At 33.5% G+C, this 62,575-nt stretch overlaps 4 protein-coding genes, 1 long non-coding RNA gene and 1 pseudogene across 5 annotated transcripts; 3 read left to right on the top strand and 3 right to left on the bottom strand.

Annotated features, from left to right (window-relative positions):
• Nucleotides 1-3,030: 3,030 nt before the first annotated feature.
• Nucleotides 3,031-8,205, bottom strand: LOC117687006 (heavy metal-binding protein HIP-like). Its single transcript, XM_034463025.2, has 4 exons — nucleotides 8,135-8,205; nucleotides 6,396-6,474; nucleotides 6,185-6,290; nucleotides 3,031-3,457 (listed from the first exon to the last, which is right to left on the bottom strand). The coding sequence occupies exons 1-4, from the start codon at nucleotides 8,149-8,151 to the stop codon at nucleotides 3,048-3,050; spliced, it is 612 nt and encodes a 203-aa protein (XP_034318916.2). The 5' UTR covers nucleotides 8,152-8,205; the 3' UTR covers nucleotides 3,031-3,047.
• Nucleotides 8,206-17,848: 9,643 nt separating this feature from the next.
• On the top strand, nucleotides 17,849-19,735 carry LOC117687005 (ATP-dependent DNA helicase RecQ-like). Its single transcript, XM_034463024.2, has 2 exons — nucleotides 17,849-18,337; nucleotides 18,533-19,735. The coding sequence occupies exons 1-2, from the start codon at nucleotides 17,892-17,894 to the stop codon at nucleotides 19,674-19,676; spliced, it is 1,590 nt and encodes a 529-aa protein (XP_034318915.2). The 5' UTR covers nucleotides 17,849-17,891; the 3' UTR covers nucleotides 19,677-19,735.
• Nucleotides 19,736-20,163: 428 nt separating this feature from the next.
• LOC117687004 (uncharacterized) lies at nucleotides 20,164-21,188 on the bottom strand. The gene has a single exon (XM_034463023.2). It carries the CDS (start codon nucleotides 21,152-21,154, stop codon nucleotides 20,387-20,389), a length of 768 nt encoding a protein of 255 aa, XP_034318914.2. The 5' UTR covers nucleotides 21,155-21,188; the 3' UTR covers nucleotides 20,164-20,386.
• Nucleotides 21,189-29,701: 8,513 nt separating this feature from the next.
• Nucleotides 29,702-30,903, bottom strand: LOC117688530 (uncharacterized). Its single transcript, XR_010707748.1, has 3 exons — nucleotides 30,822-30,903; nucleotides 30,439-30,612; nucleotides 29,702-30,114 (listed from the first exon to the last, which is right to left on the bottom strand). It is a non-coding gene; the product is annotated as an uncharacterized lncRNA (long non-coding RNA).
• A 1,562-nt stretch (nucleotides 30,904-32,465) lies between these two features.
• LOC136275871 (uncharacterized) lies at nucleotides 32,466-33,519 on the top strand (annotated as a pseudogene).
• A 3,816-nt stretch (nucleotides 33,520-37,335) lies between these two features.
• On the top strand, nucleotides 37,336-39,746 carry LOC105336441 (uncharacterized). The gene is made up of 4 exons (XM_034463020.2): nucleotides 37,336-37,543; nucleotides 37,783-37,922; nucleotides 38,086-38,261; nucleotides 39,532-39,746. The coding sequence occupies exons 1-4, from the start codon at nucleotides 37,355-37,357 to the stop codon at nucleotides 39,744-39,746; spliced, it is 720 nt and encodes a 239-aa protein (XP_034318911.2). The 5' UTR covers nucleotides 37,336-37,354.
• The last annotated feature ends 22,829 nt before the right edge of the window (nucleotides 39,747-62,575 follow it).

The following is a 62,575-nucleotide window of genomic DNA, read 5'->3' as shown; positions in this document are numbered from 1 at the left end:
CAGTCAACTTTCAATAGATTAGAACTTTCGCCGAATGTGTCGACTGTTAATATAGGGTTAAAAGCATGCGCGAATCTAGAGGGATAGTTAACAGGTCCGGACCTCCTCCCTTCCCCCTTCCTGAAAATTCAAATTTCTTAAAATTACATTAAAAAATACCAAAAATATAGCTCGGACGGTCGGACCCTCCCCCCCCCCTCTTAAATCCGCGCATGAAAAGTACACGAATTCAGATTTAATAACATCTGCTACAAAGAAAATAATCTTTTCCTGTGCAAACGTGTACAGTTAAGTCAGTTTACTATTTTGAAAATAATATCGGGAACCCCTTTTAACAATGAAGGCACGTAGCATCAAGGGGGGCAGGTGGGGGGGGGGGGGGCTGACAGCCCCCCCCCCCCCCCCCACACACACTTTTTATCGCAGCAACTAAATTTTTGAAATTTACATAAAAAAAATTAATTATCATGGAGTTGTCCCCGCCACTTTTTGGGGAGCATGTTAAAAATTAATATGAAATTAAGGACATTAGGATTGAAATTGTAATTATACACTACGTCAGGCCCCCACCCCACGGATTAGGATTTTGAAAATTTTGGGAAAGTCTTAATTTCCTCTTTTCCCCCCACTGCACACACTTTCAAAAACGATGCTACGTGCCTGAACATGCTTCATTAAACTGGCTATTATAGAAGTTTCTTACGGCTTTCTATTAGGAGCCTACATATTATATCCGTTTCGATTGTGTAATTGTGTAATGGTCTAAACCACAAATTTTAAATCAACAAGACTATATTATATGATGATAACAGGGACGTTTATACAAATATATCTAAATAAGTATATTTAAAAATATTATATACATTTATATACATGTATGTCCCGGGTGATAATAAACAGACCTGATAGGGATGTTTAGGTTTAGGGCGCTCGACGATCTCTTCTCTATCAGTCCAGAAGGAAAAACCGGTGGAATTTTGGATCTTCACTGTTGTCTCGTCAGTAACAATGACGTCCTGAAATTGTTCATGATTGTTGATACAGTGATGCGCTAAGTCCAATCTCTTTGGTCTACTAGCGACTCTGACTTGTTGGCAGTACTTCACTGTGCACCTTTCCCATCCCATTTTCTGCCGCGCTCTTTTAACTGTACACTCACTGACGGTGATACCAAACCGTCCACGAACCAAACGAGACACCCCTGATACAGACCTCTCACGATCATTTGTCATCACATTGTCTATAAAACGTCAATGTTCCTCTGTCAATTTGTACCGGGGATCCTGAGCATTTCGACGATTCTGGTCTTCAATATGCTGCCCGCCGTTTGTCCTGTACCTCTTCGAAAATAAGGTTATGCCTGGCCGGGAAACTAGCACATTGTCCTCCCTCATAATTGTTTCACGGATTTTAGAATTCTTATATCCATTTTCACTTAAACTAACAATCCTTGCCGTATGTTCTGTAACGTTTCTGGGTTCAGGTATTCGGCTGCTCTGCCTGAGCAATTTAAGAAATACGTAAATAAACTACAATTTTCTCAATCAAATATTTTAATCAATAATATCTACAACATCCCACTCTATTATGGAGCGCGCGCGCTTTCCATTAACCCTAACAGCTATCACAAGCTAATACAATAACCAAAATCAAGCCTCGAAAGCCTTATTCGGGCACATAAGACTCATCCTAATATCAAGGGTTTGTCCTCACCTATTACGAAGTGAACACCTTCAGCTTCAGATTGCAACTGCCTAACAACCTCCGTTGTAGCCGCTATCACAACCCACGTGATCAATTAGGATCGAAAGGGAGTGATAAACCGGAAGCGCTTCTTAGTCAGCTCCAGTAAACAGAATGTGATAAATGATCTCGATTCCGACACATTTTGTTTCAGTACGGTGAAATTCGAGTCATAGGATTTACGTCATCCAATTTGTCGGCAATTAAAATATGTGTGTTCACTCTACGATTGCAACAACAAATGACAGAATTACAAAGTACATGTGTATTTCGAACATATAAGGGCAGAGCTTACAGGCGGTGAGATAAAAGACGGGTCTGTTTCACGCTTCAGCGCGCAGAATGGACCCAAAAACTAAACCCCGAGTAAACTCAAAGTAAACCCCTTGTGGACGCAAATTCTCAGAAAGTAAACCCAGATTAAAGCCCAAATAAACCCAGAAATTAAACCCAGGGTTTACTTGGGGTCTACTCTGGTCTGATCGGTACTGTATCTTATGACAACTCTAATACTTTCTTAAGATATGTAAACCGAAGGTATCTTGGACATGTCATATGTTAAAATGAATCATATATTGACTTAATTTCCTTTCTAAAAATAAGAATATTAACAAATATAATGTGCAAATAGTATTGTGAATGTCTGTTACATGTATATATATACTAAGGTCGTCTTTGATTCATCAAAGATTTTTATTGATTTTCGTATTACCCATTACATTTTTATACGTTTAGTAATATGCATGCCTTATATATATATATATATATATATATATATATATATATATATATATATATATATATATATATATATATATATATATATATATATATATATATAAATTTAATCACCATTTGAAATTTGTTTTAGTGAGCCATGTTCATCTTACTAAGAATCGTAATTCGCCGAGACAGAGTTTCAAACACTCATACAGAGCCGCTCAAAAGATTCAGTCGCTCTCTGCCGTTTTGCCGACTTCCAATGCACACCTCATCAACCCCAACAATTGATGTATTACATTTTTTTGTATATCATTCAATAGAAATTATTTTGGAATGCTGTCAACTTACATACACCAAGAGAGAGAGAGAGAGAGAGCGAGAGAGAGAGAGAGAGAGAGCGTCTTATTACTTCACACTATGCACAGTTACACATCAAAATAGCCCCGTCTTTAGTACTTCATCGTTACATTTAGTCGTGTTTTCCTTTTCTATGTTGAGTCTAAATATCAATAAAAAAATAAGTCAACCAATTATTGTTATATGTAAAAACTTTTTATTATGCATATTCTCAAACAACGAAATTATCTCTGATAAAGAAGAAATCCAGAGAAGCTGTTCCCCCCGTACTGTAAACGTTGTCGTGGGTCAGCTTTCGCGCTTGGATGAGACATGACCCACACGTGGTCTCCTTTGCTGAGGGATACAATGGCCATGTTACTGCTCATGTTTAACTGATTGGGGATTATTCCAGAAACTGCTTCTACCGTCACCCGGTTGTTAACAGTGATAAAAAACGAGGCTGTAGTGCTTCGAGTTGGTTCCAAAGAAAGAAAGAACACGTATGTTCCATCGACGGGAGCAACAAAGTGGCCGCTGTACTTTTGGTACCCACCGCCAATGTTAAACAGGACCTGGTTGTATTTTACGACTTGTGACGGATGTGTTATTCGTTGACCAGTTTCATCGTGAAAGGCAGTGAAAGCTATATGTTCTGTGAATACAGAAAAAAGCGGTTTGCAAATTTAGATTAGAATAGCCTGTCTCTTGAAATACATGATTAACAAGCACATTGTATATACATATATATATTCATTCTCAATAATTGAATGAATTATAATATCGTATTTTTTCGAAGCATATGATTGGTCGATTGCTGTCACATGACCGTGCTATAAATTCTGTCACATCTGACTAAAATAGAAAACTTATAAACCTCACAATATTAGAAATAGATTTTCATGACAAAATAATTGTTTTGACATGAGCAACATTGTGACATTACATAGCGAAATCAACGCCTTTACATTATGATGCAAATATTTTACTGTTACTGTTATACATTTGAAGAGAATTAGTTTTTGATTTATTATAAAAGAACAATTTTAGCCTTCTGACATCGGTCAATACAGAGTTTGATAGACCTGATAATGATGAGAGTATATCAACTTTGGCCTTCTCCTTGGATATACTTTCATCAGGTCGATAAAACCATGTTTTGACCTCATCAAAAGGTTATAATTGTATAATGTTTCATTCAATTCAACAATGAAGAAAAAAGGGGAGGGGGGGGGGGTAAGGTAGCGCAAATGCCCATTTGATTTTTTCGTATAAAACAATTTTAATTTTTTTTTCAATTTAATCTATTTCATAATGTTATAATATTAGTTTGCAAAAGTACAATTTCTTTTTATATTCAGTTTTTAATATTTTAACAAACGGTAAAGAAAAATTATTAAAACGTTCAATTGTTGATAAACAACATATTTTTAATGTATAGTGGGTCATCTCTCCACTTTTTTGTTGATAGAAATCGGGTTGTTTTAACAAACGGTAAAGAAAAACTATTGACTATAGTTTTGGTGATGTCGAACCCACAACATAAAAATCCTAGTTATATAAGGTTATCTTTTGTCTGGTGCTCTAACCATTGAGTCATTTCAGTCACAAGAAAGTTCGCTATTTAAATGCTATCTGTGACTTTGGCAACAAATTTACGGACTTTTATTGTTTTTTTTAAAACGTTCAATTGTTGATATACAACATATTTTTAATGTATAGTGGGTCATCTCTCCACTTTTTTGTTGATTGAAATCGGGTTGTTTTCTATTAGACTTTATGAGAATATGGGGAAAAATATGAAGCACAGACCCGCTCTATGAAAAAAGGCATTGAAGTAAAGTAAAAAATTTACTTTTTTGAGGTTTTTAACCGGGTTTTCCAACGGAAAAATCCGGTTATTAAAATGGTGAAAATGGCGGGCGGGCGGCTGCCAAAAGGGTACCCTCATTGTACGGATAACTCCTCCTACAGTTTTCAAGATAGGAAGTTGTTCTTTTGCAGATCAATTGTACATATATCAGAGGTGTGCATATTGCTAGGATTTTGATTTCCGATAATTTATCGAAAAAATACCAGCTTTTGAACTTAGTCATTTTTTGGCAAAATATTGCATATAGGGTACCCTCATTGTACGGATAACTCCTCCTACAGTTCTCAAGATAGGAAATTGTTCTTTTGCAGATCAATTGTACATATATCAGAGATGTGATTATTGGTAGGATTTTGATTTCCCATAATTTATCGAAAAAATACCAGCTTTTGAACTTAGTCATTTTTTGGCAAAATATTGCATATAGGGTACCCTCATTGTACGGATAACTCCTCCTACAGTTCTCAAGATAGGAAATTGTTCTTTTGCAGATCAATTGTACATATTTTAGAGGTGTGCATATTGGTAGGATTTTGATTTCCCATAATTTATCGAAAAAATACCAGCTTTTGAACTTAGTCATTTTTTGGCAAAATATTGCATATAGGGTACCCTCATTGTACGGATAACTCCTCCTACAGTTCTCAAGATAGGAAGTTGTTCTTTTGCAGATCAATTGTACATATTTTAGAGGTGTGCATATTGGTAGGATTTTGATTTCCCATAATTTATCGAAAAAATACCAGCTTTTGAACTTAGTCATTTTTTGGCAAAATATTGCATATAGGGTACCCTCATTGTACGGATAACTCCTCCTACAGTTCTCAAGATAGGAAGTTGTTCTTTTGCAGATCAATTGTACATATATTAGAGGTGTGCATATTGGTAGAATTTTGATTTCCGATTATTTATCGAAAAAATACCAGCTTTTGAACTTAGTCATTTTTGGGCAAAATGTTGCATATACATGTAGGGTACTCCATTTCACTGGATAAGGGTTGACATGGATTATGGATACAGTTTACATAAAAGAAAACCCGGTTTGCTGTCACATTGACAGCTTTTCACTTGTGATACGTATAAGCCAGTTAAAATCAACACAATCCAAGTATTATACATATTTATTGGTTCCAAATCGATGATATGTTAAATATATTGTTTTGAATGATTTTTTAAAAAAATATTATATTTGTTGACATTTATATTTTTCAGTATCATATCCGTCCTTGTATAGGCATTTCATACGCCTTACCCACTATCATCTTTCGCAAAAAATCACAAAAATAAGTACTTGTAATCATTTGTATATCAAATGAATCAAAATCATCTTACTTGTTATAATTAAGTGTCTTCTTTAAAACAACACTTTGGAATAAGATTACAGCTTTGATACAATTTATTATCTATATTCAATTAAAAAAGAAAAAAAGGAAATAAAATAAAAAAAAAGAAAAGAAAAAGAAACAAGAAAGAAAGAACCCAATAAACAAAGTAGTGAAGATATCTTACTTTGTCGCTCTTTCATCGTTCTTTGGACATCTTTCATTTCTCTTTGAAGATTTGCAATCATATGTAAAATATGATGTGAATCATCCTGGGATTTTCTTTGTACAATCTAGAAATATAATTGAACTATTTTATTTCGGATTTGATAGTTTTTATATCTTAAAATATATATTTTATAACTGCAAGTTTAATCGATCAATTTTAAAACCAATACCTTACTTTTAATCTGTTCGCCGTGGGTACTTGATACTATACACACCACACAAACAAAGCAGAATATAATAACGATTCTTCTGGAAAAAAAACAACCCATTTAAACCGCGTAAATGTATATTGTAAAGATGATTTATTTACAAGAATAAAAAAATCTTTAATTTTTTTTTTTTGAGAAACCCCACTAAATTACCGAAAACCCCCATTTATTATATCACAGAATCCCATTAAAAAATCGGATTATTATAACTAAGGAATGAATTCAATAGTTATAAGTTTTATACGATATAAAATGGTTTGCGGCAGTTTACGCTTTATAAACCGCGAAGCGGGTTATATAAATGCATAAACTGTTATAAACCATTTTTATCGTATAAAACTAATGAATACTGAATTTATCGCTTCTAATTTATTTTTTTTTAAATTTTTATTTCACTTTTAAAATGAAATCAACAAAATTCAAACGCTATGTCCGACGGATTCATACGTTTTTGACGTTAGTCTTACTATGACGTAGGCAACATTCATCACACGATATAAAATAATTTTTCAGCCAATCAGAAAGCGCGTTACAACCAGATTTAATTATTAATGTACGCATATATATATATATATATATATATTTATATATGCGCACTTTTTGAATCCTGTTTTGACTTCTACCCTTTCCTAAATAATGAAACATAATCCAAAAACAAAAACCGATATGTACAGTATCAATGCTTCTGGGGTTTTTTAAAAACATTTTTGGATTCCCATTCCTTGTCATTATAGTTTCAGAGCCTTTGACTGGAAATCAAACGCCCTAAAATATTTTCTAAGGGGAATAACTCGTTAACGGAAGAAGAATTTTATAGTTTATGAAACGTTTTATATTATACAAATATTGACTGGGGTTGAGGGCAACATTGATTATATTAGCTCCCGAGGGACGAAATATAGCCCGACGCGAAGACACAGTCAACATTTGTTTTGTTATATGAAGAAACAAACCAAAATTTAAGAAAGTAATTGAAAATAGATCGCCGTAATTTTCTCAGCTCAACAAAAAATTCATGAATTCAATTTTGTGAAAAGTTCACTTCCAAAATATCCCCAGCATCAAACGGTCACTGGTGATATTCGACCGACCTTAAGAATTAAAATGCAGATGTTCTATCTGATTTTACTTTACAGTAATTCGTAAGTCTTTATATCCGTTATGATAACACACCGTCGCATTGCGCGCACGTTGTTTACTTGCATTGACTGTCTATTATGACGTCACCTTGTCTTGGAGTTGCGAAGAGTTATTTACGTCATCGTTTACGAATCAACAAATCAGAGGCGATTATTTGAAATAGAGGGAATATTCTCTAGATATTATTCCTAGCCGGTCAATATCAAAAAAAATATTGACCGGTCAATATTTTTCGGACGAGCTAATATAAAAGTTAGTGACTATTTGTCTATTTAGAGTTATATAGTGAGAATATACTACTAAATATAACAATGTGTTTTGTAAACTTTATAACACCTGGAACTTTGAGCAAAATCCGTTTAGATATATGAGCAAGATATGAAGCCTCAAAGTTCGCGTCTAGGAAAAAAAATAAGAATAAAAATAATCTTAACCTGCAGAATAAGTAGTAGGTTTTCCGTGAAACGAAAGACTTTAATAAGAATGAATTCTCAACATTTATATTTACTCAATATCTTTTTATCATTATAAAGCAGTGATGACTAAACAGTCATACTTACCCAGATGCTTCCTTCATTGTTATGCAGTGAGGTCTAACAACTTCAGTTAACCAGTTCAGCAAAGGACGGACACTTATATACCATTGCACACGGATACTTCTCCCATCCCTGCTTATGTTGATGCCAAATGTTGCAAAAATTATATAAAAGCTATAATTGACAAAATAAAACATCTGGCACGTTTGAATACTACAGAATATTGATATGAAGCCCAATCGTTCAAATGACTTTGAACCATTTCCTGTAGTGTTTCAAATTATTATAGATTTTGACAGCTCATTTAATTTTACTCGAAACTATATATTATATTACAAGAACATATATTGTAATGTTATTTCTATGGCACGCCATTTTACATGCGACATTTGTTAATTATCAATATATGTAGGAAAGAGGCGATAGTTTTGCGTGTGCCAAGTCGATTTCCAATAAAATATGTTTACACCATACAAAATGTTTCTCTACGTCCTTATTTAATTATTAATACATTATTACTTTAAGCATCGTCAGAAACATACGAACAGTGCTGCATTCTTTTACAGACATAGGGTCAAAATGTGTTCATTAACTGTAATTTAATACCCCACTTACCAATAAGAACAGAAATTTTTGTGTGAAGATTATAAAACATACTTTGTTGATATTCGTTGTGCTTTTTAATTGAAACAATAACTTGGTTGGTCATATTTTTCATCACAAAAGTGAAAAGAAACCAATTATGAATCAGATACTTGTCTCGTTATTATGATAAATTTACTAAAATTTACAACTGATTTTCAAGAAAGAAGAGTTTATAGTGTTGTACCGGGGGGATGACGGTGTGTAAGACAAGCTGTCTATAACTCAACAAGCATTCTGAGAGTATTGCATAAGCAATACACGTCCCCTACCGGTTTGTAGAAATTTGTGAAAACAATGCATGCCGACTCAATAGACCAACCTAATAACGAACCCGATTGTAATAATACAAAAAACCCTGTCGATTAAATTGACAACATTATGCTTGAAACTATTTTACAGAACTTGTTTGTTTGTTAGAAACAATAAAAGGAATGGTCTAAGTAATGCACGATATTATTACTGACTACATACTTTCCTCGTTTATTCAATACACACCGAACACGATAAGGAACCCGAACATTCAAAAAATGGAATATAAAAAATTAGTTTTCTCAAAAATACGTCAACCAGATGCTACACAAGTGTAAACTTTATCTGTAGTTTGACATTTTGAATCTGTTCAACAAATTTCACATTATTCCTCAAACACATAAAGAAAAAAAGTGTGGAAAACTGAGGTGGGACAGACAGACGGACGGACAGACAGACGGACGGACGGACAGAGAGACAGACGGACGGACGGACAGAGAGACAGACGGACGGATGGACGAACGCAGAGGAAAGCTATAGTTCCCTCCAGTGAAAACCAGTAGGGGACTAATAAACTTTCAACACATCACACAGACCCTTAAACGTGCTACTACACATGCGACTTCCTTATTCAGCTTAATTGACTACTGTCACTCGATGGAGATGGCCGGAGATTGTCGCTTACCAGATAAGTCCAATATCGTTCTAGATTCTTGATAGTAAATTAAATAATGTATAATTTAATTTTGTGGTGCTATTATATTAAAACCTTTACAAAATATTATCGTTTAGTGTATTTTCATTTCGTAGATCTTTATCAATTCTTTGGTTATCGACAAGAGTTTCATGGCCGATTTCTAAAAACTAAAAAACGAGCATTCTGAGAGTATTGCATAAGCAATACACGTTTCTTACCGGTTTGTGAAAATTGTGAAAACAATGCACTGTTATGCAGATTATCGAACCCGAACATTAAAAAATTGGAATATAAAAAAAATAATTTTCTCGAAAATGTCAACCAGACGCTACAAAAGTGTAAACTTGATCTGTAGTTTGACATTTTGAAGCTGTTCAGCAATTTTCATATTATTCCTCAAACGCATAAAGAAAAAAAAAGTGTGGACAGACAGACAGACGGACGGACAGACAGACGGACGCAGATGAAAGCTATAGTCCACTCCGGTGAAAACCGGTAGGGGACTAATCACACGAAAAGTAGGTGAATGGGGCATTGTAAACTATACACCTGTAAGTTTCTGACATGTGATGGTGCGGCATGCACATGGTACGGAAGATCAACCATTTGCAGGAAATTGGCTGGGGAATGTTATGGGCAGCGGAAAGGGCAAAAAATACATTTTAACAAAATCAACGATAAACTAAATTCAGCAATCTAAAATAATATTATCAATGACCATAAGTGCAAAACCAACAGTACTTTTTGCAAGATAAAAGTACATAAAATTAACCAAAGATATCTAAATACAAATCAAGCACAAAAAGTAAAACCAACAGACATAAATGTAAAACGAATATACATCAACATGAAACAAGCGGACGCACAAATAAACGCCAGGTGGCGTTTTTGCGAAGCAATATGCGTCATCGATTATTGGAATCTGCGATGGTTCGCACCTATTCTGTTTCGCCTTGAGATGTTTTGAACCTGCCTCGGAGCGAAACATCTCACTGTATTACAATGTAATGTAATGGAGTGTTAATGTAATTACAAATGTATATATAGTTAGCATAGATCTATTTTGGGATATGCTTGAACTCTACATTACCCAACTGCATCCACTATTTAAATACGATTTTTACCAGTCTTATTCTTATAGCAAAAGTAGGGTTTAATATTATTTCCATTCCCATATTTATTATGATTTATTGAAAATTTATAAATATATTTTAATGACCTATGTATACTCGTACATTTGATCCAAATATTCATATTCTGATAAAAATCGTATGCATATTCAACTATCGTACAGTCAGTCTATCAGAAAAAACGTCATTTAATTGTTATCCATAAACAGGATGATATACAAAAATCTGAAATAAACATTTTCAAAATGCTTCAAGACACATGTACATTGTAAATTAAAACTAGAGATACTGTGAGGAAGCTCACAATTGATACCCCCCGCTTAGAAACATTTAATATTTAAACATTTAGAATTATTGGTATACTAAGCCGGATTTTCCTCAATCGACCTTGGGTCAATGTCATGACACACCCTTAGGTCATAAGCAAAGGTTGTGTGAAGTAAAAACTTCAAATTTTTCCCCATACGAAAGATATGGACCGGACACGAATTTTGTATTTTTTCTGCCAGTGACCTTGACCTTTCCCAAATGACCTTGGGTCAAGGTCATGACACATCCTTAGGTCATAAGCAATCTTTTCGTGAAGAAAGAAAATTAAATAATTTTCCATAAGGAATCAATGGACCAGACACGAATTTTGCAACTCTTTCTGCCAGTGACCTTGACTTTTCCCGAATGACCTTGGGTCAAGGTCATGACACATCCTTAGGTCATAAGCAATCATTGTCTGAAGTAAAAACTTCCAATGTTTCCCCTTAAGAAAGATATAGACCAGACACAAATTTTTCTTTTTTTTTCTGCCAGTGACCTTGACCTTTCCCAAATGACCTTGGGTCAAGGTTATGACACATTCATAGGTCATAAACAATCTTTGTGTGAAGTAAGAACTTCCAATGTTTCTCCATAAGAAAGATATGGACCGGACACGAATTTTGCATTTTTTCTGCCAGTGGCCTTGACCTTGCCCGAATGACCTTGGGTCAAGGTCATGACACACCCTTAGGTCATAAGCAATCTTTGTGTGAAATAAGAACTTCCAATGTTTCTCCATAAGAAAGATATAAACCGGACACGATTGCACAGACAGACGGACGGACAGACGGACAAGGTGATTCCTATATACCCCCCCCCCCAAAAAAAAACTTTGTTTGCGGGGGGTATAATTAAGTTTATGTATCAGAATACTTCAAGATTATCGACATGAATACCGTCATGTCTTATATTTTCTTCAAACTACTTGTACAGGCAATGCACAAGACTGTAGGGAAATAAATCAAACTTCGTTATAGAAAACACTGTATGCATTAGTTAATGCATATTTTGATGATAACAATTTATACAAAATTTTTACTTTATGACTTTTTGTTTCCGTCAGGCTAAGGCACATCTATATAGATAATTATAGCAAACCAAAATTCACGTATCTATTCACGTAATGTCATCATTTGTTGCATTTCGTATCACTTTAATTTTACTGGGTGGAAGTAATGCAAACTATACAACTTGACATCTTTGTAAATTTTGTGTTTACTGCCATCCGGTAAATAAAAAAATTACTGGAAAAAAAACAGTCGGATAAAAATAAAATTGATAACGATTAAGTTTGACTTTTGCTATAAGAATTTAAATTTTTTATTACATTTATATCAATTTTATAAGACTGGTAAAAATCGTAGTTAAATAGTGGATGCAGGAGGGGGGGGGGGGTGGGAGGGGAGTAATGTAAAGATCAACCAGATAATTTATGTAATTAAATGATCCCCAAAATAGAGCTATACTATCTATATAATATTATACAAATATTGACTGGGGTTGAGGGCACCATTGATTTTATTAGCCCCCGAGGGACGAAATATTGCCCGACGCAAAGCGGGCTAATATAATCAATGTTGCCCAAAAACACAGTCAACATCTGTTTTGTTATATGAAGAAACAAACCAAAATTTAAGAAAGTAATTGAAAACAGATCGCCGTAATTTTTTCAGCTCAACAAAGAATTCACGAATTAAATTTTGTGCAAAGTTCATTTTCAAAATATCCTCCGCATTAAACGGTGACTGGTGATATTCCGCCGACAGTAAGAATTAACATACAGATGTTCTACCTGATTTTCCTTTACAGTTATTCGCAAATCCTTATATTCGTTATGATAGCAAACCGTCGCATTGCGCGTCCGTTGTTTACTTGCCTTGACCGACTGTCTATTATGACGTCACCTTGTTTTTGAATCGCAAAAGGTTATTTACGTCATCGTTTACAAATCAACAAATCAGAGGCGATTATTTGAAATAGAGGGAGTGTTCTCTAGATATTATTCCTAGCCGGTCAATATCAAACAAGAGGCCCATGGGCCACATCGCTCACCTGAGGAACAATAGGTATGATAAAATCAGCTTAATGGAGTCATAATACAAACTATCTGGACAATGTACAATAATACATGTAGATCCTGTATAAATAAAATCCATTTTCCCCTGGACATTCTTGTGTTTATAATCATTAGTCCCTTTTCTAACAGGATGATTTTATAGTCATATCATATGTTGAGTATTGCAGTTCTCAAAAAGATCCTTAACAATAGTTTATATATGGGATATAAACGTACATCAAACTCTGAACCTTCTCGTGAGGCCTAAGAATTGTCCTGGGGCCAAAGTCTTAACAATTGTAAAGAATCATCTAGCTGATTAGTTTCTGAGAAGATTTTTAAAGATCTACCCTATATATTCCTTTGTTAAACTTTGACACCCCCCCCCCCATTGTGGCCCCACCCTACCCCTGGGGATCATGATTTTCACAACCTTGAATCTACACTACCTGAGGATGCTTTCACACAAGTTTCAGCTTTCCTAGCTGATTAGTTTCTGAGAAGTAGATTTTTAATGGTTTACTATGTTTATTCCTATGTAAAACATCGACCTCCCATTGTGGCCCAAACCTACCCCCAGGGGTCATGATTTTCACAACCTTGAATCTACACTACCTGAGGATGCTTCCACTTTCAGCTTTCAGTTTCTGAGAAAAGAAGATTTTTAAAGATTTACTTTATATAATCATATGTTAAACTTCGACCCCCCCATTGTAGCCCCAACCTACCCCCAGGGGTTATTATTTTCACAACCTTGAATTTACACTACCTGAGGATGCATCCACACAAGTGTCAGCTTTCCTGGCTGAATAGTTTCTGAGAAAAAGATTTTTAAAGATTTACTGTATATATTCCTATGTAAAACTTCGATCCCCCATTGTGGCCCCACCCTACCCCCGGGGGTCATGACTTTCACAACTATAAATTTACACTACCTGAGGATGCTTTCACACAAGTTTCAGCTTTCCTGGCTGATTAGTTTCTGAGAAGAAGATTTTTAAAGATTTACTCTATATATTCCTATGTAAAACTTCGACCCACCATTGTGGCCCCACTCTACCCCGGGGGTCATGATTCTCACAACTTTCAATCTACACTACCTGATGATGCTTCCACACAAGTGTCAGCTTTCCTGGCCGATTAGTTTCTGAGAAGAAGATTTTTAAAGATTTACTTTATATATTCATATGTTAAACTTCGACCCCGCCATTGTGGCCCTACCCCCGGGGGTCATGATTTTTTCAACTTTGAATTTACACTACCTGAGCATACTTCCACACAAGTGTCAGCTTTTTCTGACCGATTAGTTTCTGAGAAGAAGATTTTTAAAGATTTACTGTATATATTCCTATGTAAAACTTCGATCTCCCATTGTGGCCCCACCCTACCCCCGGGGGTCATGATTTTCACAACTATGAATGTACATTACCTGATGATGCTTTCACACAAGTTTCAGCTTTCATGTCTGATTAGTTTCTGAGAAGAAGATTTTTAAAGATTTACTCTATATATTTATTTGTTAAACTTCGACCCCCCCCCCCCCCCATTGTGGCCCGACCCTCAGGTGAGTTTACAATACAATAATTGTTAAAGTTGGTTTCTGGAAGAACAGACTTTGAAAATTTTCTTAATAAATATTGACAATTTCTTTACTTTTTTAATCTTTAGTTTTTAAGATCTGTGTACAAACATAGAATTGTGAGCAAATCTCTGTATCTTGATTATAAATCGAAGCGTAACACTCAAATATGGTTAGTAAATAGAAATTGTAAACAATTAAACACAAGAAACATGCACTATAACAAATAAAGAACACAATTTATTTTTTCGAAATGAATCATATATATATATATATATATATATATATATATATATATATATATATATATATATATACCTACATATTTCCGTCAGCGATATCAAACCCTATTTTAACTGAATAAACTCGAGAAAATGCCGAGCATCTCAACAAAACCTATTGCATTATTCTACATGTACCATTACGCAAAAGATAATGCCGAATTACCGATAGAATGAATTGTATTTCAGTACTTTTTTGATACATCAGATTTTGCTGAATTTGCGCAGGTAAACAGTTAACTGTTTGATTTACCGAAGTATCTGTTTGATTTGATACGTAAAAATCACGAAATACAGACGATAGTCTCCAAGTTACAAAGCATAAATAATGAAAACGAAACGAAAATCAGAACAAGCTAACACCAACGTCATGTGTGAAAACTGTCAACGCATTGAAATATTTAGCCTCAATTTACTTCACAAAATCGGCACCAATATATTTTGCATGTTTCCAAAATTTCCCTTCATACGCGAACTGTTGCATAACAAGCAAATTCATCATAGTCAGGTCGACCCTTTTTCGTATAATGTCATAGCTGCTTTAAACAAAGAGCCTCGTTTTAGAAGTATGGAATACGAGTCTTGGTAAAATGGGTATGCAAACCCGGGCCGTGGCAAAATAAAAGCCGGGGCAGATCGGCAATCGTCAGTTCCAAATACGCATTATTTTGCGGCATATTTACAGCGAATACAAATATTACTGGTCCATCAAATATCCTGAAATTTTAATGAGATTGGCAGATTAATAACTGCCAATCTTTTGTTTTGCCCAGGCCAAGTCTTGCCTACCCATTTTACCGGATGCCGAACGCGAAGCTGAAACACGCCTTTCCTTAATTATTAATTTCGTAATAACTCAGATTTGAAACAGAATTAGACCTTAATTTTTGCAATGTATATTTTCCTTCCCATAAGGATAATTTATGCTAAACTACGTTGAATTGAAATCAGTAGTTCTTGAGAAGAAGATTTTTAAAAATGCACCCCCCCCTTTTTCTACAGTTTCAAGGTTTTCTCCGCTTTGAATACAGATCGGACTTTTATTTCTGCAATTTATATTCGCCATCCCTTAAGGATGCCTTGTGCCAAATTTGGTTGAAATTGGATAAGCGGTTTTAGAGAAGAAGTTCAAAATGTAAAAAGTTTATAGACGGACGGACGGACAGACAGACGGACGACGGACAAAATGTGATCAGAATAGCTCACTTGAGCTTTCAGCTCAGGTGAGCTAAAAAATATTGACCGGTCAATATTTTTCGGACGAGCTAATATTACAATTATTGACTATTCGTCTATATAGAGTTATATATGGAGAATATAGTACTGAATATAACAATATACATTTGTAATTACATTAACATTCCCGAATTTTTCATAATGAAAATACAGGTAATATATACTACTGAATATAACAATATACATTTGTAATTACATTAACATTCCCGAATTTTTCATAATAAAAATACAGGTAATTCTCAAGTGAATGACAGGCTCTAATTGTTATCGCAACACAATTCACATCTCTTGTTCTGAACCATATAAAACGGCATGACTTCATAAAATTAGTAAATAAAAATCTTGGCGGTGTATGCATAAAAGAAAGCACTGTTTCAATGGGTTTTTTAAAAACATATTTCAATTCTTGTCTAGGTAATAATTAATTTCAGAGGAATAATAATACGAGAAAAATATCTACATACAGTAAGATGTGTCGCTCCGAGGCAGGTGCGAAACATCTCAGGGCGAAACAGAATAGGTGCGAACCATCGCAGATTCCAATAATTGATGACGCATATTGCTTCCAAAAAAACGCCACCTGGCCACATTCGAGGTGTAGATCTCAAGATTTTTAGAATACTTAGGGACCCTCACCTGAGAGCAAAGTGAGTGCCAGCCATCAAGAGAGACGATTGGAAGCCCACCAAACATTCAAGGATCTGCTCCAAACATTTTATAAAAAGTAAATAAAATTTTTTGAATATATATTAATGTATTTTTTGGAAATTTATAATCCTTAAAACAAGTGGTATGAGTGATAAAAATGAAAGTGTGTTTAAATTAGATTGGCGGCCGAATTTTCTTACAAATCGAATTAAAAAGCAAATTTCCAAAGTATTTTTTATCAAAGACAGTATCAACAATGAAAAATTTAATATAGATAATGTAAAGTCCATCCATGATACGTTTCATATTCCATAAAGTCAATATTTCGGTGATTAATGTAGATATAGTATAATTCACTGAATGTGCATTTCTGAAAACTGTTAAACATAATTTCACACAAAACTTATTGTACAGTAATTAATACACTCAATATTTTGGTTATATGCCAGCCTTCAAGGGATACACCAAACCAAGATTTTGTGCCAACAGTCTTTTCTCACCGAGCTGTTCCTGAAAGCATTCTGCTACAAAAAGTTCAACGTCACCAGAGGCTTCCTGAAAAAAAAGAGAACATTGCTAATTACGACTCCGCCCAAGTTCTTCTCTCCTTCAGCCGGGAAGAACCATTATGTGGAACATCCACACAAACAACAGTGCAATCTGTCTGCGAGATGGCCATACAAAGTGAAATCTCACTGCCAGTCATGACAGGTCTGATTGTGACAAACCAGTACCTAAAGAGTGTGTGCGACAAGACTGCTGAAACTTGTGCCGAGTTGAAACAAGAGCATCTTCGCTAGCCAAGGGTTTCTGATCCGCACCGCTTCTCACGAACCCTTGGCCTATCGTGCTATCAAAAGTCGGGATTTTTTACGTCACTTGATCTCTAAGCCTATTTATAAATCAGCCAATGAAAATTGCCGTACTTTAACATCACTATTTACAGTAATGGCGGCCTCGATAGACATAGACATGGGACTTTTGAAAGAACGGTTTAATATTCAGGATTTAAAACGTATTCAGCAAGTTGGAATTAGAGCAATATTAAGTGGAACAGATTTATTCGTAGGTTGTAAAACTGGAAGCGGGAAATCTCTTATATATGAAAGCATACCTCTGTTAATACCAGACTCGAGTGTACTCGTCATTGCACCATTGCAATCTATAATGAAGGAACAAACAGAAAGACTACAAAAGTTAGGATTTTCAGCTATGTGTGTCGGAGACGAAGAATTTAATGACCCTAGACTAACGAAAATGGTATGTGACTTTTTATTTGGGAGTCCAGAAGCGCTCTTGGGAGATAGAAAATGGCGCGAGAGGTTGCAGACACCCGAGTACCAGAGGAAAATTAAATTGATTGTGGTGGATGAAGCACATACAATTGTACAGTGGTAGGTCACTGTTTCTTTGAAAATTGGTATCAATTTAACCTCTACAAGTTACATATTTTAACCACTGTGAAGAAATTTAAAAGGGACAATGACATGGGGGGGTGACTGGGTATATTACTTGTTTTTTTTTTTTTAAGTGTTATCAGTGTGGTTCAATCGACATTCATAATTATTTCTTTTTTAAAAACTTTTCAGGGGGATCGGCAGTAAAGATGAAGAACCCTTCCGGGAATGGTTTTCCAGAATAGGAGAATTACGATCCATTTGCCCTAAAGTACCCATTGCTGCATTGACTGCAACTTCATCGGCTTCTCAAAGGAGGACGATTTTGAACAAACTATGTTTCAGTAAGCATTCTGAAGTGATTGCAGAATCTCCTGACAGAGAAAACATAAAAATAACATCTGTTCAAGTTCCCAATAATGAAGATTTACACACAACATTTGGTTGGCTAATTGATGGACTAAAGGCAGAGAAAGAATCCTTCCCAAGACATGTGATATTTTCTGAGACAATTCTTACAGTCTCTAAGATATACTCTGCTTTTGTTGATGTGCTAGGAAGTGATTGTAAATACGTTAATATGTTTCATAGCAAAACAAAAGAAACCCTGAAGGAAGAAATCCGAAAAGATATGACGCAGGATGGCCTTATCCGAGTTCTTATTTGCACAAACTCTGCGGGGATGGGGGTCAACTATTCCTTTTTAAGAAATGTAGTTCATTATGGATTGCCACACGAAATGGACACATTTGTGCAACAAATGGGTAGAGCAGGACGAACTGGTGAACTATCCCATGAACTTATATTATTCAAACTGCATAAAGGGATGTTAAAAAAAGTGGATACTGATCTTGTTCAGCTGGCAAAAGATACTCAATGCCGACGCAAAGTACGGTGCAATTCCTACCTGTGCATCAAGGATGACATCAACCCTTTACATAACTGTTGTGACGTGTGTGAAAAGGAATGCCAATGTGGTGGTGAATCATGCTCAGCAACGCACCCAGCACGTATGGAAAGGAAGATCTATTGTCCTAGTATGGAACGTACTGTATCAGACCAAGAACGTGTTCTTTTAAGAGACAAATTGAGGGCATTAAAGTTTTCGTTATCCATTTCCAACACATTGCTCTCATCTGAACTGATGCATGGCCTAACAGACGATGTGATTGAAGATATTGTGGCAAAATCTGACAAGCTTTTTTCTCCCTATGACATTTTGGCTACTATGCCCATTTGGTCATATGAATTTTCAGAGAAGATATGCACTATATTAAGTGATGTGTTCGGAGACATTGAGATGTATGACTTTGATGACAGTAATGATTCCGATTGATAAAAAACAATTGTAAATGTTATATAATTTTGACACTTAACTTTGTTCATTTAAATCCTAAACCTATGTTTTACCAAATGTACTTTTTTCAATCATATAAAAGCACAAAATTGTGATATTGAAAGAGGAATTTCTAAGATATTTGAGGGATCAAAATATTAAAGGTAAAATTCTTCAATGTAAAAAAGCGTTGGACTTCTAAATCAATTTAAAATCTCTTTCTTTGGTGCCAAAGATATCCTCTTTCGAGAAATCGAAGTGCAGCTATATTTCATTAGCAATGTTAAAGGTATAATTGCAAACTAAAAAAATAAATTACTTCAGTTGTAAGATTAATTCAGGAAAGTGGATTTAAACTCTGCTTGTTATATAATCAGTGATTCATACAGTTTAAAATTAATCACTTGATATTGCTCAATGAAATATTACCAGAATCTAGTAAGGTGTCAGTAAAAATTAAGAGAATGAGTACAATTTCTGACTTAAGTCTTTATTAAAGTGGTTCATGATACTATGGCCTGAGTTCTTCAAGAACACTTGAAAGTGCTCAACGTATATCCCGGTAATATAATCCATGATACATGTAATTCACAATGACCTAGCTTTTATATAAAAGTGTACAAAAATAATTTGTCAATCTGGTAAATTAATATGTTATAAACGAACTAGAGTAGATATTGATTTGCACACCTTACAAAGTGTCCCAAGTTTCAAATAAGTTCGAATTTAGCTCTTTGTTTTTGTGCACTTATCCATTTGTGGAATGCTGTAGGAACAACTCTTTGAAATGGATCTACAAAGTTTGCAAAAACTCCTTCACGACCTAATATTGTTTTCATGAGCTGCCCCTTTTCTGCCTCTTGTATAATTAAAGCGATGTCCATCACTTTGCTGACGGGTGGTCTTGCAGATCCAAAATGGGATCCACATTGTCGGATGATGTTTTGTTTAATGTCATCTTGTACTTGGCTTGAAACTGCAATAACTCTAGCACTGTCATATGTCACATTAGCACCTTGAGACCGTAACTTCTGCTTTATGGCATTAACATTCATTTCCACTAGTAAATCATTTGGCACATTTCTACCAATTCCCCCATTTGTGTTAGAACAACAATTCCATTTGTACTCGAAGGCTTGACGGGGGGAAAGTAGTGCATTTTCGTAAGCAAGAAATCTCCAAAGCCACAATCTATATTTTGTGTGATGGAATGCATCTGCAAGTAGCATTTCAAACTTTGCGTTGCGGAATATTCGATTGCCGTCTGCCATTTGATAGGCATCATTCGTGTCACGAAGAATTAATGAACATTTCATGAATGATGCTCTGGCTTCTGCAACACCGTCCTTGGTACAAGTGGTAGTTTCACCTTCTTGGGGAAAAAGTCCAGTTGTGGATACTTTGTAAATGCCTCTTAAAATGGCCCAGAGTTTTGTAACTTTTGCTACATTCAAACATGTACACTTTCTCTGCTGCATTGTAGCACGCCTGCATTTGGGAACTTTGGTTGTCCATTTCTTCCATTTCATTAGTTTCTAATAAACTAGTACCTATAATAGAATAAAATATATTCCCTTTAGATAACATATCCTGTAAGGCCAAAAAAACCATTTCTATTATATATACTAGTTAAGTACCGTAGGACATTTTAATGACAGTGTTATTATTATTTCTAAATTGTCGCAATTTCTCAACCTCAATAGTCAATTCATTTATATTTTTAACTGCAGATTTGCTCATCTATAAATGTATTAATCAAAGTAAATTTACCAGGTACAAGGACAGAATAACAATAATGGTGAAACTTTATAAAGTATAATGGAAATTAATTTGCATGTTATAAGCATGATCCACCCATCATTAAGCGTGTAATTTTTCACTCGGTTCTATTTATTATGCCTTAATGTATGTGATTATTGAGCTCGTGGTTATAGTTTAGTACCTTTCTTGATGTAGACTTCTAGAATGTGTCTTCCAATGGATTGAAGCCACCTAAGTTTGTCTTCATTTGACCATGTTGATAAGAGAGGGGGAGGCTTATTCTGCCTGGGGTCGGACTCCAGTTTTTCCATTCCAAAGTAATCCATGAATGCACTGCATATATATCCATCTAAAACATCCTCAACAAATGCAAAGTGTGCCCTGTCAAAAAAAGGTCTTATTCAACATACAAGTTGATTAATGCTGCCACAAGTTGATATTCCACAGCTACAACTGATCATGATTGCAGGTGCTCAAAAAAGAAATCGTAAGCAAATGCAAACAAATAAGATGAATCATGAAAACACAAAGATTATATTAGTACATTAATTTGCTAACTGGTAACTTTCATATTCACAAAGATATCCATTTACACAGGCATGTCCATATGTATTAGCAAAGTGAATAGGTAAGTATCATGTGATTTTTCATTGGAGGAAACAAAGAGGGAGATTGGTTTGACCTTGATTTTAGCTTTAACGATACCTGAATCTCTCTGTGACTGTGTCATGACCATGAACATCTCTTCTGTTGATAAGATTACGCAGCTGGAACAAAGATCCCTCATCTCTTGCTGACTGGCACTTGTAGAAGGTTTTTTATATTCCCTTCAAAGGAGATAAACTCTTTTGATAAAAACATGCACTTGTAAATGTTCATCAGTTATTTGAAAGTGTTTTTAAAGTTTTGTGAAAAATATGAGTAACGGTATCATTTTTTTCTAGATGATCATTAACTCATGCATAGTACTTAATCAACTTCATTACAAAGAAATATTTTTTTTTTAAAAAGAATAAAATGAAAACAGAAGCAAGACTGAATTATTTACAATAAATTGAATAATTAGTAAAACAAGGAAATGAAATTATGTTAGTATTAACATAAATAAGGCCACATCAATTTAATTTCTTTCTCATCGGGCTCATATTTAAACTCTGCCAATAATATTATAAAATTCATGCATCCAGGAAATTCTGATCTATTTCTGCCCTATTTTTTTGTACTTTAAATCGTTAAAAAAAGAATATTATTGTCCAGTCAAATTTATTTATGTTCTGTCTAAAGAATTACCCTATAAAAATAATAATTTTATTATCACCCACCAATACTTATTTTTCATCAGATTCTAAGTCTGACAAACAAGAAATTTAATTGGAGTGGCCCAACTTTAAATAAACACGATTGAAGTCTTTAACATTCAAGCCCACCTGATCACAATGAAAATTTAACAAAGTGATTCAACAAGATCTAAAACGCTAAAACAAACACTAAACACAATAAACAACAATATATAACAATAAACACTAAAATATTAATCACCTGAATTGAAATAGAAACTGAAATGAACAAGCCAACTCAAACTCTATTCTGCTCTACAAGTATACCACAAGTAAATTCATTATCCTGTGAAATCCCTCAGGCCTATGAATCACCCCTTTCAATCTATCAAAATCATTGGGAGAGTTCAACATAGCCAACTGGGCCGAGTAAGCACGCTCATTTGTAAGTACATCTCCTCCAAAAACCTTCTTTTTGATTACTTTTGGATCTTCACCTTGACTGTGGCTTATATAGTTGTCATGAATATGTTCGAGAATAGTAATCATGTCTTCTGATTTATTTTCGCTCTTGTCGAGCAAGTGTAAGATTGAGAAGTTCGATTTCCTACTACATTCTTCAACATAGGGATGATCAATATTTGCAGTTACACATTTCTGAAGACCCTCACTGGATGAAAAATCAAGTTTCAGCAAAACTGAAACTATATGGAAACCTTGCTGAAACTTGAAGTTGAAGTTTCATGTATAGTTTCCGCAATGCGAAAACCATTATATCGATTCAGCAAGTATCCGTTAGGTTTCAGTCAGCAGAAACTTTAGTCTAAGAATCCTGATGGTTTCCGCAATGCGGAAACTAAATTTAAATCGTGTGAAAAGTTGTGTAAATTATTATGGAAATATCAATCAGTTTCAGAACATTTCCGCTAGGTTTCAGTATGCTGAAACTTTAAGTTAAGATTCCAAATGGTTTACGCATTGCTGAAACTATTACTAAAATTGATTTGAGTTTTATAGTGATATCATTTATTTTCAACAGCTTTAAGTTTAATTCTAGCCTAATGATAATGAATCCGTACATACTTAAATGTATAGTAAGGTTTCAGCGTGACTGAAACTAAATGTATACATGCAACTATCTTCAAATGTGGAAAATAAGGCGATTAAGAACCTTACTAAGTAATTAATTGAATTTGAAAAGAAAAACTGATGTCTGATCTTGTTTAATGCATATGATGAAATCATTAATCTTAGGTACTCGGGCACGTGTATACATGTGTATACATTCTTTGTCCAGGTGACCTCCTCTGTGATTTTCCTGTATATTCTGTGTGGATTGCAGTGTTTTTTCTGCCAGGAGTGAACAAAAGACTGTTACATAACATATACACAGTATGAAGCGTGAGTTTATAACTGGAGCCCGGCAGGATTTTTTTTTCAATTTGTGTGTACCTGAGTTAGTAAAACTGATAAGTAAATTATAATTATTTAGTAAAAAAGTCTAGCTAGTTGTATATCGCAAACAGTGTATGAGGAAGAATTTTACTTAGTGCACTCAATAAATTAATATACCTATTTTGTAAGACTCCTTCTTAAATCCTTTAGTAATCATTTGAATGAACCTTTAGGTACAGTAACCAATTAAGCAAACAAATTAAGGTAAAGTCGTTGTAAATTTTTACAAATCATACCAAATATTCGTACAACCTGAAGTTTAGAGCTAATTCATTTCTTTTTTAATACCACGCCAACACATGAACACAGGAATTTTTTTTTTAAATTCTACAGTTGATAATAACAAGTAAAACCCACTTTGAGTTTGAGTCTAATATAATAATTGTTTTATTATTTACATGCCTTTCAGACTTTACTACATGTATGACTGTATCATGATTCACTGGCGTCGGAAGCAAATTGATAGTGGGGGGAGGGGGGGGGGGGGCTAGACTAATCCTCAGAAATATTGAGGAAAAACCCTAATTCCCAAAATCATGAAAATCTTAATCCGTGGGGGGAGGGGGGGGGGGGGGGGAGTATACCTATACTATATACTTAAAAATAAATTTCCCTACCAAAATTTTTTCCCCAAAATCATGAAATTCCTAATCCGTGCCTATTACTCCAACTTCTCAATCTTTCAGGGTAAATTTAGGAACAATTACATTTCCGGCGAGAAAAAGTGGGGGGGGGGGGGGGGGCTATGTGCCTAATGGTTAAGTCTAACTTTGCACTAAGCCCCCCCCCCCCCCCCCCCCCCCCCCCCCCCCCCCCCCCCCCCCCCCCCCCCGGTTCGACGCCTATGTGATTCGTGCATTTCTAGCTATACTTTGTATTTACTTTCTGTACTCTAAACACAGATATTGATACATGTTTATGAAACATGCACATGTTTCTGTTATAAGATATAATAAGCATTATTTATAATTTTACTGAAGTTATACGTTATATTACAAAATCAGTTTAAAATCCAGCACTAGCCATGTGGTGCACGTGATTTTAATCCCATTTTTAAAATTTGATTATACATTCGTATACATTTGATGTAGAAAGTATAATACCAAATAATTAAAATTATATTTTGTTTATATATCAGTCCGACGTGTACGTCTTACTTCCCGGCTTGTTTAACGCGTTTGTGATTTAATTTGATAAGTATTCTTAACGTACTGTTCATCGTATGACCAATCAGTGCACATGTATAACTGTAAAATAATTGCCATCAATTCATCGTAGTTGTAAATTCACCGTACGGGTGAACGCTGTTAATCGGACCCCGTTAATTGATCGGCATCTAATTATATTTGTGATTTCTGTGTGTTCATGCAGAACCTGCTCTGTGATGAACATAATATTTTCACACCTCTATATTTTGAATAAGAATATGACCGTGCTTAGAATCGCGGTGAAAATTGGACAAGTCAAGACTAACTTGTCATTAAACTATATGACTCTATCATATTTAGTTTGGCAAAATCATCAGTACATGTAAATAAAATATAGTTAAAGACAAAATCTGATACATATGTCTCATTAGAATTTGTTTAATTTCATTAGACATTTGTAAACAAACGGTCGGCCATTTTTTTTGTTAATCACGTGTTACAAATACAATTGTAACAAAGACACGCCAATACTTTGTCGTATTTAACCAGGAAATACTGACTCCGACAGTTCTTATTTAAAATAAATATACATGTAAAAAGTATACTATTCGGTAAAAAATGATAATTTTGATTAAACAGTATTCATTTTTAACTATCCCAAGATGCACTTTTCCAAGATTTAGCGGGTTCTGATTGGTCAGTATTGGCGCACTTTATGATTCCGAGCGAAGGTTAAAATGGACAAGAAGGTGCCGTTGTAAAATGGAGAATTGAGGAGCATTAATAGCCTCTACAACAAGGCGATAATGCAGGAACGAAGAACTCATGTCAAGGTAACTTAATTCACAATATAGATACTCCCAATAACATTTCCAAGGCTATAATTTATCTCTCATTTGTAAACGAGATCTCGCGCCATCAAATCAAGATGGCGTCATTTTTTTCAAACTTGGTTCGGCATTTTAATTTTTATTACCGTATCTCTTTAAAATATACGTTTTGACCAAGTTAACCATTAACCAACTTTATATGCATGATAATCAAGATTATCCAGGGTATACACATATATAATTATATAAACGTCCCTAATATATGAATGCTTGGTTGGTAAACAAGACGAACAATGAATCTTTCGCACATTATACAATTTACAAACTCTAAATGTAACGTAAATATTAAAAAAAAAATATTAATTAAATCCGGAAAATGAAATCTTTCACGTTTTTCTTTTTCAGCATTGACAGCATACATGTAAAGTCAATGTTTCCGGTGATTAGTTGCATCCTCTGTTCGGTGATTCGGGTGAATGTTTTGACCAGCTGGACGATGTGAACGCAAGGTATTGCTTTGAAATTGATTATTTTCACCATTAACTTATACATGTGTTGGATGTTTATAATTTACTGTAGTAATTTTTGGGAAATCCAGGTCTAAGTTCTTGAAAAGGAGGTTGTTTGGGGGGGGGGGGGGGGGGGGGGGGGGGTGAAACACACTTATTGTCGATAAGTTTTTCCATTGTTCAACAAACAATAATTGAATCAAAATGAAAATAATATTGCTTCAAATATGAAATGAAACATTTTAGACCAGATACTACTGTAGTCATTGTATGACATAGTTTGAACAGCAACTGGCAACTGTATAGTAGCTTCTGTATTCAGAATTTTATTCAGAATGCTTTATTACATGTTAGGCTGAATGTTTATTGTTTAAAAATCTAAATGAAACTTTATTATTCTTGTTTAAGATAAACAGAACAGACATAAAGTACAGCCCAGTGAAAGGAAGAAGTTCATCGCAAGAAGAAGAATTTTAATGCTACCACTGCAGTCTAGAACTACTAAGTCTGCTGTAACCATGATGTGATCATATGAGTGCTTCACCGGTCTGGACAATGCTCGAAAATCCCCCAAAAAGGCCTATTTCCATAAACTACGACTCAGGTTACATCAACAACAGCCAAGGACACTCCTTATTGATTCGAATGGACACATCTCTACGACCCGACTAAACCTATGCTGAACAAGACTTTTTAACTGTAAAGTATTCTCATTTCAAAAAACCTATAAACCATAAAAGTAATTTTTTATATGATCAAATACCAGTATATTACAATGTCTGTCTGTAAGCTAGAATCTTAGAAAATCACATGGTTTTGACTTATTAAATGATTGATTAGACCTTGCAGATATTAACTTTCATTTTCTTATATAATTTGTTATATTTGCAAATATTGCATAAAATATTAGAATCCATGTAACATATATCCTCACACCTCCAAGTTGATAAGTGTTAACACTTTTTTTTCCCATTTTCTTTGTTTAAACATTTATTGATAACTTAGTTTTTATTTGCAGCAATATATGAAAAATTAAGAAACCAATCTTAAATGTTAAAACACTGCATTAGGAGATGAATGCATGGGTCACAGAAATGATAAAATACACCAGACAATATTCAATTACGTCGTATATGAAAATATATAAAGACAACATATACCCCATGTATTACAATTTTTATATAACAAAATTACTTGCATGGAAAGTTGTTTCCATGTGGGTTTTATTTTAATCTGTGTGATGTAATTAATATTGGAATTAGCTTTTATATCATAAGTAAAATGCTGGTATTGATGAGAATTGTAAGGTGAATGATCTGTGTGATACTTTGTACTTTATACATTCATGCTACAAAAAGCAAGTACATGTACATGTAGTAATACTTGACATATATAAACAATGTATATTTTACTTCATGTCTTGGATTTAAAAATATTAATGTAGGTAAAGTAGTGAAATGTAGGAAGGTAAACCGTGTGTAAAGAAGATTATTCATCAGGAATGAAGTGTGTTGCAATCGGCATAATTAATTAAATGTGTACATCATATTTTTGCACATGATTTGGCAGACTGCTCCATTGTTAGCTTTTTATATTATAAACTTTTCATATCTACCTCTGGGTCATCTATTAAATACTGACAGGCTTATGATATTAAAATCTGATCAGATGGTACATCATGGGTGGAAATGAGAAGTTCACTTTGGACTTAATGGATTATCCAAAAAATGATATCAAATCCTGTTCTATTGTAAAACATTAGATTATATTACTAACAAAGAAAAGGTTTATCCCAACTTGTAAGTGGGTCACTTTGACCTCATTTTGGAATTTATTGACATACATATTCAAATCAAATCTGGGTCATACCTCTATAGTCAACTACTATCTTGTAGTGTATTTTTTTTTTAAAGATGGATACTTTAGACTTTTCAAAAATATTTTATGGTGTACATATTCATTGTAGTTCAAAACAAATTGAGACAAGTGTATCATGTTCATGTAACAGTGAAGTTTTCTATGTTTATTCATGTACATGCAGTTATTTTGTAATTTGCATTCATATTTTTAAAAAAAGTAAGATCTTTGTTGCATTTTTAAAGGGAGATTTGATAGGCATTTAATCGAGATGAAAAAAAAATACAAATGTAAAGATTTCTATGGGAGTTTTTTTTTTCTTGTGCAATTTTATCATTTTTTAAATAAAAGTCCCTGATAAGGGAACTGCCATATGGATGTTTCTCCATTATTGTATCTTGGCTGTATTTTATTTATTATTGGAAACAATTTCAGATTTTTGAACAAAATAAATTTGGAACTGTTTGAAATTGTTTTGTTTTTACATAAAGTAGAAACCTTGCTCAGCTTTTGTGAAAGCAAAAATATAAAAAGTTTCAGTAAGTTTCAGTTGCGGAAACCCTTTGTAAACAATATGTATCCCAATTGTATATGGAGGTTGACACTATGCAAAAACTTCAAGTTTCAGTAAGTTTCTGTCGCGGAAACCATTTGTAAACAATATGTATCCCAAACGTATATGGAGATTGAAACTATGCAGAAACTTCAAGTTTCAGTAAGTTTCCGTTGCGGAAACCATTTGGATTCATGGACAGCCTAAGTTTCAGCACTGCGGAAACTTAATGAAACTTGAAGTTTCCGTGCTGAAACCTGTCGGAAACTTAAAGTAACCTTAAGTTTCCGCAGAGTTTCCAAAGGGTTTCCGCAGCGCTGAAACCAGATATTTCATCCAGTGCCTGTAGTGCTGGAATGTACTTTGTAGCTGCTTTTACAATATGGAAAACCATATCATTTTCTAAACTTTCACACTCTTCTCTGTCAGGGACAAATTGACTGTTGGGTACATTTAGTATATCAGCCTTGGGACAATCATCCGGAAGGTCACAATTCACAACCCTTCTTTGTACACCAAGCATTAAAAACCAATAACTCTGAACTTGCCTGGTTTTGGTCATTGAAGATGGTCTTTTGGTCCAATCAAAATTGTCTCCCATTATTTCTACTGGTGGAAGTGGATTCCCAAGTTTAGATTCATATGAGTCAAGAGCCACCTGAATATGTCTTTTTGATCTTTCTATGTTTGCTAGGGAAGTTAACATTGTTTCTTTACCATATCCTGACGCATACTCTACTTCAGGTAATTCAATGTCCCTGATTACTTCAAGTCTTGGTAAAGTGAAGTTTTTTGATTTTTCAATACCATGAGAGGAATCAACTGAGGTACACTTTTCTGATTCAGTGAATGCATTACTATAAAGGGCAGAATGGTCACCAGATTTATCATGATAAGCACATATACTCATATGAGGCAAAGACTCACCACTATGATTATGCGTAAAGGCTAACTCATGCAGCTGATTTAAATATGTATCCCCCTCCAGGCTTGATACAATAGTTTGCTGAAGGCTTTGAGTAACTCCTCCACAGGTGAGGTGGCGATACTAGAGGAAATGCAGAACAGATGCTGTCAGGCAGATTCTTTTCATACTACATGTACTTGTAAATATTTATAAATATTACTTTAAACTATTTGGAAACTTAAAGTGTACTAATCAAATACTTAAAATTGATTTTAAGAAAATGTCAAAATGTGTTTATGCAAATCACACTGGTGGTGATAATTACAATTGTTGACTATGACATTAATATAACCCTGACAATATAACATTCTTTGATATTATTTGCATGGAAAAAAGATTTATGAGAATATTCAGGTAAAATTAGCCATTCATACAATCATTTAAAATATATTCTCATATTAGTACCATTAAAGCAGGTTTACTGAGTTCATCTGCTTTAGCTTTTATCTCTTCCTGTTGTCTCTGCTGTAATACTGTGTCCTTGATCTTTTTTCTCTGCACATCCTGCAGCTCAACTTTCTTTTTATATACTGCTTTAGGTCCAACTGACAGTCCCATGTTGCTCAGCAACCTAATAGTCTATTAGTAAATCAGATACTTTCAACTTTAAAAAACTTTAGTGTCAAATTCAGAACTTGGATGAAATTTACAAGAAAATAAATTGCTCAACAAGGAAACATGTAAGAATATCACTGATATTTTATATAATTTTATTAAACTTTTACAATTACCATTTAAAACTTCACAAAAGAAACACAATTTCTAATATTCTTAAAGTTAGTAATAACCTCATCTGTGGCCCCTCCTTGATCCAGAATCTGACCGATCACATGGTGGATTGCTGATAAGTGGTTGTTTCGGTTGAAAAGATGTACTGCTGCTGCAACTGATAACCTCAAAGAAGTAGATTTTCCCATGACACTTTCTAAAAGGCCATGTAACACTGGACACTTTGTCTTAAGCTCATGAATAAATGGAAGCATGTCCATCTCACATAAATCTTTACCGGTTGAATTGCGAAGGAAAGATGCATCACTTAATTTGCTTATTGTCTTTGATTCCTTGGCAGCTTGACCATTTATCAAAAGGTGTCTATCCTTTCTTAACGCTTCTATCCCAACAATTTTTTTAGCAAGGGTTTTGCTTTTGTCACCTCTTAGAATAGACTTCAAAACACTTTTCCATTGTCCTTTTACAATTCTAGACTTAACTACTCCCTGCAATTTGCCTCGATAAGAAATCTGTATAGAAAATGATAAAATATATATAAGTAAAATACTTCTTAACCTATGAAATTTTAGAACATATGTCTGACTAAATATTACATTGTATATGGCTGGAAAAAGTTGCTTATTTTGCTTCATTACTACTAAAATGTATTGACCTCACTACATGAACATGAAGTCAAAGTAAATAAAGTGATTTCCTTATTTCATCAAAACATTTGTAAGCAAGTAAAACTAAAATATCCTTCTATTTTTCTGCCAGCACATACTGAAATACTAATTCTCACTACTGTCATGTAAAAAACATTTATACAGCATGCAGAGTAAATACTTATACTTTAATAGTATATAATTTTCACATAAAGCAATATTCAATGCTTATACATGTCCCTTCATATCTTGCCAAGTAAATTCATATTATGCAATTGATCCTTGTACGTAACCTACCCATATACTATCTGCTGGTGGGTCTTTGAAGAAAAGTTTTCTGCGCTTAGAGGATCTTGGAGTTAAAACAGGCCTCGTCTGAATACTTTTATTTGGTGTCACCACTGTTTTGTGAAATCTGTTAGGGGTCCTCTTTTCCACCGACATTTGTTTTGAGGTTACTAATTTTTTCAGCTTCCGAGGCGTGGGACTATGAATTATGTGTCTTTTCTCTTGCGAGGCTGCTTTAGCAGGAGAATTTGTCGACCCCATTTTCATCTTGGCACGAACTGCACCAAGAATTTCATTTTTTTCAGCTCTCAGTGAGGCAATTTTGTGTTCTAAATCAAAGTCGATTTTCGATAGGCGATTTAATTTAGTGAAACATGGTATACAAACATACTGGTCAGTATCTATTCTTATGGATCTCTCCAATACTTCTTCCAGTTGATTTTTTACTTGAAATGCTGGGGAAGAAACTAACCGCCGCTGTTTAGGACCGATTTCGGTTGCACAAATACAGCACTTTGTATTAGCGGCCATGCTGTTATCATTCGGAACATTGTTTACGTACTTTTTTCTTTCCCTTGAGTAAACAGTATAGAAACATCACGAACGGAGACTGTACGTCATATGAGATTTGTTATGCACTTTTTGATTGGTCGACCACTTATAGTAAACCCCAATCAGAATTAAGGAAAAAAATCCCGACTTTTGATAGCATGATAGGCCAAGGGTTCGTGAGAAGCGGTGCGGATCAGAAACCCTTGGCTAGCAAAGATGAAACAAGAGCAGGAACTGTTACAGCGCAAGTGTGAAGAACACGTCAAGGACATTGAATTGTTAAAAGCCTCATTACTAAGACTGGAAGAAGAAAACAAATTTCTGAGAGATGATGTTGAGAAGAAGACACTTAGTATCCAGAACCTGAAAGGGGATGATCGACGCACCAAGTTCTACAGTGGATTCCCTAATTTTGAAACTTTAAGTGCAGTGTTGAGTGTCACATCTACAAAAGTGAAGAGGAGAAGGACAAAGTTACCAAAAGAAGATGAACGAACTGTTGCTGAGCCTAGTGAAACTTGGGAGGAATCTTGCAATGACGGACTTGGTCTACAGATTTAATATCAGCCAGTCTTCAGTGACAAACATTTTCCATGAATGGCTAAATGTCCTTTATACTTCATTAGGATGACTTGTCCTCGTGAAGTGGCCTGAAACTGACGAATGACAGTTACCAGAAGTGTTTCAAAACGAAGTTTTTAGAAAGGTAAAATGTGTAATTGACTGCACAGAGATTTTTATTGAACGACCATCCAACCTCAAAGCCAGAGCTCAAACCTATTCATACTACAAAAGACACACCACAATCAAGATCTTAGTAGGGATAAGTCCATGCATCTGGCTGTGTGACATTTCTGTCAACCTGTTGGGGAGGCCGAGTGAGTGACAGACAGATTACTCGTGATTCTGGACTTTTGGGCAAGTTAGTGCCTGGTGATGTTGTGTTAGCAGACAGAGGTTTCAATATGTCGGATGATTTTGCCATTAGAGGTGCCAAGTTGATTGTACCTACCTTCACAAAAGGCAAGAAGCAGTTATCAAGGGAAGAGGTGGAGAATTCCCGAATGATGTCTTGTGCTAGAATCCACATTGAAAGGATCATAGGAAGGTTAAAGGACTTTGAAATTATCAAAGGAACATTGCCCATCAATCTAGTGAAGAGGAAAGTGGACTCAGGTATTACCTCTGGTGACAAACTAGTGCGTGTTGTGACATCCAATATTAACAACAATGGACCTATTTTATGAGTTGCTTTGTGATTTGTGAGGTTCAGGACAAAATCTATGATGAGCTTATGGATGTATAAGATTTTTTATGCAGTGCACTTGATCAGTTTTGTGCCTTTAGAAATACATATATTGTTTATGTTAACCTTGACAAGGAATTGTGCAAAGCAGTTTAAAAGAAATTCATTGTTGTTTAACAAGCTATTAATAATAACTCCAGTTCTAAAATAAAACTACTTTTATGACTGAATATTGCTCATATATCTATGACACATGTATGTGAAAAGAACTATTTATTAAGGATATATTCTTTTGAATATTTGCGGGCGTAACTGGGATTATTCAACGGGGGGTAACTCTTGAGAGTGTCGTAAATTATACAATTCGCAAATGTTTCGTATGTCAATAAGAATGTAAAAACATCATCATCTTGATAAAAGATAAACATTTAACAACTAACTAAGGCTTTGTTTTATCTTATCAACTTCAATTAAGAGACTATGGAGTTTTGCGACATATCAATGTAAACAGCAGACGTTATTCGGCAGATATGTCACTTCATCTGTCTTTTCTGATTTCATGGGTAAAAAATTGAATAGGGGATTTAAAACAAAAGAACAGGCATCTACATTGATTAGAATTTCAGCAAGCTTGGCAGCCCGGCAGAATTGCATCAAGGAAGACAACAAAAGGGAGGGGGGATTGAGTTTTGCCGTTGTAACAAATGATCACACTTACAATACATCAACAAACAGCGAACGTGATACAGATGTCCTGATTGAAGAGGCTACACAACGATTTAGTGATAAAAACAATTGAGAGAAGGGCGAAGAATAGTGGAGCTAGATATATTAGCTCAGGGCTTATCGGGTTGTAAAAAATGTGGAGTCCCACTTCAACTTTCCCATGCAATTGGCATCAAGACATGTGGCCTTTCTGCACTTCTAAAAGTAAGTATGTTTACGATTGTTTATAATGTGAGGTCTTAATGAAGCAACAATTTGAAAAATAAAGTTGTGCCACAATTCACAAACTTTGAACAAAAATAAATACCATGTTATTTATGTCTCTGGCATAATGTAGAATTTCCTGGTGAAAAGTATTATGGAATTTTCTTTAAAAACATCAAGTAGAGATTTATCGCAAGTTTATCAAGTGTTGATTAGTGTTTATCACAAAACTAATATATAAGATCTACATGTACTTTATATTTGCATAATTATATAGTTCTGATTAGTAGAAATAGTTGAGTTGCTTATACCAATTAAACCCGTTTCTTCAGGTTCCCTGTTACAATACAAATTGTAATTACATCGCAACAGGTAAACAGTGACAATTATATAGACATAACAGTAACACATTTGATTTTGATTTTAAAATACATGCATGCATCTGTATTCAAATATCAGAAAGCGGTATATCTCACTTATAGTCTGTCCCAAGTTATTGCTTCCATCGTTTTTTGATGATTTTTAATGAAAATACACATATCTGTGAAACAAATACTGTTGAAATCAATAAAAGGGGAAATATCCAAAATATCTTCATTGACACATTATCATTTTTCAATCATAAAAGTTCACAGGAACGAAATCAAAGAACAAGGGACGTTATGAGCCGTATTTGGCCGCAAAATTTATCATATTTTCAACGTGTTAGTTTTGTTTTTTGATGTGGTACATTGTACTAAATTCGATACTGGCTAAATTCAACAGGCACCAAAATGAACACAACATGGAGTTTTTTTATAAAATACATGGTTACTGTCTGGAAATATAAGCTATATTTGGGCGAGGGTAAGAAAACGTGAGGGCGAGGCGTGCGGAGTCCTAAGCCTTGTCCTCTTCGACCTGAGCCCAAATATCGCTTATATTTCAAGATATTTATTATGTATTTTGTTTAACGGGCAACATAATATCACATTTTGCACCCTAAATGAGCTTTATTTGACAAAATTTGTTGCATATCTGCAGTTGAAACCATGACGCGATGGTGTAGAGGCAAGAAAGATGACGTCATAATTAATGCATTTGAACGTCGGTTGAATACACGAGGCTATATTGAGGCATTGACTGAATATACCTCTATTTTATTGGGTTACTTTTATTAGGTCAATGCAAGGGGTAGTTGCAGGATAAATTGAATTCAGTTGTAACTAATTAAGTGTATTTACTCTCAATAATCTGAAAATTGAAGAAAGTTTCAAATGTATCTTGCATAAAATACATAAGAATAAGAAAAATGCTGTCTTTGTAATCTAAAGTATTTGTTGTTTGAAAAGTTAAACCTTTTTATTATTTCTAAAGCAATGGTTCACAGTGGAATTGGTGGAAGGCAAGTTAATAGCTTCCTGTCAGCCCTTAATATCCCACCAGTCAGCAATACCCTCCTTTCCCAAAGAGAGAAGGAGATGGGGAGTGCAATGAAATGTGTTGCCCAAGCCAGTGTTATGGAAAATTTATCAGAAGTGAAATTGTCAAAAATGTAATTTTGCATTTCTGCTACATGTACATGTATTTATACATACCATTGAAATTTAAAACATTTATATCTGAAAATACTTTTCAGTAAACCTCAAAAAATATGCTTGTTTTAACTTTTTTCAAAAAGTTAAATATGTATCTAATAACTCATTAGGCCACACCAATATAACTTCTTGTTCGTCTGACATCCGGTGGAAAAAAGGTACAAGCGGGCGAGCGATTAAATAATAAATTATTATTTCTTGTAGCCAAAATTTCTAGGCGGTACATGAATAAATTTGTGCTGATGGTTATATTTTTTTCTACTTGTTTCTAAATTAAAACTATTTAAAATGTGAAAAATAGAGCAGAAATAGAAAAGAAAAAACGGCACAGAGTTTCCATGATGTGATTTATTAATAACAATAATTATTTAGATAGTTTTATTTAAATACGAGCATGCGGGTCTGACAAACAAGAAATTATATTGGTGTGGCCTTATTGAGTGAACAATTATGAAATGTACAAGTTTTATTTGGTACATAGATGTTGCTTTCATTCCCTTATACACAATTTTCAATTGAAAAAATTATATTTTTGTAATATTTTTTAGAGGTGAAAATACTGATGGGCTAACTGTAAATGTAGATGGTGCATGGCAGAAGAGGGGAAGTGGCGGATCATTTGACAGTCTTTCAGGTGCTTATAACTGAATTTAAAACTATACATATAAACTCATTTCAAAGTTCAAACTCAAACAATGCCAATTAAACTTTGCTAGTATATAACTGACGTAAATTAAAATCATGTCCTCTGACTACTATTTTATACATTTTACCCAGTAGATCTCATTTAAAAATTTGACTTTGTAGGTCACTGCTCAATGATTGGGGCCAAAACAGGAAAAGTTGTTGGATATAATGAGCGCAGCAAGTTCTGCAAGACCTGTGATAATTCGGCAAAGAAAGGAAAAACACCAAATAAGCATGACTGTCGGATGCCCTGGAGTGGAAGTGCTAAGGCCATGGAGCAGGATATGGTGGTTGAGATGATGAAAACATGTAAAGAAAAAGGAGCCGTGGTAGAGACAATCATTGCAGATGATGATACAACAACAATTGCCAGAATAAAACAAAATGTTAATCCATACATAAAGAAAAAGTCTGACAAAAACCACGTAAAGAAAAATATTGGCATTGCCTTGTACTCCTAGCGAAACAAACACAAGAAGTTGCAAAATCCAAAATTTTTCAAGTATTTGCAGAAGTGTTTGGACTACATGCTGGCTCAGAACCAAGGAAATTCAGATGGTATAGAGAATGGGTTAGAAGCAATCAGTAGACATCCTTTTGGGGACCACTCATTTTGCCAGACTTCTCTTTGAGATATTCCCCTCCAGACAGCTCTTGGAGATCTGATGCATAGCTACAAATCCCAGAGTCAAAAGCTTTCTTCAATGGGTAGCACTCAACCCAATGAGAGCTTCAACAAAACAGTTGCATTAAAAGCTCCTAAAACACAGTTTTACAGTGGATCCACCAGCTTGAACTGGAGGATTGCATCTGCTGTTGCACAAAAGAATGATGGACAAAGTTACCTACTGAAGGTAAAGGGATTTTTGATTATACATAAGAAATATATTCTAATATGAACCAACAATTTAAAACAAGAAGCAACACCCTGCCTGGGTATCTTTCTATATCAGTATGTTCTTTGTATTTGAATAAATTACATTTCATATTGAATGCTATCATAATTACCAGTATTTGCAGTTATTGAAGATTGAAGAAAAAGAAACATAAGCCACTAGCTAGGACCATAATTTAGGTTATTTTGGCATTTTAGGTGTACAGAGAACTTGGACTCTCTCCTGGGTGCCATACACGAAGACTTGCCTTACTGCGTGACATGCAGGCCAGGAAGAGAAAGGCGATATGTTCAACATGGAAATATAAACTGAGGAGAATTCAGCTCAAGAACAGGAAGTAAACATTGATCACTGTTTGTAGATATTTAATAAACATAAGTGAAATGTTAAAATATAAATCAAGTAAACATTATTTTTGTAAATCTGTAATAAAAATACACTTTGCTACTTAAAAGGAAATCAAAACTGGAATGTTCTTCAGTTTTATCATTTTTATTTAGAGTCAAGTCAAATGCAGTGAAAGAACTGAGAGAGGGAGACAGCTATGGCAGTTCTGTTGAACTCATGATTCATCAGGACATAAAGGAGATTGCTTACCCGAGAGTTCCACCAAAGGATGTTGGGATAAAGTCAGCTTCAATACCTGTATACTTTGATTTAGAAATCACTGGATTAGGTAAATAATATCCAAATGTTGACTAAGGTTGAGGGCAACATTGAAAATGTAAGTTAATAATGAACGAAGTTTCACAGTCAATGAATCTACAAATCAGAAGTGATTTATTGTTACTGTGAGAATATCCTCTCAATATTATTTTAGCTGGTCTCTCACATATTTTAAGAAAAGATAACTGATCAATATTTTTTGGACAAGCTAACATTTAAATTATTAATATTTGTGTAACATGTAGAGCTATATGTACCATGAAAACATATTTGAATGTTACAGCACTTATTCATGTACAGGGCACAATAAATCTTATTATTATGTATAATTATTTCAGTGTTAATGATTAATCTGTTACACAATGAGCGGAACATTTAACCATTTAAAAATGTATGTTCTACATTTCTAGCCCTTAGTGGAAATCTATGGCACCCCTGCAAATGTTATTGTCATTTAAATTTTAGACCACGTGATTTTATTTGACCCTTTCAGTTTCGCAGTAAAAAGCATGCCTCTTGTTGATAGTCTATTTCATAGAATCTAGGTACTTATAGTCAAATATAAAATCTAGAGGTTTATTGATTTTAAACTTTATCTTCATTAATTGGTGGATAAAATGTGTTCTAGAAATAAATGCGACAATAAAAAAATTAGTTTTTGTCTGCTGTTGCAACAGTTAACATGCTTGTAGAGATCCCCCCTTAGGATTAATTTTCGATCCGCGCCTGACCTTTAGTAATAGCATCAATAGTGAAACAGACTATACTATTTTATGCCGAATGTTCCTTGAAAATGGCTCGATATACTAAGTTTTTATGCAAAACAGACACCCATTATTTTTCTAAAAACATGGTATTGCACACCACAAGCATCAAACATGGCTATGATTTTATTTAGCGACCCAATGTTTATATTTTCAACCACTCTACACGTGGTTGAACACGAACGATAACTCTGTTCCGAATATTTTCGTTTAATGTAAATAACCTATAGATGGTGAAATAAGGCATACATCTTAAAAGGTTGTCATGCTTTAACATAAATCCAAGTAGGATATGATATGTAAAACGACCAGTACTCACGTATTTTGAGAATATTATCCGAACACTTACACTTCCGCTCGAAATTTCACACGAACTGAACAAATCTCAGTGAAGTCTTGTGAACTTTCATTCGAGCACCTCTGGATTTATTACATGCTTAGCAACGAAAAAGAAAACATTCCGAACACATTCGCAGGGGTGTATGGGTAATAACTTTTCTTTCTTATGTTTAACAGGTCGTAATTCCCACATTACCCAGATGACTGCTGTATGCGGAGAAAATCAGTGGCAGTGTTTTGTCAAGCCAAAAGTTCCCATTTCTTCCTCAACATCTGATGTGACAGGCATAACGACGAGAGGCAGTCAGATGTTCCACAGAGGCAAACCTGTCCATTCCAGCAATCTGTCCCTTGCTTTAGAGTCCTTTGTTGAATTTATTTCTAGACAATGAAAATGTGCCATCCTTTCTAGGCATAACATCAAGTCTTATGACTGCCATGTTTTATTTAATGCCTTAGAAGCAGTTGGGAAGATGGATACTTTTAAAGATCGTGTTGCTGGATTTGTTGATACCGAGCTTTTGTTAAGGTCACAATTCCCAGGGTTGCCATCTTATTCCCAACAGGCTCTAGTTTCATCGTTCCTTCACTGTGACTACGCCGCTCATGACGCTTTAAAAGACGTCGTGTTCCTTCAAAGACTTGTACGGTTAGTTAATTTTGATGAACATAATAGACTGAAGGTGTCTTTCTCTCTGCCATGTGCAACTCTTTTCACATGAGAGCTTAAGAGTAACAGCCCACAACCTACCATCTCTTCAAGGACTTGTCAATGAAAAAATAATTACTAAGTGCATAGGTAGAAAAATTGCCGCCAGTGACTTGAAATATGCAACTCTAAAGCTAGCATTTAGTAGGGGAGAGGAGGAAGAGGTCAACTTTTATCACCATTGTTTCTCTCTATGTTCTCTCTACAAGGGTGGAATAGGTTCATCATTCAGAGAATTTTTATACAACAAGTGTTAGTTTTTCAACTGATCAGATTTAGTAATGTTGCACATGTAACCTATTTATTTCAACAGATAAGGCAGCATTGTAATACCACCATGCATTGATGCAAGTTCATTTACCATAATACCATATAACTCACATTTTTGAAAAATATATTATACATGTATGTATAATAAACTATCAGTATTTGCTTTGACGTAGATCTTTCAAACTACCAATAAAATTGAAATTAGAATGTACGAACTATGTATACTGGTATATTTTGTGCCATTGTTGCATTTATTGTTTGCTAGTTAGAGTTTTTTGTCATGTGTATATACTGCCTTTGATTTTTATTTTCCCTGAACTAGATATTAGCTCTAGTATGTACTGTATGATGTAACTCTCCCCCCTCACCCCACCACCCTCAAAAATCATGTAGATATATCAATATCAAATATTATCAATATATATTTATCATCATTGTTTCTCTCTTTGTTCCCTCTACAAGGATGGAATAGTTTCATCATTCAGAGAATTTTTATACGACAAATGCTAATTTTTCAACTGATCAGATTTAGTAATGTTGCACATGTAACCTATTTATTTCAACAGAGACATATAGGCATCATTGTAATACCACCATGCATTGATGCAAGTTCATTTACCATATAACTCACAATTTAGTAAAATACATGATACATGTATGTACCGGGTATATAAACTATCAGTATTTGCTTTCATGTAGATCTTTCAAAGTACCAAAACAGTTGAATTTAGAAAGAATGTGTTATGTATACTGGTATATTGTGTGCCATTGTTGCATTTATTGTGTGCTAATGAGTTTGGTTTTTTTTTATATTTCTTTTCTTCCAATCATTTGAAATGCATCTACTGGTCAAAACTTATCGATCAGACATCAGTTCTGAAGATGCTTGTTTTGTCGACATATCACTGTTTGCATTCCTTGATAATCACTGTCAAATCATAATTAATGCATCCAACTTCTTTGTTTTTAAACAAATATCAAATGAATTTTTAATTTTATATTAAATAATTACATTATTATAAAATACTTTAATAAACTAGAACATTTCATGGACTAGAAATACCCTATGCCATTCCATGTTATTCAAGGTCGCATCCAGAAGATTGTCTATAAGCACTAATACACCTCTTTGTCTTATTTTATTAAGTTTAATTAGTTGTATGTCTACTGTTTGTTCATTAAAATCTTTTCTTTCCATAATTACAATTGCTGTTAAAGATAATTACACCAATTTTTGGTGAATACAACTTCATGTTTTTCTCCAAATATGGCTTATTTTGTTTCCATAAAACGCTTCAACTGAAATAGGGGGTGAGGATATAACCAAAAATATTTTTTTCTTATATGCACACTAACCCCTACTTTTATGCCTTTATTTGGATCAATAATATGAAGAGAAAGTGTTCTAATATTTTCATAAAAAGTTAAATTGTAGAAACCCGTCTATCTTTGGTTTATTTATCATATTTGCAACGAAAATGATGCTCCAAATTTTCTTGAGCAATATACATTTTGGGCATAACTTATCAAAAAAGTGATTTCATAGTCTAAATTTTGACTAAAAATGAACTCTTGAGATGTTTTTAACTAAACAAAACTTAAAGAGGTTGAAATCTGCCTTTATTTTCTTAATTCTAGGGAATTTCTGGTCAAATTGCACTTTCTATGAGAATTTCAATGCACCATTTTTGATCTATGTTAAGGGGGTCATATATCTCTTAAATGAATACTAACATACACTTTTATTGTTTTCAATTTTGTCCTTAGGAATTGTACTTTTAAGAAATCATTAGCATTTAAAAAGTTTAATGTAGGTTTTTTTTCGTGAATGAGCAGAATCCACCCTTAAATGAATAAAGGGAGATCTTATCAATGTGACTTTTTTATCTTCAGAAAGAGAAATACATGGTTTGAAAGTTGCTATCGGATATCATCATATTGGTACTCCATGCCTTATAATAATGAAGCAGTCTTGAACTTATTTCAGTCAATCATAAACTGATTTATTTCTAATATTCCTTGATAAATGACTTTCCTTTGAAAGCATATATTTAACCACGAATTTGAAGGGGATACAATTTTTAATAGTTTCATTTTATTTTTTCTATCTTAAAACTTTAAAGTACTACAACTTTCAAATTTAAGTGAAAGTTCAAAAACTGCTTCAAGACATTTGGGCCATTGTTGAATTGAAAATTGATCCGTCATTCTGGATTGACAAGTAAATAAGCAAAGCTGGATATTTGTTCGATTACCAGACCTAAACGGAGTTGGGCCATTCCCATGTTAACAGTCTGATGAAGTTGTACTATGTAAAAAATTACCCCATTTCTCTACCTAAAATTCTAGCTAAAATTCTCCAAATGGCACGCTGAAGTTTTTATTACTTAAATCATAAATCTTGATTACCTCAATAATGTGAATGGAGGATAAGGTCATAACCTCGATGAGTACATAACACTTTACAGGGTTGAAGACCATAACCTGAGAAAACAATTAATTGTAATTATCGATGAAATAAACCATTACATTTTAGATAATTTTGAAGGTTTTTTTTGTATTTTAATCTAGTATCTTTAGCTTCAAATTTGACTTTAGCCTGTTCTCAGTTTATTGTCTTCAGGCCAGCAACCTTTCTCAAATGGGTCAAATCAACACTCTCTAAAAAGAAAACCGATTTTAGAGTGTAACGGACTTTAATACAGAACAACAAAGAACAAAGATTTAAAATATTAATGTATGTTTTTTTATCACAAAAGGTCAAAATATATTCAGTCAATAATACTGATATTTCCAGATACAAACATCACACTCTGCACCAATGCAAATGTCTACTTTTGTAGTGATAGCACAACACTCGAAGAACATTGTAGTGAAAGCCCAACACTCGAAAAACACTTCTGGTTTTAAAAACAGTCACTCCTTTGATCGTTTTGCTGCTGGCATCTTTCTATATGTGAGACAGGACTCTGTGGAACTTGCTTCAGTCCAACACACTTTAAGTGATACCACTCAACTCTGCTATGTCCAGACTTGCACGCAATCATGTCATCATAGTTCTCTGCTTTACCACATACATATACAATGTCAACTGTGTTGTTATTTTGATCACGGTCTTTCAGACGTCTTGTCATAAGTTCAAGAAGAATGACATTCATGAAAAACATTTAATTTCTGCAACATTTCTTCTATAAATGGCTGGTCTCGGAGAACTTTTTCAATGTGAAGTCCTTTGTGTGTTCAGCACAAAAAGTCACAGTGCCCAGCCTCACAAATGGCAATTTGTCCCTGGACTTGGTAATACTATTTTGATGATCTTATCAAGGACTTTGTGCACACTTTGACATCTTTAAATGATACACTCCCACATGAGTGAGATTTGGAATAAAATCATTTGTCTAACACTTCACATGGACTCGTATTGACATGCTTGTAAGGACTTAACTTCAACAAGTCCTTTATCACAACATGGGCACTCGGTAACACCGTTTAGGGTTACTCCTAGTGTTGGGTATGCAGGGTTGAACACAAGACCACTTTGTCGAACAAAAAATCCTGGATTGTGCTACTGCATCAAGTTCTGGTATTCCCGAATTGCAGTTTCCTCTTTTGGTTTTCCCCATTTTATGGTGGCTGTTTGAACATTTGGTAAATAATCCATTGTCCGGCGTATTACTGTTGCACTAGGTGCCTGTGGACTGGTGTGGCATATATCATAAAAGTTGGAGGCTGTCAGTCATTCAGCTCTGCGAGTGTGCCATTGCGTACATAAGGATTGCTTACGAGTCAGCTTCTCCAGGTTGGGGGCTGGTGGCTTCCTCTAAGGTGACATGAATTTCCTCTAAAACGTCAGGGCATCTTGAAGAGAGTTGTTTTAGATAGGCTGCAGAATTTGGATCTGTATAATGACGTTAACAATTTTGGTAGAGTAGGATTTGGTATGGGTGGGTTTGGAATGGGATCAGTCACTGTGAAAATCACTGCGGTTGGATTTGTTTGCTTCAACTTTTGAAGAAAGGAATCAGGACTTTCAAAGACTAGGTCGTAGTCTAATGGTGCTGGGTCAGCTGATAGGTGGAAGTCTATCTTCTTGGGCTTCTTGAAGATGATCTGATAAAGTGGAACTGCTTCTATCTGAAAATTCATAAACACTTATTAGTTAATTCAAACACTACACATGCTAAAACATCTCTTTAAAAAGATACATAGGTACAACTATGTGTATGGAGATGAAATATTACTTTACACCATATGTATATAATGTATATATGAATGTTTTCCCATTTAATTATATTTCAAATATGTAAACAATTTACAATGACAATTGTACATGTACCAGGCCACGGTTTATGGCTTATCAGAAACATATCTATGAATTTAACTATAATAACTAAATAAGATTCTAAATTTTAGATTTCAAAACAACATTTTCATTTATTGACTGGGTCAATTTAGTAGGTGCTCAGATAAAAAAAAATGTATTTACATATATGTGTGACAAACAAAACCTACAGTTCATACATGTAAAATGGCTGGAAGAAAGAGTTATTCTACCTTCTTGGTGAAAGTCTGGTTCCGCATGCATGGCGTTGATGTACATGCTACTTTGTTATAGCCCAGACGCACACTAGCTTCTACTTTAAACAGGATAGCTGCAACATGCGAGCAAACCTCACCTACCTGTAAGAAATAAAGAACATGAAATTGCAATTCAAAATTTAAATTCGTTGTATAGCGTTTGTGATAACTATCACGGTATTTCTTATATAGCCCAACACCATGTGAATTTATACAGCATGTTTCTATACTATGCGGTGTGATACTTATTCATGATCGGTACAAACTTTCGTTCATAAATGTTACTTACCCTGCCATACACGTGCAATAGGCATTCAAGATGGTACCATCTTTCTTTTTTACACACCAAGGCTTCATGGGGTTTCTCCGACAGCGCCTGCGACCTGTTTACTTTGGCCTTTAGGAAACATTTGTCGTTGCAGTCAAGATTGGAATAATAAACGGTATGAACCCATCCACTAAGAAAAAAGTTGTATGCTTCCAAGGATCCATATGCTTTGAGAGTTTTTCTCGTAAATTGACCAGGACTGTCCACTAGATAACAATATATTTCACCGAATTCAACGTCCATCCAAGTTTCCCCTTGAACAATCGGATCGTTGCATGATTTATCGATTCCAAGTTTGGACAGTTTTTCCCTGTATCATAGTTGGCATGCCGGAGGCAATGTTTGATAATATAGGCTCATTATAACGGTCATAATTTTATCGTAAATACCATCTCACGCTGTGATCTCTATTGTGTTTCTACACATTCTGCGCATGCGCGGGGTCAACGGTCAAATTTTCAAAACAAAAGGCGCTTAATAAAAGCTATACATACGTCTAATTAAACTGAATTGAATTTTTGTTAATTACCGTTTGACATGATGTTATTTCACCCACTCTCAAGATTCCTTAAAAGGCCAACAGAAACATTGCTCTAAACATGGCCATTACAAATGCGTTAGAAACTGTAAGTGGTAAAAAGTCACAAATTTGATGCAAAATATTTGTAGTAATTGGTATTCTAACGTCTTGTGAAGGTTTAAGTTTGCGTGTTGCTAAGAGCAATTTCTGTATGAAAAAGGACGAGCATGGATCCCAAAACTGTTTATGAGCTTATGAATGTAACTAATAGCAGAGAGATATGATGAAATAGTTGTTACAGCATAGTCCATTGAAAACTGTCCAAGCATGTGAGTACAAAGCTAATGAGGAATTAGTAAGGCTCGCATCAAATAGTCTTCGTATGTCACCTCTAAATTTGGAAATGGCGGTAGTGGAAGAATGTTTACTGGATTGCTGTCGGCACAGTTGTAAAAACTGATTTACCTTTGAACGAGAAAGACAGTCACATAGTAAGTTTTCTTGTGAAGTCAAATGCTGAGCTTTAAATAAATATTAAACTTTAAGCATATCAATACCAGTTTTCGTAAAAGAAAATGACGTGCTTGTCTTTAGCAGTTTGCTTATTAATTACATAAACCAGAGCTTGATTGTCTGTGTTAAACAAAATGCACTTATTAGCCATATATTTTGACCATCAACCGCCAAAACTATTGGGTATAATTCCAAATCTATTATGTTCTGATTTCGCCTACTGCCATCCCATTCTCCTTTAAACCACTTACACCTTTAGTCTACTGTCTTTACATTTCTTTCCTAAAGTGCATACGCATATATGGTATCCACGGAAGTCTATGGTCAGGTTAAAAACTATTTCTACATCACTTGCATTTAATAAATATATGTTGATTTTAAAGAGTTTGATTGAGTATAATGCTTGCTGCAATTATGTAACTCTCTCCGATTTGTATGAATTACTTCTCATAAACGCGTTTTCCTAAAAAAAAAATCTATTTTTTAGTTTGTTTTTCCCCGGATCAACCTCTTATTAACATTGATTTCTTTTTTTTCTATCTTTCTATCGATCGATTGAAAGATAGATAGATAGATAGATAGATAGATGATAAATAAATCTATAAGAATAATGTGTAATGTAATCAAAGAAATTCGTTATAAATATTGACTCGTATAATTTGGTATTAATGCATGTACAATGTGCAATATACTTTGTCTTTGTTATGCTGTTTTTTGCAAAAATGTGTATAATTGTACAATATAAACTTACATATTTTCAATGGTCGAAAGTTTTCTGATACATTTTTGTCTAATAAAGTTGTGTCACAAGGACGTACGAAAAGACATGTTTTTATACTTAATATAACAATTTATCTATCTTAGGTTACAGATATGCATTTTTGAAGCTTAAATTGTACAAGCAAAGATTATGTGGTCAACAGAAGATTATACTTAAACATCTCGGCAGCTCTTATAAAATTCTTATTCCGTAGTGTTTTGTCTAATAACGTAAAGAAAGTAGTTTAATATTTCATTCTTAGATTCTTAGCGCAAGGAAAAGTTAATCAACTAAATAATAAGCTCAAACGTATGATAATTTTACCAAAATTAAAAAGTTCTCATCTATCAAATTCCAAAAATACTTTTTTTTGTAAATTGACTACTCTTTGTGAACACTTTAAAAGGTACATAATCGTATTCTGTGAGTGAAGAATGTATTTTCATATTTCTTATTACCTATAAAGCTTAGGTTTGAAATGTTTATCATAATTTTGAACTAAAAGCTTCCTCTTTTTACAGTCTTCCTAAACCGTCCTCGTCATGACCCGCACTCCATTCCCCATCCATCCTTTGTTTGGTCGTTTTCCTCCTTGCTGCATTGGAAAGTAGCGATACTCGATGGTTCAGTAAAACAAAACAAGAAGTACATGTATGTGCAAGTATTATATACAGATGACACAGATCTATGAATAGTCTTCTAAACAGATTAATGGTCGCCTTTAAAAAAAAAAGTTGCAAAAAAAGTCCGAAAAAGAAAACACAGCGACTCCGGTAAAATTGACCGTAAACAAAAACAAAACAAAGATCAACCAAATCAGCGTACCATAGTACAGATGCTGGAACAACTCAGAGCTATGTCGGACAGTGACGTGTCGGGGTGTAATCCGGACACAGAGAGCTCTGGTGATGAACAGTAACTGTATTCGGATCTGGCTTCCGACCTCAGAATTTGCAGAACTGTGGTATGTGTACGTTTAATACGCTCAATATAATTGTTTATACAATTATAGACTATTATTATGATAATCTACTTTCCAATAAGGAGTAGTTTAATATCTGTGTTCATTTTTTCAGTAATATTATATTTCAGAATACACTTTCTGAAAACAATGTGAAATACTAATATTATGTATACAAAAATGCATCAAGCAGTAACGATGTTGATATTTTTCCCTTACTATTTTTCATATGGAAGTATATTACTACTTTTATTTTAATTTTTTTTTTTTATCATTATTTTCTTTTTGTCAACGAATATTTTGAAATATGGTAAATTTAGATTTAGTATCAGTGAACGTAAGAGGTCTTAATTCGTCAGAAAAAAGAGATAAAATTTTTTCATGGCTAGAAAATAATAAAACTAATATTACACTTTTACAAGAAACACATTTTATAGAGAAACGTGCTGAATTGTATGATAGAAAATGGAACGGAAAAGCAATACATGCTTTCTCCGACTCCCCCTTTAGCAGAGGCGTTTCCGTTTTGTTCAATAAAGAATGTAATATAGATATATTAAATGTACATAAGTCAAATGATGGAAGAAAACTTCTGGTAAATGCTAAAATAGATGAAACTTTACTTACAATTGTTAACTTATATGCTCCCAATAAAGAAAGTGATAGAATAACATTTTTTAACTCGCTAAATACATTTATTTCGTCCCATACTCCACAAGATAGTAAACTAATCATCGGCGGTGACTTCAATTGCAATCTAAATAAAGAAAATGACAAATCCTGTAAAAAGTTAAGTAAACTAGCAAATAAGCTGGACCTAGTCGATGTGTGGCTGAAAAAAAATCCAACGAAAAATGGGTATACATGGTGTGATGCAGAAAATTCCCCGAAGAGTAGAATAGATTACATTTTTGTGCGCAATGATACAATTGATTATGTAAAAAATATTGTTGTTCGAAAATTACCAGGTACTCATAAAAAAAACACGCGGTTAAGTGACCACAGGTTAATAAAATGTAATTTAAATTTTAGTAATTTGGAGAGAGGTAAAGGATACTGGAAATTAAATATCTCGCATCTAGAAAACGAAGACTACAAACGCGGAATCTTAGAATTATTCAAAAACATAGATGACTCATTAGATCCAATATCAAAATGGGAATCCTTTAAAATAAAGGTTCGTGATTATTCCATTAATTACGCAAGACAGTCCAGAAACAATGTAAAATATAGAATAAAATTGATTGAGAAAAGGATAGATGATATAGAAAATTTACCTAGCGGAGATATTGATATGAATGAAAAAAGAAAACTTGAAAAGGAATTAGATTACATGTACGATGAAATAGCTAAAGGGGCGCAGATTAGATCTAAAGCAAAATGGATTAACGAAGGTGAACGAAATACAAAATTCTTTTTAGGTTTGGAAAAGAAACATCAAGCTAACAATACAATATTAGAAATAAAAACCGATAACAAAACTGTAGCAAGTAATGGCGAAATTATAGAGGAAATGTGTCACTTTTATGAAAACTTATATACAAGTAAATCTATTAAAAATGATGATATAAATGCTTATTTAAATGACGTGGAATGTCTAAAACTTAGCAATAGTGAAAAAGAATTTTGCGACTCATTACCTACAATTGATGAATGCGCAGATGCAGTCAATAATTTGAAAAATAACAAATCCCCGGGTTTAGACGGTATACCGGCTGAATTTTATAAATGTTTTTGGAAAACAATTGGACCACTCTTTTATGAAGTTTTACTAAGTATTTTCGATAAACAGGAACTACCCTTTTCACAGCGGTTAGCTCTTATTACTCTTTTATTTAAGAAAGGGGACAAAAATAGCCTTAAAAATTACAGACCATTAAGTTTAACAAATACCGACTATAAAATTTTAGCTTTTGTCCTTGCCAAAAAATTACAAACAGTTATTGATAAACTGATTAGCAAGGAACAATCAGCATATATAAAAGGCCGCTTTATAGGCATAAATGCAAGATTAATCTTAGACATCTATGAATACTGCATGGAAAACAATAATGAGGGTTTATTGCTATTTTTAGATTTTGAAAAAGCATTCGATTCAGTCGAGTGGAATTTCCTTTTTCGAGTTTTAAAACAATTTAATTTTGGGGAAAATTTTATTTCATGGGTCAAAATTCTTTACACAAATCCAATTTTTAGAGTTAAGAACAATGGATGGATTTCTAAAACTTGCAAAATGAAAAGAGGCATAAGACAAGGGTGTCCTATCTCAGCACTTCTATATCTGTTTGTCGCGGAAATATTGGCTTATAAATTAAAACACAATTCAGAAATTCAAGGAATAAATATATCAAACATAGTAGACGATTTAAAAACTATACAACATGCGGATGATGTCACTTTAGCCTTGAAAAATATTTCTTCTTTAAATGTTGCAATAAGGACTGTAGAAGAATTCTGTAAACACGCTGGATCAAAAGTTAATATAAACAAAACGCAGTGTATACTACTTGGTAGTTTAAAAGACAAATATAATAATATTAGCGGCATTGATGTAACCAACGATGCTGTTAGATGTTTGGGTATTTACATTGGACATAACAAAAATCAATGCTATGAACTTAATTGGTTACACTCTTTTCAAAATATGGAAAAACTGTTCGAGTCCTGGAAAAAAAGAAAATTAACTATATTTGGAAAAGCATGCATTGTTAATTCACTAGCTATATCTAAAATAATTTATGTGGGTTCTATTTTACCTATGCCTGACCCTGAGTATATTAAACAACTGAAAAAGAGTATATTTAATTTCATTTGGAATAAAAGAGATAGAATAAAAAGAGATACTGTAATTGGAAGGCAAGAAGATGGCGGTATAGGAGTTGTTGATATTGAGTCGAAGTTTAAGGCCTTGAAAGCTGCATGGTGTAGAATATTGATTGACAAAACATGCATAATTAACAAAATAGTTGATAGTTATCTAAGAATTTTAAATGTAGATATCAATTATGTATTAAACGTATCGGAGACTAATAACTCAAATTTTGAAATAATTGTTAAACTTCCTATTTTTTATAGAGAAGTATTTTGTAGTTTCAATGATTGTAAAAAAAACATTGACATTAATAAATTATCTGATATAAATTTTGCTAAACAACCAATTTGGAACAATATTTTATTTCAATTTGATAATAAAACAATCTGTCATAAAGGATGGATTCAAAGCGGCATATTGTATGTAAAGGATCTTTTTAATGGTGATGGCCAATTCAAAACGCCTCAAGAATTGTCATGTATTCTAAAACAAAAAGCTAACTGGATGTGTGAATATAGAATAGTTAGAAATGCAATATATAAAAAATCACTAACATTTGATATGAAATGTTGTCAATATATACAAAAAGTATCCAATTGTGATTTTCTTTTTATTAATGGTTTACATTGTATTGAAGACAAGAAATGTAAATTTTTTTACGAAAATTTATTGTTCAAAAAATTCAAACCTCCCTGTCACCAGGCATTGTTTAAAAGACTGTTTTCAGTGGGAAAAGAATATTGGAATGACATATACAAAAACAAAGTAAAAGATATATATGACAAACGAATATGTGAATTTAACTACAAAATGCTGAACAATACAGTGTGCTGTAACAGCTTTCTTTTTAAATGCAAATATAGGTCTTCTGCTTTTTGTAATATGTGTAGCGAAATTGAAGATGTAAAACATTTGATTTTTGAGTGTAAACATGTTAAGATGATATGGTCAACTTTAAGCTTAGTTATAGGATTTGATATACAGTGGAAACATGTTATTTTGGGTTTTTATTTTGAGAGAAATACAAAAATACGCTATTTTAATACTATTGTGTCATTCATAGCTTACAAGATATTTAAATATAAAATGTGTTGTAGATCTCAAAAGAAAACAGAGACATATAATGAATTAGTTTTATATTTGAAAAACAATATCAGATACAATATCGATGTACTTGTAAATATGTCAAAAATACAAATGTTTAAAATTAATATTGTGAAATTTGCAGATATGCTGTAATTGTTATAATACATGTAATCATACTCTATGACTAACTATCTTTGCCCGAGATAGTTGGATTATGTTAATGGGCTGATTTGCAATGTGAAATAAAAAAAAAAAAAAAAAAAAAAGATTAATGGTCGCCTACTACATATATAGTGCAACGCCAGTAAAAACTCTTTGATTTTTACATTTCAAATAAGTCATACTTTAAACACATCAAAAGACAACAGTCATAATAGTGTATTGACAATATTGATATTATACAAGCCATCATCTTGGCTAGACATGTATGACATTGTGTATACTCATAAAGAACAGAACAGTTCAATTCTTAAACAACAGAGCTGGTTATATCTTGCAGTTAATTAAAAAAATGAAATATTCTATCAGACCACTAGCAAAACAATTAGTAATAATAATTTGTGTATCATTAGCGCTTTTGCAATTTTCATATACGCGGGGGTGTTAAAGGGGAAGGAAACTAAAAATATGTTGTACAATAAATCAATTAATTATCATCTACTATAATTGTAAATCGTATTTATTTTCATTAAAACCCCCGGAACAATGAATTAATCAAGAAAATCGATCGCTTAATTTAAATTTCCCGCCGCCATGGGGGCTGCCATTGAACTTTAATCTATGACGTCACACCATCTATTCCGGTTTGTCTTATCAACATAAAATCATGATATTCGCTCTAAATGACAAGCTCTGGAAAGTTTGAAACAATATTAATTTGAGACCGTTCTTTTATCTTTGCAAACTACAAACTGACGTCAAATGGAGCATGTTCGTTGAAATCTAAAAGCGGAGGTAAGGGTCGGAGAAATCTTCGCGTAAATGTGGAAATTGTCAACAGATGCCAAGTATCATAGAAAATGTTTGCCGTCGTTATTTCGACATGGTAATTCCGACTATAAAGAATGAATTTTAAACACCCCGTTTACAATTATAACATTTATTCAGTTAGCGAAGAACTTGACTCGGAATAAAATATTTAATCGAGGTCGTTTTCAACTTTGAATGATAGCAGATTAACAGCGGTCATTTACTTATGAAAATGCATACATTTATGCATACAATGAAATGCATATATTTATGCATACAATGAAACATGTATTTTTTCTTTAGATTGACGTGTGGACTCAAACATTATCAATTTTGTTTAGTCGATTATTTGAGTAACAGAAAGGCATAAACCAGCGTTAATTATATTCAGAGCACTGTGTATATTCATTTGTAGGTGTAAACCAAACAGGAATAGATGGTGTGACGTCAAAATAATTAATTTTTTTTGGTTTTTAATACAAAAGAGTTCTACATCATGTCAGCCTCCAGTAAATACGATTTCTCCTACTTCAAACGTTCATTAAAGCTTAATTACGTATTTTATTTTCAAAACAGCATGACCACACGTGATAATTTACACCACTTTATTAAAATAAATAAATTATGTTTTTGACTTTCCTTCCCCTTTAAGGAAGCATATGGAATCTGAGTTACATGTAATTCCGTGAAATCACAAATCTTAGTTATTATGTACATATTCAAATATCTAAGTAACGAAACGTAGATCAAAAACAAATTAAAAATACTGAAGACAATTTTTTTCCAAAAATTAGTTGGTATTAGGTAGATTTACACATTGATGACGTCATGACTAAAAGTTGAATGTCGTGTGAATTTGATTGGAAAGCATTGTAAACATATTCGAAATATAACTAATCTAAGATTTTTAATAAAGTATTGTGGTGTGATTTATTGAGAATTGAACATAAGAATACTGGGGGAGATGTAAGTTTTATCAATCATTCGCTAAAAGGTATGTAAATTTGCTTTTATTTCACGGCCAGACTTTCCTCTGTCGTTGTTTACGATATAAAAATCCGACTAGAACAACACTACTCCGTATATATTGAACTTGAAATTTTATACGTATCGTTAGTTTGATCAATGCCTAAATTGAAAAGTGCTGCTAGAATCCAATGTTGTGTGTTGTTTTGATGCAATTTGCCGTTTTCCGTGCAAACTATAAAAGTTGGGAAGGTTTTACGAGAACCGGATAAATAACTTTATAATAAGGAAAAAACATAGGATTCTAGCAGCGGTTTTGATTAAACTGAGATGTTTTGCTTTCACTTGGTATGTTTATTTTATTTTTGAAACCATGGGGTAGTGTTGTTCTATCTCATTTTATGTTAAGGAATATACGTCAGCTATTTATAGTTGTCACGTGATAATGCACCAATGTGGCAGTAATGTAGTACCCGATTTTATTGCACTGACATCTATTTTAAAGGATAATACTAAGTTTTTGATCTTATTCAAAATAATTATTTAATTTCACGATTTTGAATACACCAGTCTAAATAAGACGCTAAATTGCCCATTTGCTTCCTTAACACCCCCGCGTACTTTTATAAATAGCATTGGATTTAACACAATCATACGGTAAATTAAGTAAATATCACAACAAATATTTCTGTCATCCAATCAATTGAAATATGAATAGCTAAACGGTACTTGAAATATTATTAAATATAATAGTTCTGCCATCTTGTCATTACCTTTCAAACCCTTTCAGTTTACAGTCAGTTGACTGAATGTACAAAGGCCCATACTGGGAAATATTTGTCTTTAAAATACTTTAATCCAAAACACAAATTTTTAAACTGTTTCGATTCTATTGATTAAAAATGCTACATGTCAGCTTTGAAAATTAAAACAAAAGCAGTTGTGCATAAAATCCATTTTAACATGGATTTAATAAGTAAATCCAAGGCATATATATGTAAATACACGAACTGTTTGAAATAGTATAATTAAAACTGTTGATAATTTTATCTCAACTTAGGTTTGATAGTATTTTTAATGCATTTTTAAAAAAATTATTTTTGTTATCCACGTGACGCCATTTATAAGCTGTACTTATTCACATGGTATATTAATTTCTGTATGTGCATGTATTTTGTTTATTCAGCACTATATATTTTTTTCTTGTTCTAATATTTCGTTATATCTTGGTATATAACATTAGTCAGATAACTTTTTGACAGCGCGGGCGAGAGGCTGCTAGCCAAGTAGAGTTTCAATCCTACGCCGTTCTAATTAGTTGCAGTCCATGGAACAACAAATGTCTCTTTTAAAATGAAAGAAACCATTATATAGTTGTTGACGTTAATGCACTCTAGCGGCCCGTTGTTTATCCACATTTTGTGTTATCATAAAATGATATACTGCCCCCTCCCCCTTTTTTTGGAGGAGGGGGGGGGATGCGTTAATTAAAATAATGTAAAAAATAACACAATTTTAGGAATACTAAACTTATTTTCATTTAACCAGTGATACCACAATGGTTATTATCTATTGTAAGAACGCAGCAATGTTAAGGCGTCCCGGTGCTAAAATACGGCTGGAAAACGATATTATTTGAATCATCGCAAAAATACCTTGACCGGGAGCATTTCTTAAGATCTCTAATACATTTTTTGACACCGATGTTAAACATTATATTTGATGCATTTTTGTGACGTCATAAGTACTTTGTAATCACGTGACGAGCGAATCCTAATATTCCAAACTATCTATTTAAATCGCATCGGCGCAGGTGAATAATTACATTAAATCAAACATATTTTTTTAAGAAAAATCCTTTGTTAAGTCATATACTTTGAAGTTGTTGCTTGGGAAACAAATATATATTTCGTTTATGGAAGATATTGTTGACACATTCCACAAAATCATCAAAATAATGCACATTTTTACTAAGCGATTTACAAAAAATAGATTAAATCCGAAGGTTTCCCAAGCACGATTTACATTTGTAATTATATTCTCTACCAATTTTACGTAAAATATCCTAAAATTGTGTTGATCTTTCACCTGTGCCAAGCTGGTTTTACATGCATTAAAATTTCTTCATTCAATTGTTTACACGTAGCAGGGAGGGTCTCCAAACAACTAGTTTATGAATAGTCTTTTAATTAAAACGAAGCTTTAAAACTGTCAATTATTTGATACTGGTTTTTAATATGAATGAATTCTGTACGTCTAGCATTAACGGCAGCATCTACGATAGGGAAACATGCGGTATTAATTATACTGGTTTGATATAATTATACCCCCGCTCCGAAGGAGAGGGGGTATACTGTTTTACCCTTGTGTGTCTGTCTGTCCGTCTGTCCGTCCGTAACAAAAATTTCTGTCACATTTATCTCAGCAGCTATTTATCGCAGATGCTTGAAATTTTAACACAGTGTTTGTTAAGGCATGCAATATCGTGGGATATATTTTTGTACCAATCGGACGTCAACTTCCTGTTAAATGACGACTTTGCTTATTTTTTAACCAAAATTTTCAAACAAATTTTCGTCAAAGATTTCTCAGCAACTATTTATTGCAGATGCTTGAAATTTTAACACAGTGTTTGTTAAGGCATGCCATATAGTGGGATATATTTTTGTACCAATCAGACGTCAACTTCCTGTTAAATGACGACTTTGCTTATTTTTTAGCCAAAATTTTCAAACAAATTTTCGTCAAAGATTTCTCAGCAACTGTTTATTGCAGATGCTTGAAATTTTAACACAATATTTGTATAGGCATGCCATATCGTGGTATATATTTTTGTACCAATCGGATGTCAACTTCCTGTTAAATGACGACTGTTTATTTTTAGCCAACATTTTCAAACAAATTTTCGTCAAAGATTTCTCAGCAGCTATTTATCGCAGATGCTTGAAATTTTAACACACTATTTGTTTTGGCATGCCATATTGTGGGATATATTTTTGTATCAATCGGACGTCAACTTCCTGTTAAATAATGACTTTGTTTATTTTTTGCCAAAATTTTCAAACAAATTTTCGTCAAAGATTTCTCAGCAGCTATTTATCGGAGATGCTTGAAATTTTTACACAGTGTTTGTTTAGGCATGCTATATTGTGGGATATATTTCTGTACCAATCGGATGCCAGCTTTCTGTTAAATGTCGACTTTGCTTATTTTGCATATTCACATCAGAGCGGGGGTATCACTAGTGAGCATTGGCTCACAGATATCTTGTTCACTTTTAGCGTTAAGGATGACGTTTACTCAGAATGAAAAAAAATTCCACTGATGATAATGAAAAACCAACTATTGTGTGTTATAAACCTTACATGGTAGTGTTATTCTTCACTTTCAAAAAAGTAGGTCAATGACCTACTTTTTGAGTTAATGGCCAATGAATATTTTTTGAAAATTTAAGAAAAATCCATAAAAATTTTACACCAAGATTGAGATTTTCTTAATTGTGAAAATAATAAAAATTGCTTAAATCTTTAACAAATGAAATACAGTTTATAAATAGTAGTGGCATTGAATAGATACAACGCATTAAGTTTTCATTCACAATTTTTATAGATATTTTAGTCCGAATTTCCTCTATCAGTTTTTAAATTACTACCCATTTTTGATTCAATATAACAAAAAACTGAATGATGATAATGCGAAAACATTTATAGTATTAAACTAAGTATATTGACCTTTCTCTGCTGGCATAAAATTTATATGAGGTCAATGATCAAAATTTTGAGATATGATGTCTTTTATCATTTTTAGGCATTTTTCAATATTTTTGTAGTGTGTTCCATACGATTATCTAAACGAAAATGCAAGATAAAACCAACAAAAAATATGCAAAATTATGTTGACTAACAAATAAAATCTTAACTTTAAATATTACAGTACTACCAAAAATATTTCAGTGGAATACAAAATCTGAAAAATTTAGTCCGAATTTCCTCTGTTTTGCTAAAAGTCAAACTTTGTCAGAGCCTAATTCCATAATTTAGTAAAAATATCGATTGTTATGTCAATAATAATTCATTTCATAAATACTTTTTGTACTTTAAACAAATTTTACTCATGAAATTGAACTTTTTAACAATCCGGATTTGAGAACTCAAACCCTGAGTAAACAACGTCCTTAAGATACATTCCCTGAGAACTATCGACAGGAATGCAGATTGTGACGTCAAAGTCAATTATGACGTCATATCGTATGAAGTACAGACAAGTGACTTTCTACATATCGCTGTAAAATCCATCGGGAAGCCTTAACATGCCCGCGAAATGTCTCGTTTACAAGATACTAAAAAAAATGTGAGACAATAATAAATCTGACTTGGCAATAAAGTCAGTTTAATTTGGAAATAGTTGCCGATATCTGTCGGTTATTTCCCCTAAAAAGATAGGTGGTGCACTGCTTGTTGACGTTCTCACTTATTTCAGGTGTCTGGAAACAGAAACACAATTCAATGATTATCAGTGAGGCTGCAGACAGACCATAGTTCATTTTGTCTACTTACCAGGTTGAATACAGAAAAAGGCACTATCTCCTTTGTGTTGATCACTTTTTAAGTGACTCGAGTTTGCTGAACTTGAAAACTTGTCATGTTTAATCACCGTGATCTATTTGAAAAGCTTATTTTCAAAATATGGTATTCCTGATTTGATGATTTCGGACAACGGCCCCCAATGCTCAACTAGGAAATTCACCAACTTCTCAAGAAGCTATGGATTTGTTCAAAAGATCAGCATTTGAACAAAGCAATCGATAACCAGAACGCACTATACATACACTCGACTCGACCAAATTGAGAGAGCGGCTAATCAAAACATAAATAATATAGCTATATCAGCTTTGTGCACTGATGCACAATATGATTTTATTGGCCATAGATATACACAAAGAGATGAAAGCATGTTTCGACAGAAGAAGCAACGATTGTAACAAAACAAATTGATTCTATATGTGCATACACTATTCTACCCCTGTCTATCAGATCGAGCATAGTACTAGAAGTTATAAAATTTTAGAACAAGAATGCATATACCATCATAGCACTTGATTAATAAGTTATATAGCTTATCATTAAAGTTTTTAAATCAAATATGACCATTGGGTTACTGGAATACACTCTCTGTCTATCTTCGCTCTCCAAGGGTTTTCGGTCCACTTTGCTCCCCATAAACCCCTGGCGGATTTCATTACAAAAACTCGTTGATGTGATGACGCTATCTAGCGAGCAACTTGAGTTACGCCCCTTGCATATTTACATTTTAATCGATTTAAACAACGGGTTATATACACACTGCACTACGGCATTAATACAACTTGAAAACATGTTGACTACCGAATATCGGAACATAATTAACGATGCTATTAAATACGAATTAAGCTATAACCTAGGGAAAGCACGGAGTGTTTTTATTCATAGTGTTTTTGTAAGGACCTGTACCGGGAGTGAAAAAAACTCGCCAATTTATATGAAAGCGTTCATGCCATAAAACCAGGTATCGTTGTCGTGAATATTGCGGACCAAAGAAATTAAATAAAACAGAGCTCATTAAACCTTTAAAAGCAACAACCATAAGCTGGAACGTATATACTAACGGAATAGGCAAAGTCTACATTCGCCATGCTTACTTCCCATGCTATCACGCGAGCCTTGACAAGTTTGTATGTTCAATCCCAGTAAAATATATAGGTTTTTAAAGCGATCTGGTTAGACCATCGCTTGGGAGGCACTGTACTCGAGAATTTGTGTCTTAACTTGTTAGAAGCACCGATTGTTTAACCAAAGATCACACTTGTGTTTTCTTTAAAGTTTATATTTGCAAGCACTGCATTTTGATCAGCTACTTGCAGCTGCAGTCAATCATAAAACGGAGCTTGTCGCCGAGTTTTTGGTATGAAATCCGCCAAAGGTTTATAGGAAGCAAAGTGGACCGATAACCTTTGCCTAGCGAAGATGCTCTTTGCCATTGCCTCCAGGGAACTCATATAACCAGATATTTAAAACCTATATATCGTTGGCTGTTCAAGGTATTTTTTTTCTTATTTCTAACATATGAAGGTTTTGGAAATTAGCGTAATTTAAAGAACGGTATCTTACATAAGAACAAAGAGTGAGAACCAAAAAAAAAAGGTGCAAAGATGCTTGTCAATCAATGTTCATTTGACTAAAAGACGGATGTATATTTTCTGTCCAGATAAGTTGGATTTGAGTACCGTGGTTTAAATCAACTTTATCTTTCAATTTATTATTACCTGTATTATATAAATACTGTTTTCATTCGTAAAAGCACAAGCTTGACCTTTCGTTTACTTTGCAATATACACCTTTTTTCATTCGTATATATATATACGTGTAGAAGTTCGTCATTATAAAACCTGATGACGTAATGAACATTTTTCGTTCTTCACGTACACCTGGGCAAACATGTTGGTTTGCTTAATCTCTTCATTATTATATTGCAAGTTAATAATATTTATGCTATCTACCACTGACTTAAATCCTCAAAAGCGTTTCTACCACATTACTTTCATTTGTGCTATTTCGTGCTGGTTTATCGAAAATTAACTGTACAATAAATATTTATCAAGCAAAAGTGGAATTATAGTTTACGGTCATTTTCTAACACGCCTTGAAATACCAAAGTGGTAAGCAGATACTTCCTTAGTTTATTGACAAAATGTCTTCATTTGATAGGATAGAAATGCATTATCACTTTCGATATAGTAAACAATTGTTTGAATATAATCATTGTTTTGTTGCATTTATCGAAGATTTGATTAAGAAGATTGAAAAGAATATGTATTGTCTGATGCATTATTCCGAATTGATTGTATGATATGCACAGGGGGATGCCAATACATAATTCAGCAACATGGCTGCAAAATAAAGAGTAAATGATTCCAAAACTTTCAGTAATTCCATTGAGCCTCTTCTAAATGTCACCATGATCATTAACGTTATAGAATTATGACATTTAGAATCGTACGTGCAATTTGTGAAAATTTACTCGTCCACTTCACTACAACTTAAAAAAACAATGATTAGATAAAGGACGCTATACATAGGGATGTGTGACTCTTCTACCAAGACATATGAAGGAGGTAAATAAGCACGGGTTATGCGTCGCAAAATTCGTAGCAAACCCTTTTCTTTTTAGTTTTGACAACGATGTAAAAATCTAACGAAAAATGTTAAAATAATTTAGCATAAAAAACATTTTTAAAATGTTTAATTTGTGATTTTTATAGCCACATCAGTAGGAACTGTCTGACCAAAATTGCTTTTATTCCGTTAGTATTACAATTGAATATACATGTACTATGATCGTCGGAAAACTGATTATCATACACGTCAGAATAAAAATGAAAATATAGCCTCTCAATGTTTGCAAAACGTTTTTCAAACATTGAAGCAATCAAAGGCTTCTATCTTTAAAATGATTAGGATTGACGTACCTTAGTTAATTATGCTACGGTCAAAAGAAAAATAATTAAACAGTAATCATGTTATAGCATATTTCGTTATCATTATTTAAAAAAAAAATATTAATTAATGGTTATATGCATATTGTCTGTTACAATTGTTTGAACAAAATATTAAAAAGACATTGCATAACATTTTAAACATGCAGTTAAACTGAACATCTAACTGTGGAAAATACATGAAAATACTTAAAGTGCAAGGGGGTTGTTTTAATTTCCTTTTCATTGTGTTTATTGAAAAATTGCGAGTTAACTAAATGTCAAAGCAAGATACCACAGCCAGAACGAAAGCAGCTGATCTTAGTTATGCAGTTTCCGCGCGATATGTTTTCTAAATAGGTCAGGCTTTTTGAAAACCCACGCCATTATACAAAGAGTACGGATTTAGAAAGGATAATGTTTTCGGTAAATGTAAGTATCTCCCTTTTATCTGCTTGGGTAGTGTGTATATGTACATATAACTGTTTGGCGCTAAACCATATCATATCTGTTTACTACTTATGTCATTTACTTGGTAATACAGTGCTAGCAAAATGCAAATCATGTGCTGTAATTCTAATTCCATTTCATTTTCAACTTTCTGAAACAATTTTTACATTTTACAATTAAAACGGCATGGTCACGAATTTGGTCAAAAATTATTTTGTGATTTTAATATTAACAATGCTACAGAAAGGCATTTAAAAAAGGCAACCGAAATATGATTGTCATTTGTTGAGTTATAAGTTAGTTACAGAGCATGAAATTCTTTACTATGTAAATAAAGCGTTTGTTAACATTTTTAACGTTGAAGTAACAATTTTAGTTTGAAACCTGACGCGAATGTGTTAAACGTTAGGAACTGTTAATCTTTGTTTAAAATAAATAAAAAGATAAGCAAATAATCCGCAAAAAAGATTTTTACCGGTATATTGAACCTATGTAAACAAAAACAGGGCACGAGCCTTGTTCACATGACAAAGAATTGTGAGCCTGTATCTTGCTCATAAATCTGCAAATGACTCTCAAGTTCTGTTTGATCATTTGAAATGCATTTCTAAAGGATTGTAAGTAATACAAAAACATAAGAATACAATTTAGCTAAAATCGTGACCATGCCCCTTTAAGTAATGGCTGTTATTACTATAACAACCAGAATGTGTGCAAAACTTTCCAGACGATTGCCTAACTGTTACCATTACAATGATTTGAAACCTTGATATCTAATGAATTTGGATC

This window comes from Magallana gigas, chromosome 1 (assembly GCF_963853765.1).
Source record: "Magallana gigas chromosome 1, xbMagGiga1.1, whole genome shotgun sequence".
Lineage (NCBI taxonomy): Eukaryota > Metazoa > Mollusca > Bivalvia > Ostreida > Ostreidae > Magallana > Magallana gigas.
Note: the sequence above shows the minus strand (reverse complement) of the source record. Positions and strands in the feature narration are given on the sequence as shown.

Coding starts and splice junctions, on each gene's coding strand:
- LOC117687005 (XM_034463024.2), top strand. CDS start 17,892: ATGGCGGCCTCGATAGACATAGACATGGGACTTTTGAAAGAACGGTTT. Junction 18,338..18,532: donor GCACATACAATTGTACAGTG/GTAGGTCACTGT, acceptor AAAACTTTTCAG/GGGGATCGGCAGTAAAGATG.
- LOC117687006 (XM_034463025.2), bottom strand. Junction 6,291..6,395: donor GCGAACAGATTAAAAGTAAG/GTATTGGTTTTA, acceptor TTATATTTCTAG/ATTGTACAAAGAAAATCCCA. Junction 3,458..6,184: donor AACGATGAAAGAGCGACAAA/GTAAGATATCTT, acceptor CTGTATTCACAG/AACATATAGCTTTCACTGCC.
- LOC117687004 (XM_034463023.2), bottom strand. CDS start 21,154: ATGCAGCAGAGAAAGTGTACATGTTTGAATGTAGCAAAAGTTACAAAA.
- LOC105336441 (XM_034463020.2), top strand. CDS start 37,355: ATGCATAGCTACAAATCCCAGAGTCAAAAGCTTTCTTCAATGGGTAGC. Junction 37,544..37,782: donor GACAAAGTTACCTACTGAAG/GTAAAGGGATTT, acceptor TTGGCATTTTAG/GTGTACAGAGAACTTGGACT. Junction 37,923..38,085: donor ATTCAGCTCAAGAACAGGAA/GTAAACATTGAT, acceptor ATTTTTATTTAG/AGTCAAGTCAAATGCAGTGA.